Source organism: Mauremys mutica, chromosome 13 (genome assembly GCF_020497125.1).
Source record: "Mauremys mutica isolate MM-2020 ecotype Southern chromosome 13, ASM2049712v1, whole genome shotgun sequence".
Taxonomy (NCBI): Eukaryota; Metazoa; Chordata; order Testudines; family Geoemydidae; genus Mauremys; species Mauremys mutica.
In genome coordinates, this window is record NC_059084.1 from 53,293,087 (window position 1) to 53,363,490 (window position 70,404).

The 70,404-nt window shown below is 49.3% G+C and overlaps 1 protein-coding gene and 7 gene segments (V, D, J or C); all 8 read right to left on the reverse strand.

The window, feature by feature from the left end:
- Positions 1–16,215: 16,215 nt before the first annotated feature.
- LOC123348632 lies at positions 16,216–17,010 on the reverse strand. The segment is given in 2 exon segments: positions 16,216–16,586; positions 16,836–17,010. Coding segments are annotated over 2 exon segments (399 nt in total).
- A 1,394-nt stretch (positions 17,011–18,404) lies between these two features.
- On the reverse strand, positions 18,405–19,454 carry LOC123348744. Its single transcript, XM_044986364.1, has 2 exons — positions 19,256–19,454; positions 18,405–19,035 (listed from the first exon to the last, which is right to left on the reverse strand). Exons 1-2 carry the CDS (start codon positions 19,299–19,301, stop codon positions 18,422–18,424), a joined length of 660 nt encoding a protein of 219 aa, XP_044842299.1. The 5' UTR covers positions 19,302–19,454; the 3' UTR covers positions 18,405–18,421.
- Positions 19,455–37,126: 17,672 nt separating this feature from the next.
- On the reverse strand, positions 37,127–38,045 carry LOC123348614. The segment is given in 2 exon segments: positions 37,127–37,445; positions 37,926–38,045. Coding segments are annotated over 2 exon segments (351 nt in total).
- Positions 38,046–39,814: 1,769 nt separating this feature from the next.
- LOC123347743 lies at positions 39,815–43,681 on the reverse strand. The segment is given in 2 exon segments: positions 39,815–40,107; positions 43,597–43,681. Coding segments are annotated over 2 exon segments (378 nt in total).
- A 50-nt stretch (positions 43,682–43,731) lies between these two features.
- LOC123347744 lies at positions 43,732–44,787 on the reverse strand. The segment is given in 2 exon segments: positions 43,732–44,117; positions 44,669–44,787. Coding segments are annotated over 2 exon segments (432 nt in total).
- A 7,734-nt stretch (positions 44,788–52,521) lies between these two features.
- Positions 52,522–53,129, reverse strand: LOC123347745. The segment is given in 2 exon segments: positions 52,522–52,817; positions 53,032–53,129. Coding segments are annotated over 2 exon segments (348 nt in total).
- Positions 53,130–64,012: 10,883 nt separating this feature from the next.
- LOC123347746 lies at positions 64,013–64,865 on the reverse strand. The segment is given in 2 exon segments: positions 64,013–64,308; positions 64,808–64,865. Coding segments are annotated over 2 exon segments (354 nt in total).
- Positions 64,866–69,696: 4,831 nt separating this feature from the next.
- The window catches only part of LOC123348959, a 2,226-nt gene continuing 1,518 nt past the window's right edge, over positions 69,697–70,404 (reverse strand). The window contains exon 2 of the V gene segment in view: positions 69,697–70,404. This exon is cut by the window's right edge and continues 464 nt beyond it.

A 70,404-nucleotide genomic window follows, 5' to 3' on the forward strand; every position in this document is an offset into this window, starting at 1 on the left:
AAACAAAAAGGCCGAACATCAAACGTTTGCTCATCGTGTTAAGGAAAGTGGCTCCGATTTCAATTCCGCCCTGAACCCTTCAGCCCTGAAGAGACAGCGTCCTTCCTGAATGTTACAGACTCGCCCATTTTCTGCAGCCACTGGCCTAATGAGGGGCGTATGTGGAACCCAGAGCCCTTCCTAGCCCACAGGAAACGAGGCGTGGTTGGTTTCGCCTCTGAATGGCGTCCTCGCCTTCCTCACCCCTCCTTTAACGCGTCTGGATTTGCTGGTAAGTGCGACTCTGTTTGCAGGCGGTTACATTAAGCAGGAAGCACAGTGACTGATGGTACATAGAGTAAATTACATGTCGGAGAAATCTAGGATCCCTCCTCCCTATGACCATTTTCTCAACAATTCTTGGTTACTGGTGCACAGTGAAGAGAGAGTCCCACGGATTTTTTTTCCCAGTAGAAATTGCGCTTCTAGCTTTCGTGCCTCGGAAAATCCCCGCTTCCACAAACATCACATTTAAATATCCAATGGACAAAGGCTTCAAAGGATTCCCCGAATATCTGAAAAAACAAGGAGGAGTCCTGTGGCACCTTAAAAACTAACAAATAAATTTATGCCTAAATAATTTGTTAGTCTTCAAGGCACCACAGGACTCCTCCTTGTTTTTTCTGAAACAGACTAACACGGCCACCCCTCTGAAACCTGAATATCCTAGTATTTGAGTTTGTGTAGGTATTCCCATTCTGGGAGTCCTCTAGTTTACTGAGAACCTGCCACCAACCCTCCAGATGTAAAATTTTTAGGATTGTTACAAACAGTGCGGATCTGTGTTCAACTGTGACTGGGCAGAGTGGGGGACAGAGAGATGGGTGGGAGTACAACCATTTCATTAAAATGAAAAGGACTTCAGTCTTGCTGAGAAAATACAAATCTATTTTCGTTTGTTTTGAGCTTTTATTTATCTGAATTGGGTTGTGCTGGATTCGACTGGGTTCGGTGTGTGTGTTGGAATGGGATGAGTTGAACCGGGTTTCCTTGTTTTGTATTCCTTTGTTTTGGGCTGTAATTACCCGCGCTGGGTTTGGGGTTGAATTTCATTGAGTTGGGTTATGTCTCTTTGGATTGGGTTTGATTGGATTGTGTTGAGATCGGTTCAGCGGGATATAGGGTTCAGCCAGGCTGGATTGATTGAGGGTCGGTTTGGACTACAGTGGGCTCAGGTGTATTGGATTTCAAGGGGGCGGGGTGTGTGAATGCATGGCCATGCGTCTTGCAGCCTATCGGTTACACGTGTATTGACAGAGTTCTCTTCTCTAGAAGTGCCAGACTTGCTTTCATAAACTCGTTCCCTGATCTATGTCATCACACGGGGACGGGGAGCTCCTGAATATATGAAATTATATTACTGACAAAATATTATTGAAAGTTAAATTAAATTGGTGCCCCTGTTATAGCACTTGCCACTTATGCCTTTTCAATAAGAAAAGTATTTTAATCCAAAGAATCTTCATTAATAATAAGAAAATCAGAGGGATATACAGTAGGGCAAAGTGCAGGAACTAAGGTTTCTGAGAGACGATTAACAGAATATCAGGGAAAAAACATTTTCTTTTAAAGAACAGATTTTACAAACATCTGTCCAGGATGATCCAAGTACATTTGGTCCTGCCTCATCACAGGGGGCTGGACTAGATCGTCTCTCGAGGTCCCTTCCAGCCCCGTGTTTATACGATTCTATCATAGTGCGATAAACAACCCCCCGCTCACTTATTGTACGAGCGGAGATGCAGTTCTCCCCCACTGTGGGTCTCAGAGCACAGTAATACACAGCGCTCTCCTGGTGAGAAACAGCCTCAATCTGGAAGGGAACCGTCCTATTAGCCATGTACAAAGAGGCTGAGAATTTTCCCTGGACAAGCGCCTGATCCGGAGCACCAAATTTCGCTTTAGTCAGTATATGCTGGGGAGGCTGGTTCGGATACTGCCGGTACCAAAACAGATACGGGCTTGGGTCAGCGGTGGTGAAATTACAGTGTAAAGTGACACTTTGTCCCTCTGAGACTCTCACTTCTGGAGGAGACTGGTCCACGGAGTCACTTTGTGCAAGACCTGTGGGGGGGAGAAAAGCTTTAAACATCGATCTATGCGTGTCTAGAACTTTTAAACTCAGTGCCACTTGGATCCCCCACTCCCTTGTGCTCCTGTGAAAAGTTCAGCCGGTATCGTATCGGTCTGAATCACTCCTCAGAAACATCCCTTCCTCCTCCCAGAAACCTGATGACTTAGTTTGTGATGCTAATCTGGCTGTCTCTTGGCAAAGGAAAACAAAATTCCTCCTACGATTTCTTTGTTCAGAGACCTTTATTTTTTTTTCTTTGTAAGTGCCTTTACTTCAAATGAGTTTTTAGTCTCACCTGACTGAGGAAGCAGAAGCCAGAGCTGTACAGCCACGTACAAGAGCATTTTGCAGCTTCAGGTTATCCTGGTGTTGTTACTGAGATCTGCCGCTAGTTATAGAATATCTCCTCCTCCTCCTCCGCTGTGCTTTTGAAAACGATCATTAAGGTCCTAAAGCTGAAACCTGCTTCCTCCGTGAACTTTCTCTCCTTCCTCTCAGCTTGTGACGCTACACAACGAGGCAAACTCATTCAGCTTCTGGTTCCAAGTTACTTTACTACACATATAAAATGGAATAGAACAGGAGTACTTGTGGCACCTTAAAGACTAACAAATTTATTTTAGCATGAGCTTTCCTGAGCTACAGCTCACTTCTTCGGATGCATAGAATGGAACACACAGACAGGAGATATTTATACATACAGAGAACATGAAAAGGAGGAAGTATGCATACCAACAGGAAGAGTCTAATCAATTGAGATGAGCTATCATCAGCAGGAGGAAAAAAAAACCTTTAGAAGTGATAATTAAGATGGCCCATAGAAGGTTTGAGGAGAACTTAACATAGGGAAATAGATTCAATTAGTGTAATGACCCAACCATTCCCAGTCTCTGTTTAGACCAGAGTTAATTGTATCTAGTTTGCATATTAATTCGAGTTCAGCAGTTTCTCTTTGGAGTCTGTTTTTGAAGTTTATTTGTTGCAAAATTGAAATTGCCACCTTCAAGTCTGTCACTGAGTGGTTAGAGAGGTTGAAGTGTTTTCCCTCTCTAACCTCTAATCTCTAAGTCTTCAACCTCTCTAACCACTCAGTGAGATCTGCCGCTAGTTATAGAAAATCTCCTCCTCCTCCTCCCCTGTGTTTTTTGAAAACGATCATTACTGTCCTAGAGCTGAAACCTGCTTCCTCCGTGAACTTTCTCTCCTTCCTCTCAGCTTGTGGCTACACAACGAGGCAAACTCATTCAGCTTCTGGTTCCAACTTTACTACACATATAAAATGGAATGTAAAACATGGATGATGTGAAGGTGTAGCGCGCCCTCTAGTGGATGTAAAACAATTTAACACGCAAGAAAACCATGCGCTCGTCTAGGATATTTCATCTGGGGGTCTCTCTTCAGAGGAGTTTTGAAAACGAGGCCATTCTTCCGTGTCTGAATTAGGGGAGAGTTGCCGGTTTTTGAAAGTTACCCCCAAAAGATACAAATGAATCTGCCTTTGAGTCCATGCTCTGCTACAAATTTCCTGAGTGACTTTCGACGAGTCATTTAGGGTCTGATTATTATAGGTACTAAGGTGCTTAATGAAGCAAAATAGAGGCTTACTGGTATTTTAAAAGCTACTAGATGCTTAACTCTCATTGAATCCCTCTAGGCGCCTATCTTCATCTTCACACGCTTAAGGGCTAGTTTCAAAAAAGGACTTAGGCACCTAAAGTGGCAAGTAGGTGCCTAAGTCGTAGGATCAGGCCTTGCTGGTATTCACAAAACCCAGGTTCAGCTTCCCCCAAGCCCTGTAGTGGCCTAAAATCTCTCAGTGCCTAATTTTTTTTCAGTAAAAGTTTTTTTTTGGCGGGGGGGGGGGGGGCTTGTTTTATGTTTTTGCATCTGAGGATGCGCACTGCCAAGACAGGACGTGGAGGCCTAAACCCCCGAGTTATTCCCAAACTGGAGGAATATGGGTGATTCTGCACCTAACTCACCCGCTGGGTCCTGCCCACTAAGTGAGCCCAGAGCTCGCCTATCGGATCAGCCCCCATAGGCAGTTTACACACAAGCTGGGAGAGAGGAGGAGCCCTTCCCTCTTTCCAGTTATCCCCGTTTTTAGCGCACTCACCCGGGATGTAGGAGACCCCTGCTCAAGTCCCCCACTTCCGTCTGAGAGGGAGCAGAGATCTGAGCAGCGATCTCTGTAACCTTGGCGGTGAGTATCCCAGCTGCTGGGCTATGGGATAGTCGGGGGACGGGGGAGGCTCCCTCAACTGGCCTGAAAGAGCTATTCCCCTGTGAATAAAGACTGGAAGAGTCATAGCCAGGGTGGGGGAGGGAATAAGTCTGTAGCCTGGTGATGAGAGCACTTACTGGGGAGGTGGGGGACCCAGGGCCTCTGCTCCAATAGACTTTTCACATAACTTATCCACAATAGAACAGCGTCAGTAGAAGACACTGAGGTTCCCCCCTTCCCCGGCCACCAGAATGCCCCACAGCCCAGTGAGCACCTTAACTATCGGGTTACACGTTACAAGGGATCCCCTCCTTCCTCCCCCGCAGCTTAATGGCAAGAAAAGGTTTGCAAGTGAGACTCTGGAGAGGTCTTTCCCTACAGCCCAGATCTAGGCACCCATCTCCCCGAGAGAGGCGGGGCTTAGCACACACCACTCAGCTTGGTATCTCCCTGTAGGCTAGTTTAGGGGAGGAGCCGCCTGCCTGCTGGCTTTTGTGGAGCCCATTCGGAGGTGTCTGTCTCTCCCAGCTCATGGTATAGGGCAGGGATCGGCAATCTTTGGTGGTGGTGGGGGGGGTTGTTTACCTGCCGCGTCCGCAGATTTGGCCCCGTACCAAAGGTTGCTGATCCCTGGGATAGGGAGCCTGGGCACCTAACTTGAGTTTTGTGAATCCCAGAAATTTTGTAGGCACCTAAAAGCATGTTCAGCTTCACCGCACCCAAGTTCCTTGGTGAGCTCGCCAGACAAACCTAGAAACCTCACTCGGCACCTCACTTTCCCCGTGTATGATAAAATGGGTGTAGTGACACTTCCCAGCATCCCAGTGGTGTTTGTGAGACAAGTGCAGTAATGTTTGTGCAGTGCTGAGATTACACTGGGATACGGACCCGGCACAGAGACCCCAGAAGCAGGGAGAGGTGGTCAGTGCAGTTTAGGGCAGTGCAAAGGTAATAAAAACCTGATCTTAATATTAATCTGAACCCAAAATCTCAATCGTAAACCCTAAGTCAGAATCCTAATGCTCTCCATAACTCCTCACTCTGACCATAACCAACACTGGAATCCTAACCCCAAACCCTAACTTCTCCCTAACCATGATCTAAAGCCTAATCATAAATCTCACCCTAAACATAACCTCAGCCCTCAATCTAACCTAATTTTACACAATAATCCTGAAACTAACCCCTTCATCTAACTTTCTTCTAACCCTAATTATAAATTTAACCCTGACCCTAATCTTAAACATAACCCCGGTCCTAATCAAAACACTAACCTTAAAAGGTCTAAATCTAATTTCCACCCCCTAGCTGCTGACTGTGCTCCAACCCAGAGCGTTAATCCTAACCCTAAACAACCCCAATCATGCAAATACCGATAACACTACATTCTAAGCACTAGGTATAGTCATAGTAACATTAATCCTTTACTCCTAAATGTAACCCAAATGCTACCCAGGGTCAGGATAGAAACAAGGGAGGGGGTGCAGAATAAAAAAGAGATATTGTAAGTACTAAAGCATAGAGATTACACGCTGAGTTCCTGACACCAGAAGTCTCGGCTATTTCAGTCCTTTGTATTTCTGTCAGTCAGGGAGGTTTTTGTACAGCTCCCCTGGTGGCTTTGCTCACTGTGTCTCTCAAGGCGCAGTAGTAGACAGCAGAGTCGCTCACTTCGCTGGAGTTTTTCTCCAGGTGGAAGGATTTAGAGTCTTTCTCGAGCTTAGCAAAGAACCCTCGCCTGCGTCTCTTCTCCTCCTCGTCCGAGGCTTCATATTGTGTCAGCAACGGGCGAGGGGCTTCATGGGGATACTGCTCGTACCAGAGGAACATAGGAGTAGACCCAGAGTAATCATAGGTGCAGTGGAGAAGTGCATGTTTTCCTTCCTGGATGGGAATGGTGCCTGTTGGTTGCGTTACTGAGTCTCCATAGGTCCTTTCTGCAAAGGAAAATAAAATTTTAAATTGATCAGGGCTGGAAGTTTCATAGTATCGTAAGGCATTTGGGCTCCCAAACTGAACTGTAGATCGGCTCCTCACTTCCTTAAAACCCTTATACAAATTTCAGCCAAACATAACATGAAACATTTTGCCAAGTGTTCCTCATTTCCAAAGATCTCCTTCAATTTACTACAGTTACCTACCCCCCATCCTTAAAAATTGTGTCCAGATTCCTTTTATTCTTAAACTATTTACGTCAGAAATAAAGAACCATTTACACATGAAGGAATCCCATCTCCTTTTCATTTTGTCACTTGAATAATTTTCTGTGTCCTTCATGTTCCGTCTCTCTCAGCTCTCCGTTTCATACTGAGGCATCGACAGATTGGAAGAAAAGGAAAATGGAATAGAATGTATTGGCCACTGCAAAAAATATGACTTATAAAATGCAAAACCATAAAATAGTTCAAGTTCCCAAAACAAACTATACTCACTTGAACAAACGATTATCAAAACCATGAAGGAGAAAGCGAGCGGCATGGCCGTTTTAATAATTTGTGTTTAGTAATCTTGCAAAATCTGCCCTTTTCCACATCCACAGCTGTGTCCTTTTCGTTCCCTGGTTCATAGAAGAGCAAAGACAAAAGTTTGCTTTGGATGTGACGCCTTTGAAAATGATTTATCTCTGCTTTTGCAAAAGCTTAGCAGCTGTGCCAGCGGTATGCTTGTCCCTTGTCTGTCTGCAATACCCCTCGAACGTTTTTTTTGACAATGTCTGAGGAGAAGAGTTACAGGAGGAGACTGCAGAGGCCAGGAAAGGAAATACTCTTTGTGTCACAGACAAACGGAATAGGTTTTACAGATGTAACATCGACCCCCTGTGTGCTAATCTGTTAACCAGTGGGGAATATTTCTCAGGATAGCTGGAATACTTCTCCCTCTCTGGACTCCACATTGGAAGTAGTAGAGAGGAGTTTTTATAGGATCACTTAGTTTTACCCACAATAAAAACTGAGGGGTCAATTAAAATATTATCTGAGTGAGTAAAGGAAGTAAACTTCCTGCTCCAGAGTGTAAAATATTGTCGCATGAGTGGGGTGGGGTGTAGAAAGTAATTTTCCCTGAGGGCAGGTTCCCCCATATCGATCCAGCAAAGGGTCCCTTGTACCTTCCTCTGAAGCATCTTGTACTGGCTACTTCTGGAGACAGAATACTGGACTAGGTGGAGCCTGATCCGCTATGATCCTGTGTTTCCCCATTTCCTTTTAAATTGTGAGCAACCTTAGTGCTCAACCCTGACCATAATCTTAAATCCTAACTCAAAATCCTAACACTAAACCTAGCTCCCAACCCTGCTATTAATTCTGAACCTTTATCCCAAGACCTTGCTCTAATTCCCCCAGAACCATAACCTAATGCGAAATCCTAATCCTAAACAGAACACCAACCTTAACCTTAAACCTAACCTAATAATTGCCACAACCCTCACCTTAACCCTAGCCTCGGCTGTAACACTATCCTTGCCTAACCCTAGTACCAAGTCCTAACCCTAATCCAAAACTCTAACCCTACTTTCCCCTAAACCTATCCCTATCCCTAATCAAATATTTAACCCTAACACATAATGGAACCCCAATCCTCTTCTAATCTTACCTCTAGCCCAGGGATCAGCAACCTTTGGCACGTGGTTCACCAGGGTAAGCACCTGGTGGGCCAGGCCGGTTTGTTTACCTGCCACGTCCGCAGGTTCAGCCGATCACAGCGCCCACTGGCCGCGGTTTGCTGCAGGAAGCTCTACGTCTCTCGTCCAGGTGGTTTCTTTAGAGCGCTGCATCTGTGCAGTTTCTGCACACTAAGTGGCTTGGCAGTGTGTACACCTCGGGAGTTACAGCTGCTTTACTGCACACAAACTTGCCAGTGTAGACGGGGCCTTAGCTAGGTCCAGCAGTTCATCCCCTCCCCCTTCAGTTACAACCCTTTGGTTTCTTGGTGTTTTCAAGTATCTCTTTGGGGTGGGGAGGCAGAGCTAAAGCAAGCCACAGACAAGGATTGTTTTCCTCCCCCGCCTTATATAGAATTTCCATAAGGCAGGAACCCTTTGTTTGATTCTCCCCACCCCTGTGGAAGAGTTTAGCAGTCCACGATGCAGGTAGGTATCAGGTGATCAGGTCACCGGATTCCTTCGTCCATGAGCCAGTAGCATTATGGAAGGAAGGCCAAGCCTTTTCACAGTCTATCACGGGAGAGGCCAACCTGAGCCTGGGAAGGAGCCAGAATTTACCAATGTACATTGCCAAAGAGCCACAGTAATACGTCAGCAGCCCCACATCAGCTTCCTCTACCCCCCGCTCCCAGCACCTCCCGATCAGCTGTTTCGTGGCGTGCAGGAGGCTCTGGGGGGAAGGGGGAGGAGCGAGGGCACTGCAGGCTCAGAGGAGGGGATGGGAAGGGGTGGAGTGGTGGCAGGGCCTGTGGCAGAGCCAGGGATTGAGCAGTGAGCACCTCCCTGGCACATTGGAAAGTTGGCGTCTGTAGCTTCAGCCCCGAAGTTGGTGCCTATACAAGGAGCCGCATATTAACTTCTGAAGAGCCGCATGTGGCTCCGGAGCCACAGGTTGGCCACCCCGGTCTATTGTATTTGCTGATAGGCCATTTGCACTGTCTGGATTTTCCATTGTAGTCCCTGAAATGTCAGCAATGGGAGTGACCCAAAGGAGCAAATATGAAATACAGATACACAGGTCAATATTCCTGATTCAGATACAAAAAATGACACATGCATACAAATGGGATAATCATATTCAGTAAATCTTAACCTTTCCAATGATACCTTACATAAGCCATCTTACATCAGTTATGGCATATTCATATCAAGCATATTTTCATAACGCACATGAATGATTATATCACACTGGGGAACAGAGGCCCCAAACAGTGTGAAATGTCAGCCTGAACTAATTCAAGGGTTGACTCTCACTTGATCCATCCTCTTCTTGGTATGGCTGATGTAAATGTAGAGCAACAACTATAATTTCAGCAAAGAGTCCTGTGGCACCTTATAGACTAACAGACGAATTGTAGCATGAGCTTTTGTGGGTGAATACCCACTTTGTCGGATGCATGAGACATTATAATTTGACATTTAAATGGCGAGGCCAGTTAACTGCATCTGGACTAGCAGAGTATATGGCTCTGATGCCTCCTTCCTATGTGTGAATCGGGCATTGAGTTGTTATATTTATTCCTGACATAATTGGCATCACAGAGACTTGGTGAGACAATACGCATTATTGGAATATTGGTATAGAAGGATACAGCTTGCTGAGGAAGGACAGGCAGGGAAAAAAGGGAGGAGATGTTGCCTTATATATTAAGAATGTATAAACTTGGACTGAGGTTGAGATGATAATAGGAGACAGACTTGTTGAAAGTCTCTGGGTAAGGATAAAAGGGGTAAAAAATAAATGTGATGTCATGGTAGGGGTCTACTACAGACCACCGAACCAGGAAGAAGAGGTGGATGAGGAGTTTTTCAAACAACTAACAAAAACATCCAAAGCACAGGACTTGGTGGTAATGGGGGATTTCAACTACCCAGACATATGTTAGGAAAATAACACTGCAGGGCACAGATTATCTAAAAAGTTCTTGTAATGTATTGGTGGCATTTTTTTGTTCCAGAAGGTGGAGAAAGCAAGTAGGGGACAGGCTGTTCTAGACTTGATTTTGACAAACAAGGAGGAACTGGTTGAGAATTTGAAAGTGGAAGGCAGCTTGGGGGAAAATGATCATGAAATGGTAGAGTTCATGATTAAGGGTATGTCTACACTATGAAATTAGATTGATTTTATAGAAGTTGATTTTTAGAAATCGATTTTATACAGTTGATTGTGTATGTCCCCACTAAGCACATTAAGTTGGTCGAGTGCATCCTCACTACCATGGCTAGAATAGACTCACGGAGTGGTGCACTGTGGGAAGATATCCCACAGTTCCTGCAGTCTCCGCTGCCCATTGGAATTATGGGTTAAGCTCGCAATGCCTGATTGGGCAAAAACATTGTCGCGGGTGGTTTTGAGTACATCATCAGTCTTCCCTCCCTCCATGAAAGTAACTGCAGACAATCATTTTGTGCCTTTTTGCCTGGGTTACCCATGCAGACGCCATAGCATGGTAAGCATGAAGCCTGCTCAGCTCACCGCTGCTGTTGCGAGCATTGTAAATACCTTGTGCATTATACTGCAGTATGTGCAGAACCTGGCTAAGAGATGGCAGCACAAGGTCTATTGTGATGAGGACATGGACAAAGACGTTCCTGAAAGCATGGGATGCGGCAATTGGGACATCATGGTGGACATGGGACTGGTTGATACAGTGGAACGCCAGTTCTGGGCCCAGCAAACAAGCACAGACTGGTGGGACCGCATAGTGTTGCAGGAATGGGATGATTCCCAGTGGTTGCGAAACTTTCACACGCATAAGGCCCCTTTCCTGGAACTTTGTGAGTTGCTTTCCCCCACCCTGAAGCACAGGAATATCAAGATGAGAGCAGCCCTCAGAGTTGAGAAGCAAGTGGTGATAGCCCTGTGGAAGCTCGCAATGCCTGAACTGACAGCTACTGGTCAGTCGGGAATCAGTTTGGAATGGGTAAATCTACTGTGGAGGCTGCTGTGATCCAAGTAGCCAATGCAATCACTGAGCTGCTGCTATTAAGGGTAGTGACTCTGGGAAATGTGCAGGTCATAGTGGATGGCTTTGCTGCAATGGGATTCCCTAACTGTGGTGGGGCGATAGATGGAATGCATACTCTTATCTTGGCGCCGGACCAGTACATAAACCACAAGGGGTACTTCTCAATGGTACTGCAAGCACTGGTGGATTGACATCAACGTGGGATGGCCAGGAAAGGTGCATGACGCTTGCATCTTTAAGAACTCTGGGCTGTTTGATCAGCTGCAATAAGGGACTTACTTCCCAGACCAGAAAATTAATGTTGGGGATGTTGAAATGACAATAATTATCCTTGGAGACACAGCCTACCCCTTGCTCCCATAGCTCATGAAGCCATACCCAGGCAGCCTGGACAGTAGTATGAAGCAGTTCAACTATAGGCTGAGAAAGTGCAGAATGGTCGTAGAATGTGCCTTTGGACGTTTGAAAGCACGCTGGCGCAGTTTGCTGACTAGGTTAGACCTCAGTGCAACCAATATTCCCATTGTTATTGCTGCTTGCTGTGTGCTCCATAATATCTGTGAGAGTAAGGGGGAGACGTTTATGGTGGGGTGGGAGGTTGAGGCAAATCACTTGGTTGCCTATTTTGAACAGCCAGACACCACAGCAATTAGAAGAGCACAGGTAGGCGAACTGTGAATCAGAGAGGCTTTGAAAACCAGTTTCATGACTGGTCAGGCTATCATGTGACAGTGTTTGTGTTTCTCCTTCGTGCAAACCCAGCCCCTTTGTTGATTTTTAACTCCCTGTAAGCCAACCAACCTCCCCGCTTTGATCACAGCTGGCAAAGGAAATAAAGTCACTATTGTTTTGAAACCATGCATTCTTTCTTTATTAATTTAAAAAAAGGGAGATAACTGATAAGGTATCCCAGATGGGGCAGGGTGGGGTGGTGGAGGAGGGAAGGACAAGGGCACATTGCTTATTGTAGCCACACTACAAATCAAAACTGCTTGAATGACAGCCTTCTGTTGCTCGGGCCATCCTCTGTAGTGGAGTGGCTGGGTGCCGGATCCTCTCTCCCCTGTGTTCTTGAGTATCTGGGTGAGGAGGATATGGAACTTGGGGAGGAGGGCAGGAGGTCGTACAATGGATGCAGTGGTGGTATGTGCTCTTGTTGGCTTTCCTATGGGTCCAACAGACACCTGAGCATGTCCGCTTGCTCCCCCATTAACCTCAGCATTGCATCCTGCCTCTTCTCATTGTGGTCACTTAATGCTTTCCTGGACTCAGCCACTGAATGCTTCCATGCATTCAGCTGTGCCCTATCAGTGTAGGAGGACTGCATGACCTCGGAAAACATGTCATCATGAGTGCGTTTTTTTTTTTTTGCCTTCTAGTCTGCGATAACCTCAGGGACAGAGATGATAGGAGGAGCATAGACACATTTGCATCTGCGGGAGGATAAACAGGGAGAGTAAAATTTAAGATGATACATTTCTGAGAACAAAAGGGAGACTCTTTCACAGTGAATCAAGCAATTCACAGCAGACAGCACATGTGCTTTAGGTACAAGGTGACATTTTGCCTTTTATATTGAGTGCCTTTCAGTATGGTGACACATCACACACTTCTGGGCAACAGAATTTGGTTTCCAGGCAGCCATGGTAAGCCAAAGGGTACGTGAGTTTGGCTTCTAATGCCTTGATAACATGTGGGAATGTTTTCAAACTGCAGTGTCCTTCTTTCCCATAGCAAGGAATCCCAGTTGGGTTTCACATTTAAAAGGAGGGGCTGCAGTTTTCAGGTGGATGTGCAGCACACACCTTCCCCCACCCCTCTGAGTGGCTATTTGGGATGATCCCTTTTAGCCAAGTGTGATGGAGTAGGAACTGTCTGTGGGGGGGATGGGAGAGCAGGGGGTGACTTTAGGTGAGGGACAGGACCTGAGCCTGTAACCTGAGCCAGGCAGGGGGGAGGGGGGAAAACACCTTTGCCCGGGAAGCTGGACAAAGGAGGGAGCCTGCTAGAGAGGGTTTGGTCAGTTTCGGTTTTGGGTTGGGTGGTGGAATTCAGGGAATCCCAAGCTGGGATCCAAGCACCCTGAACCCCCAGAAGGACCAGATTGAGGGGTCCTGGTTGTGCCTACAAGCTCTGCTGTAGACTGCATTCCTGTTGTCCAATAAACCTTCTGTTTTACTGGCTGGCTGAAAGTCACTGTGAGTCCCAGGAAGAGGGGTGCAGGGCCTGACTCCCCCATACTCCGTGACACCAAGCACAAACAGCCCAGCATGAACGGGGTCCTTTTCCTGTTCCCTTACAAAAATTCCCCTATTTCAACCAGGTGACCATGAATGTTATCACTCTACTGAGGCTAACACAGAAAAATATAGACCAAATGTTGCTTGAATGTGACCAAAACCCAAAACCCTTCGCTTCCATGCTTTGTGCTGCAATGATTCCAGAATACTTGCTACTGGCTTGGTGTGGTAAAGTGTCCTAGCGTGGAGGATGAAATAAGGCAGCCCTGCCCAGAAACCTTCTGCAAAGGCTTTCAGATACCTCCAGGAGAGCTTCATGGAGATGTCTCTGGAGGATTCCTGCTCCATCCCCAGACATATGAACAGACCTTTCAAGTAGCTGTACTGGCCATGAATGCATCCCAGTTCTTCCGGGCAAATCAAACATTAAACACTATTGCTTTTAAACCCTGTACTGTAGTTACAAATGTGCACTCACCAGAAGTGCCTTCTTCTCCGCCTTCACAGACGGGGATCCCGCTGCCTTGGGAGGGTATTGGTTCCAGAGTGATGAAAAGGCCCGGCTGCCCGGGAGAACGGATTCACTGCTTGCCTGTTGCGCATTCTCCTCCTCCTCCTCCTCATCCACAAAATACTCCTCCATGTTGCATGAGGCTCCTCCCTTGCAGGTGTCCATGGTCAGTGGTGGGGTAGTGGTAGGATCCCCCCTAGAATGCCATGCAGCTGATCATAGCAGCAGCATGTATCAGGCTCTGACCCAGAGAGACCATTTGACTCCATTGTCTTTTGGTAGGCTTGCCTGAGCTCCTTGACTTTCACACGACACTGCTGTATGTCCCTGTTGTAGCCTCTGTCCATCATGCCTGTGTGATTTTGGCCTATATATTAGCATTTCTTCTTTTTGATCAGAGTTCTGCCTGCACAGATTCCTCTCCCCATACAGCAATCAGATCCAGTGTCTCCGGTTCATTCCATGCTGGAGCTCGTTTACGATTCTGGGGGTAGAAGTTCTGCTGAGCTAGCCATGCTGACCAAACAGGAAATGAAATTCAAAAGTTCCTGGGGCTTTTCCTGTGTACCTGGCTGGTGCATCGGAGTCAGGGGCGGCTCTAAGAATTTGGCCGCCCCAAGCAGGGCGGAATGCCACAGGGGGCACGCTGCCGGGCGCCGGACCCGTGGCTCTGGGGGACCTCTTGCAGGCGTGCCTGCGGAGGGTGCGCTGATCCCGCGGCTCTGGTGCAGCTTCCGCAGGCATGACTGCGGGAGGTCCACCCGAGCCGCGGGACCAACGGACCCTCCGCAGTCATGCCTGCGGGAGATCCACTCTCCCGCGGCTCCGGTGGACCTCCCGCAGGCATGACTGCGGAAGGTCCGCCAGAGCCTCCTGCCGCCCTGCCGGCAAAATGCCGACCCACGCACACGCTTGGCGCGCTGGGGTCTAGAGCCGGCCCTGATCGGAGTTGAAAGTGCTGTCCAGAGTGGTCACATTGGAGCACTCTGGGATAGCTCCCGGAGGCCAATAATGTTGATTTCCATCCGCACAACCCCAAATTCGACCTAGCAAGGTCAATTTTAGTGCTACTCCCCTCACTGGGGAGGAGTACAGAAGTCGATTTTAAGAGCCATTTAGGTCAAAGGAACGGGGTGCTTGTGTAGACACATTCATTATAAAATCGACCTAACATGGCTAAATTCGATCTTATCCTGTAGTGTAGACCAGGGCATGGAAAGGGCAGGTAACGGCAGGTGAGACACTGCCAGAAGAGGGCGCTCCTGGACTGAGAGAACTAATTCCTTAGGACGGCCATCAGGAGGCGCCGCCCCTGTGAGTCTGAACCTCTGTCACACTCTTCTACCTATTCTCATGTTTAATAGCTGCAAAACCTGACTCATGTTACGGAAAGGGATTTATGTGGGCAGTTCTTTGGCTAGTGGCCTCTGTTGTTAAATGCCTTAAGCCCCCGCCCCCCAGTAGTGTTCTAAAGAAGAATTATTTTGGTCAGTTCTTTTTACGAGTTCCTTCATGCAACTCCTTCACGAGTTCCAGCTTCATTATTCACTCATGCCCCAGACATTTCCATCTTTTCTGGGTATCTTGGGAGATAAGAACATGTTCAGCTTCCTTAGTCATTTATTTCAAATTGCACCTAGTATTTCCCTGAGGAATAACCTTTTCAAAGCATTAAGATGTCTGTCTAACTGCAGTAGATTTTCAGATTTCAGATTTATATGTTAAGGTAGAAATAACATTTGAGTAGAAAGTTCATAGTTTGGCCCTTAAATTGTAGCTTTCCAATGAACAAGTCTTGTTTAAACCGGTAAATGGTTGGTGGAAATTCATTATCATGTTAGCCAATGACCCTTTGGAACTCATTGGCATAAAATATATAAGTGATGTCAACAGTTTACCAGGCCTTTAAAAAAAAGTGAGATGATTTTATGGATAAATTCAAGAGTTTCCCTAATGAAGACTTAAAAATTGAAAGATGGATAAACTTTACATCTCAGACAAACTGATATTTAGGTGAGAAACACCCCTATCAGAGATAATCCCATAACAACTATCCATTGGAAGGTGTCTTATCCCTTCCTCTGAAACAGCTGGTAGTAGATAGTCAAAGAGTGAACACTGAACTGAATGGCCCTCTGTTCTGATCCAGTATGGTAAATGCAGTGTTCCTATCTTCCCAATTTCTACCTCATTCCATTTTTGAAGCCTTCACATAGGAGACACCAGGGGAGTTGCAGGAGGAATGAATTGCAATTCATTCACAATGTCACATAATTTAATGGGTCAGAGCCTCCGCTGTTGTGAACTGGAGTAGCTCAACTGTTTCCTCTGAAGGGCACTGCTTCAAAACAAATGAGAAACTGGACCAGTTAAAACCAGCTTGGGCTCTGCCCCATTCACTCCAGGGGAGATAGACAGGCAGATTTCCACCACTAGGAATCTGGCACATTCACTCCATAGTTGCCACACAAATGTATATCATTTGGTCAACTAGGCCACAAAAATCTGTGTCCCGTCATCTTCCCCTAGTGGTTTTTTGTGCAGCGACCCTGCTGGGTGCAATCACTGTGTTGCTCATGCCACAGTAGTAGACAGCAGAGTCGCTCAGTTCACTCGAGTTTTTCTTTAGGTGGAAGCTCTCCTGTTTCTCGGGTGTGGCGGAGAATCCTCGCCTGCTCTTTCTCTCCTCCTCATCCGATGTTTCATACTGTGTCAGCAAGAGGCGAGGGGCTTCATTTGGGTACTGCTCGTACCACCAGAGCGTGGGAATCGGGGTGTTGTCATAGGTGCATTTCAGCAGCACTGGTTCCCCTTGGGATACAGTCACTCCGTCATCAGGTTGTGTCACTGACTCTCCATTAGCCCCTTCTGGAAAAAAATAGAAGTTTACGTAGAGACAGGGGTGGCTCTTGGCTTGAACTTGCAATGTTTATCTACCTCCCAAGCTTTCAGATGCTGGAGGGAGGGGAAGGTTTATAAACAAAGGGTTAGAAAAAGAAAGTAGGGCTAACTCCGTATCACCTGGAACAGGATGCAACTGCACTTCAGTTATGGCCATTTACACCAGCTGCCACCTGGCCCCATACAGAGCTGAAATGGCCCAGACACGCTACTCACCCAGAACTGGAAGTAGTGTAAGAACAGACACCCAGGGGAAGAACATATTTCAGGGATGAAGTGGGATGGAACCTTCTCCCCAGTCCCCACAGCCCAAGAAGGAAGCTTCTTCCTCTCCTTCCCCAGCTTTGAGGAGGAGCTGGGAGAAGGAGGTTTTACTCAGGGAGATGACGCCTTAAATACATAGGCAGCTTTTTTTTTTAATGGCGCTGGTCTCCTCTGGGCGGGCGCTGGTTTCCTCTGCTGAGTGACTGCGGTGCTAACCACGCAGCCAGTCCGGTGCTGCCCCTGCACTCGGCTCTCTGGCTGCTGCACAGAGCTGGAGGGAAGGGGGAGGAGAAATTGCGGGGGCGGGGGGGATCCGAGACCACGTTAAACAGCGGGGCTCTGAACTGCCCGCCTGAGACCGCGCTGCCTGGGAGGCGAGTCGGTGATAGAACAGCGGCCCCTTGTGGGGAAAGTGGAGGAAGTTTTGCTAAGCAGCTCAGTATTTTTTCTTACTTTTACTCCAGTCGGACTATCCCGTGTTCAGTTACTGCAAAATCTGGCTGACATCGTGGGAAAGGAATTCGGGTCAATCCCGCAGCTGGAGTAAATCAGTGTAGTTCCTGGAAAGAAGGCACAAAACGGTTGTTTGCTCTTGCTTTCAAGGTGGGAGCGGAGACGACATGTACCCAAAACCACCTGCCACAAGGTTTTTTCCCCATCAGGCATTGGGAGCTCAACCTAGAATTCCAGTGGGTAGCAGGGACTGTGGGATAGGTACCCACAATGCACCATTCCCTGAGTCGATGCTACCCACGGTATTAAGGACTCACTCTACCGACCTAATGCACTTAGTGGGGACATGCATTATCGACTGTATAAAATCAGTTGCTAAAGATCGGCTTCTATACAATTGACCTAATTTGTAGTGTAGACATGCCCATATAAGTGAGCGTGCCAGGATAAAAACCTTGGGATGTTATTAGAGATTTTAAACAGAAACTTTCCGAATTTACTTTAAAAGGGCTTAAAATTTGGAAGGTGAAATAAATCCTTCTTCAAGACATAAATCAATAGAGATAATTACACAGAGCGAGGGGAAAACCTCCTATAAGGGAAGTTACTTCATAACTACCCACTCTAGAGCGCCTTTCACCTGCCTGTGAAGTAGCTGGTAGTAACTACAGTCAGAGCGGAAATACTGTGCTTGACGGCTGTCTGGTCTGCTCCACACCTGTAATTTCAGTATTTCTGCCTGGTGGAGATGGATGGCAGGAGAGAGATCACTTGATCATTGCCTGTTAGGTTCACTCCCTCAGGGGCACCTGGCATTGGCCACTGTCGGTAGACAGATACTGGGCTAGATGGACCCTTGGTCTGACCCGGTAGGGCCTTTCTTATGTTCTTATGCCTTTCCCTACTTCACTTCAATTTCTGGATCACTGCATTTCGGAAACCAGCAAAACCTTCAGACAATAGACACAAGGGCAGTTATGGGAGGTAGAAATTGTTGAAAAATTAAACGAGATTTATATTCTGTTTCCTCTAGGAATATGGAACATTTCAATTTTTGAGAGACCCCAATGTCCTATTTTAATGGCTCAGATCCTCAGCTGATAGGAACCAGTGCAGCTCAGCTGACTCCTGTGCAATTCCTCACTGATTTTAAACATTTTGAGGAACTGGATCATTTGCTTCCCCTGAGCTCCACCCAGTCCCAGCAGCCTGGGATCTGGCCCGTTGACTCCTGTGTAGCTCTGCACATTTACACCCTGGGGATGGGATTCACTGACTCCACTGGCGCGCTGCAAAGTCTGTTCCTCTGGGGCTCTAACCCACACATCCTTAGTGCCGCCTCCTCTCCCCCCCGCGGGTTTCTGTGCAGCGACTCTGCCGGGCGCAATCACTGTGTCGCTCATGGCGCAGTAATAGACGGCGGAGTCGCGCAGTTCACTGGAGTTTTTCTCCAGGTGGAAGGTCTTCCCCTGTTTGTCGGGTGTGGCGGAGAATCCTCGCCGGCTCCTTCTCTCCTCCTCACCCGATGCTCCATATTGTGTCAGCAAGAGGCGAGGGGCTTCATTTGGGTGTTGCTCGTACCACCAGAGTGTGGAAGTAGTATAGGAAGTGTCATAGGCGCATTTCAGCAGCACTGGTTCCCCTTGGGACACAGTCACTCGGTCATCAGGTTGTGTCACGGACTCTCCATTAGCCCCCTCTGGAAAAAAAATAATAAGGTGCTTATATCGAGCTCTACACGGCTCTTGGCTTGAACCCGCAATGTTTATCTACCTCCCAAGCATCCAGAGACTGGAGGGACGGTACGGCTAACTCCGCATCGCCTGGAACAGGATGCAACTGCACTTCAGTTACGGCCATTTACACCAGATGCCACCTGGCCCCACACAGAGCTGAAATGCTGCAGACACGCTACTCACCCAGAACCGGAAGTAGTGTGAGAACGGACACCCAGGGGAGGAACATATTTCAGGGATAAAGTGGGATGAAAACTTCTCCCCACAGCCCAAGAACGAAGTTTCTTCCTCTCCTTCCCCAGCTGTGAGGAGGCGCTGGGCGGGGAGGTTTTACTCAGGGAGGAGACGCCTTAATACATAGGCAGCTCCCTGCTTACTGGCGCTGGTCTCCTCTGCTGAGTGACTGCGGTGCTAACCACGCAGCCAGTCCGGTGCTGCCCCCGCCCTCGGCTCTCTGGCTGCTGCACAGCGCTGGAGAGAAAAGGGGAGGAGAAATTCCGGGGGCGGGAGGATCCGAGACCACGTTAAACAGCGGGGCTCTGAACTGCCCGCCTGAGACCGCGCTGCCTGGGAGGCGAGTCGGTGATAGAACAGCGGCCCCTTGCGGGGAAAGTGGGGAACATTTTCCCTAAACCGCTCTCCAGTCGGACTATCGCATGTTTAATAGCTGCACAATCTGCCTGATATTATGGGGAAGGAATTCGGGTCTATCCCGCATCTGGAGTAAAGTAGTGTAGCTCCCCTGGGATGAATTGAGCTACACCAAACCCTTGAATAGCTAGCTAAACTGTACTGAAGAACTGGGAAGAAAAGATTATGGTCTGAAAGTGCAGGAAGGATTCACAATCAAATGTCACACAGGGCACAGACGTGGCTGCACTATTCCTGTCTTTTTAGGACAGTTTTTACATGTTTTGTATGCTGATAAATCCCAAACACGTCCTTTCTCTATCATCTAGCCCCGTTTAGAACTGCCGAAAGGCATGTGTGCATTGACAGATGTTTTGGCTTCATTCTTCATACATGTCCCGGCTATTTCCACCTTATTCCAAAATTTAATCAGAAAATAAGGAGTTGTTCAGCTATCTGGTAAATCTCATCATTTGCTGTAAATCTATTCCATTTAATACCTAATAGTTTCCTGCTTTATTGCCTTTTGAAAGCATTTCATGTCTGTTTGTAACTGTGCGGATGTCCAGCTTTCACATTGACAGGTTTAAGTGGAATAACATTTGAGTTGAAGGTTGGTCGGTTGGTCTGTAAGTGGTAGATGTTCGTTGAACAAATCTTATATAAACTGGCAAATGTTACATGGAAATTCATTATCAAGTAAGCCGACAAGCCTTTGGAACTCACTGCCACCAGAGATACCAATGAGGGCAGCAGCGTGGCAGGATAAATAAACCTTGGGACATTATTAGATATTTCTAAAAAAACCCTTTCAGAATGTACTTCATAACTACCCACTCTAGAGCGCCTTTCACCTGCCTGTGAAGTAGCTGGTAGTAACTACAGTCAGAGCGGAAATACTGTGCTTGACGGCTGTCTGGTCTGCTCCACACCTGTAATTTCAGTATTTCTACCTTTCCCGACTTCACTTCAATTTCTGGATCACTGCATTTCGGAAACCAGCAAAACCTTCACACAATAGACACAAGGGCAGTTATGGGAGGCAGAAACTGTTAAATTCTGTTTCCTCTAGGAATGTGGAACATTTCAACTTTGTAGAGACCCAATGTCCTATTGTAGTGGCTCAGATCCTCAGATGATATGAACCAGTGCAGCTCAGCTGACACCTATGCAGTTTCTCACTGATCGAAAACATTTGAGGAACTGGATCTTTTACTTCTATGAAGTTTCAAGAGTTTGGGATCAGGCCCATTGACTCCAATGGAGCTGTGCATATTCCCACACCCTGGGGATGGGATTCACTGACTCCAATGGCCCTGTGCAAAGTCTATTCCTCTGGGGACCTAACCCACACATCTTTCGTGCCGCTTCCTCTTCCCCCAGCGGGTTTTTGTGCAACGACTCTGCTGGTTGCAAAGTGGCCATGTCTACACAGGCGAATTAAAGTGCTCTAACTCGCTGGCTCACGAGTGTGAAAAAAACACATCTGAGTTGTCATTAACATACAGCTAAGGGTGGCCTAAAATCCCTCCTTTACTTGTAAAGGGTTAAGAAACTCAGATAACCTGGTTGGCACCAGACCAAAAGGACCAATAAGGGGAGAAGATACTTTCAAATCTGTGGGGGAAGGTTTTTGTTTTGTTCTCCTCTTTGGGTGTTCTCTCGGAGCCAGAGAGGGACCAGGGGTAGGGAAAACATCTCTTAAAACCCTGCCTGAAATAAGATCTAGGATTACAAAATTGTAAGTAAAGCAGGGAAAGGTGTTAGATTATCTTTTGTTTTAGCTTGTGAATTTTCCCTTTCCTAGAGGGAGGTGTATTCCTGGTTTGTTTATTTGTTTGTTTTGGCTGGTTTTTTTGTAACTTTAAAGTTTTGCCTAGAGAAAAATTCTGTTTTGAATCTGATTACCCTGTAAAATTACCTTCCATCCTGATTTTACAAAGGTTCTTCTTTATTTTTTCTTTATAATAAAGTTCTGTTTTTTAAGAATGTGATTGGTTTTTAGTGTCCTAAAAACCCAAGGGTCTGGTCTGTGCTCACCTGGTTTACCTATTTGGTTGGTAGATTATTCTCAAGCCTCCTCGGGAAAGGGGGTGAAGGGGATTGGGAGGATATTTTAGGGGAACAGGAACTCCAAGTCATCCTTTCCCTTAAATCTTTGTCTAGCTCACTTGGTGGTGGCAGCAATACCGTCCAAGGGCAAGAAGGGATTTGTGCCTTGGGGAAGTTTTAACCTAAGCTGGTAGAAATAAGCTTAGGGGGTTTTTCATGCAGGTCCCCACATTTGTACCCCAGAGTTCAGAGGGAGGAGGGAACCCTGACATGAGTGCAGCAAGTTCGACTGCTTTAAAGCGCTATGCTGGAGGTGGAACTTTCTAGTGTAGACTTAGGCTACATCTACATTTGCAGATGTAGAGCACTGGGGCTTAAAGCAGCCCTCAGAGGCCTGGTCTACACTACGCGTTTATACTAAATTTAGCAGCGTTAAACCGATTTTATGCTGCACCCGTCCACACAACGAAGCCCTTTATATCGATATAAAGGGCTCTTAAAACCAATATCTGTACTCCTCCCCGACGAGGAGAGTAGCGCTCAAATCGGTATTGTCATGTTGGATTAGGGTTAGTGTGGCCGCAATTCGACAGTATTGGCCTCCGGGAGCTATCCCACAGTGCACCATTGTGACCGCTCTGGAAAGCCATCTTAACTCGGATGCACTGGCCAGGTAGACAGGAAAAGCCCCGTGAACTTTTGAATTTCATTTCCTGTTTGGCCAGCGTGGAGAGCTCACCAGCACAGGTGACCATGCACAGCTCATCAGCACAGGTGTTGTGTATTTGGTTGTCATGGTTTTTGTTGCTATGGCAACTGAGTTGGATTATTATGGGTTAGCTCAGCCAGCTTCAGCCGGCTGAGTGAGCTCTCTGTCTCTGTAAATAAAATGGTGGTTTTGTTAGCTGTCTGCTGTCTGGCCTCAACTGATTTCTTCCTAAACCAGCTCCCCCCAAGGATATAACAAGTGGCGACGAGGGTGGGAGTCCGGTGCTGTTCCAGTAACAGAAGGAAGTAGAAGTCAAGGTAAAGAACAAACAAACAAAAAAGCTGCTTGTTTGCACTGACTGTGAAAGTGAAACTAAAATCATGGCTACTCTGACCAGGCCACTGGAACCTTTTGATGAGAATATAGAGCAGTGGCATGTGTATACTGAGCGTTTTGAGCTTTTTTTTATTGCAAATGACATTACAGAAGTGAAGAAGGTGCCAATATTCTTAAGTGTTGTAGGGGCTAAAACCTACTCTCTGCTACGCAGCTTACTACAACCTGTTAAGCCAGCGACTAAATCTTACAGTGACATTGTGGAAATCCTGGGGTCCCATTTTTCCCCAAAACCACTGGTAATTGCTGAAAGATATAGGTTCCACAAAAGAGACCAAAAGGAAGATGAAACAGTTGTACAATTCGTAGCCATTTTAAAAAAGCTAGCAGAACACTGTGAATTTAAAGAGATGTTAAATGATGCCCTGCGTGACAGGTTAGTGTGTGGCCTGTACAGTGAAGCTATACGGAAGCGCCTACTGACAGAGGCTCAGCTTACCTTACAGAAGGCTGTTGATATTGCTGTCTCCATGGAACTGGCTACAAGGGAGGCGCAATACATCGGTGCATCCCCTAGGGTGCAAAAAGTGTCACAAGAACCGACCCACAAAACTGTGCAGAGTCAAGAATGTTACCGCTGTGGTAAGCCGGGTCACCAGGCATCAGAATGCTGGTGTAAGGACCTGGTGTGTCGACACTGTGGCAAAAAGGGACACATTGAGTGTGCCTGTAAACAAAAGAAAAAGAGGCCTGTGGTCTGGCCGACAAAAAGAGGAACCCTGCATACCATAGAGCAGACCCAGGATGATCAAGGTGACACCTCATCGCAAGAGGAAGTGCTACTGCATGTTTTGTCTTTGGCAATGGGCTCACATGAATACTGGGTAACCCCGTTATTGGATGGCAAACCTATACGCATGGAACTGGACACCGGTGCAGCCGTCTCGCTGGTCTCAGAGACTGTGTATAAAGAAAAGCTACAGCATCTTCCGCTTAAGGCAACAAAAACTGTTCTGAAGACGTATACGGGAGAAGCTGTGCCCATGTTGGGCACTATTGATGTTAAGGTGGAGCTCAATGGACAGGCTGCTAAATTGCCACTGTTTGTGGTGAGAGGTAACTACCCAGCCCTAATGGGTAGGTCTTGGCTTGGGAAGATTCAACTGAACTGGGCAGAAGTGCACCGGATGACTAAAGAAGAAACCAGTCTAACCCCTATACTAAGGAAACATGCTGCTGTTTTTGGAGATGATTTGGGAAGTATGAAGGGAATCACTGTGACATTGAACATTAAACCCGACAGTCCACCAAAATATCTGAAAGCCCGAACTGTGCCATATGCCATCAGGCCAAAAGTTGAAGCAGACCTGGAGCGCCTGGTCACCAATGGAGTCCTAATTCCAGTTACCCATAGCTCATGGGCCACTCCTATCGTTCCAATCGTGAAGAAAGATGGCTCTCTCCGGATTTGCGGTGATTTTAAAGTCACTGTCAACCCAGTGTTGTGTGCAGAGCAATACCCGCTTCCCCGCATCGATGACCTCTTCGCAGGCCTGGCTGGGGGACAAAAGTTCAGTAAGATTGATCTGAGTCAAGCATATTTACAGATGCACGTTGATGAAAAGTCCCAAGAGCTGTTGACTATTGCGACTCATAAGGGGCTTTATCGATACTGTCGCCTACCCTTCGGAATAACATCTGCTCCCGCCCTGTTCCAGAGGGCTATGGACCAGATCTTGTGTGGCTTGTCAGGAGTTCAGTGCTATCTGGATGATATCCTGGTCACTGGAAGAAATGAAGAGGATCACTTAAAGAATTTAGAGGCTACCCTACAAAGACTGGAAGAGTATGGCCTACGAGTTCGCAAAGACAAGTGTGAATTCTTCAAGCCCTCTGTTGAATATTTGGGACACATCATTGATTCTGCAGGTCTTCATAAGGTCTCTGCAAAAGTTAAAGCTATTGTGGAGGCTCCCCTACCTCGAAATGTAAGCCAGCTGCGCTCATTTCTAAGACTCCTGAACTATTATGGAAAGTTCATCTTACAGTTAGCCACACTGCTAAAACCACTACATGAGCTCCTTGGGCAGAAAAAGGCCTGGAAGTGGACTGAAGCCTGTGATGTTGCATTTAACAAAGCTAAGGATGCATTGCTAAATTCTGAAGTTCTAACGCACTTTGATCCATCCTTACCACTGCAATTGGCCTGCGACGCCTCCCCTTATGGAGTGGGAGCAGTCGTGTCACATATTATGCCTTCAGGAGAAGAGAGACCTATTGCTTTTGCTTCACGCACTCTAAGCAAAGCAGAAACTAACTACGCCCAAATCGAACGTGAGGCATTAGGAATTGTTTTTGGAATTCGGAAGTTTCATCAGTACCTGTTTGGGCGAAAGTTTACTCTTCTCACAGACCATCGACCTCTGACATCAATTTTTGGACCCTACACAGGCATTCCCCCATTAGCTGCTAGTCGTATGCAACGTTGGGCATTGTTACTTTCAGCACACACATATGAAATCAGATATCGGAAATCCACTCTGCACGGCAATGCAGATGGCCTCTCAAGGTTGCCTTTGCCAGTCAAACACCAAGATAGTGCCCAAAAGGAAATCTTCTACTTTGAACAGGTAGAGAATACACCCATCACTGCTACTCAGATAAAGAAGGCAACTCGCGTTGACCCAGTATTGTCCCAAGTTATGGACCTGGTGATGCATGGAAAATCTCGACAAACCTCTCCGGTCTCATCCGACCTTGTTCCCTACATGTCCAAGCGGACGGAGTTATCGGTCCAATCTGGTTGTTTGTTGTGGGGGAGACGTGTCATTATTCCACCACCACTGAGATCACAGATGTTAGAACAGCTACATTCCGGTCACTGTGGAATAGTGCGCATGAAGGAAATTGCACGAAGCTATTTTTGGTGGCCTGGATTGGACAGCGCTATTGAAGAGAAGGCAAAAGCTTGTATGTCATGTCAGGGTGTGAGGAATGCACCCCAGTGGGCACCCCTACACCCATGGGACTGGCCTGAAAACCCGTGGCAACGTATTCACGTTGACTTTGCTGGCCCCCTTGAAGGAAGCATGTTCTTGGTGGCAATAGATGCCCATTCTAAATGGCTAGAAGTCTCTATAATGCAGTCCACTTCTGCAGAGAGTACTATCCAAAAACTACGAGGACTCTTTAGTCGTTTTGGTCTGCCAGAACAACCTGTGAGCGACAACGGACCGCAGTTCGTTTCTCAGGAGTTTCAAAATTTTATGAAGGCAAATGGGATACACCACATCACGTCAGCACCATATCATCCGTCCACCAACGGATTAGCTGAAAGATTTGTGCAGACAATGAAAAACGCTTTGAAATCAGTAAGGGGACAACACTCCATTCAAAAGCGTCTGGATACCTTTTTACTTTCCTACAGAAACACACCTCATGCTACGACCCACGCATCTCCGGCCTTTCTAATGATGGGACGACAGCTGCGCACTTGCTTTGATCTGCTGAAACCTTCTGAACCCCGACAAATTGTGCAACATCAGCAGCAATATCAAGTCATCAGACGGGCACCCAGAGCAAAAGACCGAACCTTTAGCCTGGGACAGCCAGTTTTGGCTCGGAATTATACTTCCAGAGCTAAATGGGTCCCGGCCACAGTCATCACTCAAACAGGACCTGTTTCCTACACAGTCCGGACTGCAGAGAATCTTACCTGGCGGCGACATGTAGATCAGCTGTTGCCAGGTCATGCCAGTCCTCAGGACCCATCTGCAGTTGAGGGGTCTGACTTCACCTCTTCTGGTGAGGCACCGAATCACGAGTCACCTGTTCCTAACTGTTCTCCTCCATTACTGCCGGCGGCTGAGATACCCCTTTGCCCAGCACGAGCTGATACCACCTCCTCACCCGTTCGTGCTGCGGACCCTGAGCCCCTAGTGCTTTCGGGTGCAATAACACCAGAAGTTCGCCATAATCCACCTAGAGATAGAAGGCCTCCTCATTGGCTGGATCTTTAGCTAGGGCGAACCCACGGTTATGGGGCAAAATAATCCCCAGGGTTTAGCCGGGAATGGAGGCAGTCTACCCTCCTTCTCTAGTCTAGTGTGTGTTTTATTTAGGGGATGTTCTTATTGGGGGGGAGGAATATGTTGTGTATTTGGTTGTCATGTTTTTTGTTGCTATGGCAACTGAGTTAGATTATTATGGGTTAGCTCAGCCAGCTTCAGCCGGCTGAGTGAGCTCTCTGTCTCTGTAAATAAAATGGTGGTTTTGTTAGCTGTCTGGCCTCAACTGATTTCTTCCTAAACCGGCTCCCCCCAAGGATATAACAACAGGTAACAATGCAGTCTCCTGAGAATCGAAAAAGAGCCCCAGCATGGACCGCATGGGAGGTACTGGATCTGATCGCTGTATGGGGAGAGGATTCCGTGCTAACAGAACTCCATTCCAAAAGACGAAATGAAAAAACATTTGAAAAAATGTCCAAGGCCATGATGCAGAGAGGCCACACCAGGGACTCAGTACAGTGCCGTGTGAAAGTTAAGGAGCTCAGACAAGCCTACCAGAAAACCAAAGAAGCAAACGGAAAGTCTGGGGCAGGGCCAAAAACATGTCGCTTCTACGCTGAGCTGCATGCAATTCTAGGGGGGTCCGCCACCACTACCCCACCCCGTCCGTGGATTCTGAGGTGGGGGTGGTAATCGCAGCCACGGCTGAGGATTCTGTGGACGGGGAAGATGAGGAGGAAGAGAAGGACGAGCTTGTAGAGAGCACACAGCACACAGCACTGTTCTCCCCAACGGCCAGGAGCTTTTTCTGACCCAGATGGAATTACCCTCCCAGCCCTCCCAAGCCACTATCCCAGACACTGAAGCCATGGAAGGGACCTCTGGCAAGTGTACCTTTGTAAATATAAGACATGGTTTAAAAGCAAGCGTTTTTTAATGATTAATTTGCTCTGAGGACTTGGGATGCATTCGTGGCCAGTACAGTTACTGGAAAAGTCATGTCTGGGGATGGAGCGGAAATCCTCCAGGGACATCTCCATGAAGCTCTCATGGAGGTACTCCAAAAGCCTGTGCAGAAGGTTTCTGGGCAGGGCAGCCTTATTCCGTCCGCCATGGTTGGACACTTGACCACGCCATGCATGTAGCAAGTAATCTGGTATCATTGCATGACAAAGCCTAGCTGCGTATGGTCCCGGTGTTTGCTGGCATTCAAGCAACATCTGCTCTTTATCTCGCTGTGTTATCCTCAGGAGAGTGATATCGTTCATGGTAACCTGGTTGAAATATGGGAATTTAATTAAGGGGACAGAGGTGGCCGTTCCTACTGGGCTGTTTGCCTGTGGCTGAAAATAAATCCTTCCTTGCAGGTAGCCAAGCAGGGGCAGAGGGGGGGTGATTGGCGCTGATCTTTTTCACGTTTGGCTAGCAGGGATCTTCCCTGCTACCAGCCACGCGGTGGGGGGGAGGGGGTGTTTAGCAGTGATCTTCCATGATACCAGCCACGCAGTGGGGGGAGGGGTAAAGCGATCATCCCAGATAATTGGATTGCGGGTGTGGTTTCTGCTGCTGCATGTTAACAGAAAAGAAGCAGCACTCAATGGGCTTTGCTTGGTATTTGGGAAAGGAGGCCACTGTGTATATGAAGGCTGCAGAAGCCGAAAGACAATGGCTTACCATGGCCGCATGCAAGCCGAATTCTGCTGCCCGGACCTGCATCTGTGAGATCTCTAACACCAGAGTCGCAGGCACTCAATATTAAGATGCAAAATGCGACCTTGTAGTGAAATCACATGTGCTATGTAAGGTGAATAGTGTTGTTCACCGTGAAAGAGTGTAAGCATTGTTCTGTAAAATGTATCTTTTTAAATACTTCTCTCCCTTTTTTCCCTCCCTCATGCAGCTGCAAATTTTTCAAGCCTCCCTACTCCATCCCGAAGGCTATCTCAGATAAGGTGGCAGAAAAAAAAGACACGAGATGAAATGTTCTCGGAAATCATGGAAGTGACCCGCAATGAAAGAGCTCATCTGAATGAGTGGAAGGACGTGGTATCAAATTACAGGAAAGATGCCAGTGAATGTGAGGACAGAAGGGACTCTTGAGATGAGAGGTGGCGGCAGGAAGATCAGAGGTGTAGGCAGGAAGATCAGCGGTGGCGGGATGCAACTCTGGGGCTGCTGCGTGATCAAACTGACATGCTCCGGCATCTGGTGGAGCTTCAGGAACGGCAGCAGGATCACAGAGTGCCGCTGCAGCCCCTGTGTAACCACCCTCACCATGTTCCACATCCTCCTCACCAGGGGCGGCTCTAGGTTTTGGGCCGCCCCAAGCAGTCATGCCCGGGAGGCGCCCCCGAGCCGCGGGAGCAGCGGACCTCCCGCGGTCATGACTGCAGAGGGTCCGCTGGTCGCGCGGCTCGGCTGGACCTCCCGCAGCTGCGGGCGGTTCGCTGGTCCGGCGGCTCCGGTTGAGCTGCCGCAGGCATGCCTGCGGGAGGTCCAGCCGAGCCGCGGGACCAGCGAACCGTCCGCAGTCATGCCTGCGGGAGGTCCACTGGAGCCGCCGGCCGAGCGTCCCCTCCGCAGTCATGCCTGCGGCAGGTCCGCTGCTCCCGGGGCTCCGGTGGACCTCCCACAGGCATGACTGCGGCAGGTCCACCGGCCCAGCCTGCCGCCCCCCCGGGAAAGGGCCGCCCCAGGCAGGAGCTTGCCCCGCTGGGCTCTGGAGCCGGCCCTGCTCCTCACCCAGACATGTAAGAACGCGTGGGGGGAGGCTCCGTGCACCCGCCCACTCCACCCCCGTGGACAGCCCAACCAAAAGGCTGTCATTATTGTGAAATTTTTTTAGTGGCCTTTTCCTTCCCTCCTATTCTCCTCCCAAACCACACCTGGGTTACCTTGTCAGTTCTCTCCCTCTTTTTATAATGAATTAATAAAGAATACATGATTTTTAAACAATAGTGACTTTATTTCCTTAAGCAAGCTGTAATCGAAGGGGGAGGGTGGGTTGCTTACAGAGAATGTGTCAATCAAGGGGGGGTGGTTTCATCAAGGGGATACAAACACAGCAGTCACACCGTACTCTGGCCAGTGACGAAACTCATTTTCAAAGCTTCTCTGATGCCTACCGCTTCCTGGTGTGCTCTTCTAATCACCCTGGTGTCTGGCTGCGCGTAATCAGCGGCCAGGTGATTTGCCTCAGCCTCCCACCCCGCCATACAGGTCTCCTCCTTACTCTCACAGAGATTGTGGAGCACACAGCAAGCAGCAATAACAATGGGGACATTGGTTTGGCTGAGGTCTGAGCGAGTCACTAATGTGCGCCAGCGTGCCTTTAAACGGCCAAATGCACATTCTACCACCATTCTGCACTTGCTCAGCCTGTAGTTGAACAGCTCCTGACTACTGTCCAGGCTGCCTGTGTATGGCTTCATGAGCCATGGCATCAAGGGGTAGGCTGGGTCCCCCAGGATAACAACAGGCATTTCAACATCCCCAACTGTTAATTTCTGGTCTGGGAAGTAATTCCCTTGCTGCAGCCATTTGAACAGAGCTGTGTTCCTGAAGACGCGAGCATCATGAACCCTTCCTGGCCATCCCACGTGGATGTTGGTGAAACGTCCCTTGTGATCCACCAGTGCTTGCAGCACCATTGAAAAGGACCCCTTCCGGTTTACGTACTGGGTGCCCTGGTGCTCCGGTGCCAAGATAGGGATATGGGTGCCATCTATCGCCCCACCACAGTTAGGGAATCCCATTGCAGCAAAGCCATCCACTATGACCTGCACATTTCCCAGAGTCACAACCTTTCGTAGCAGCAGCTTAATTATTGCTTTGGCTACTTGCATTACAGCAGCCCCCACAATAGATTTGCCCACTCCAAATTGATTCCTGACTGACCGGTAGCTGTCTGGCATTGCAAGCTTCCAGAGGGCTATTGGCACTCGCTGCCACTCGCTTCTCAACTGTGAGGGCTGCTCTCATCCTGGTATTCTGGTGCTTCAGGGCAGGGGAAAGCAAGTCACAAAGTTCCATGAAAGTGCCCTTACACATGCGAAAGTTTTGCAGCCACTGCGAATCATCCCACACCTGCAAAACTATGCGGTCCCACCAGTCTGTGCTTGTTTCCCGGGCCCAAAATCAGTGTTCAATGGCTAGAACCTGCCCCATTACCAATAGGATCTCCAAAGCGCAGGGGCCCGCGGTTTGAGAAAATTCTGTGTCCATGTCCTCATCTCTCTCTCGTCGCCGCGCTGCCATAGCCGCCTCCTCCTCGCCTGGCTTTGCAGGTCCTGGTTCAGCATAGACTGCACGATAATGCGCAAGGTGTTTACAACATCCATGATTGCTGTCTCGAGCTCAGCAGGATCCATGCTTGCCGTGCTATCGCGTTTGCACAGTTCACCAGGAAAAAAGGCGCGAAACGGTTGTCTGCTGCTTTCACGGAGGGAGGGGTGAGGCTGTACCCAGAACCACCCGCAACAATGTTTTTTGCCCATCAGGCACTGGGATCTCAACCCAGAATTCCAAGGGGCGGGGGAGACTGCGGGAACTATGGGATAGCTACCCACAGTGCAACACTCTGGAAATCGACACCAGCCTCAGTACATGGACGCACACCGTTGAATTAATGTGCTTAGTGTGGCCGTGTGCACTCGACTTTATACAATCTGTTTTAAAAAAACAGTTTCTGTAAAATTGGAATAATCCCGTAGTGTAAACATACCCAGAGACTGCAGCAGGGAAAGTGCTGTGGTGTGTTCACACTGACAGCTGCCTGAACAATAGTGTGAACACACTTGCGGCACTTGCAGTGCCATTTAGAGCAGTGCACTCTGGGCAGTTATCCCACAAAGCACCTCTTCCCCTTCTGCTGCTGAGTCTTGTGGGAAGGTGGGGGGGGGGTCACAGGGCCTCTTGCATCCTGTGCCAAAGTCCCACCATGCATCGTTTTGCATCCCAGCAGCTCCTTCACTTCCATCCATGTTTGGCACCATCTTTCAACAGTTTTTGTACTGTGCGCTTTGCCTGCCTCTTTGGTCTGTGGAAATGGCTCCTGAACTCATGAGGACTGTGCTGATGGGTCTTGCCAGTATGTCACAAATGGCAGTTCAGTTACACCTTAAACTACAAAGTGATGAAGTGCAGTCCGATTATGATGTTTCCACACATAATAGCTGCAACACAAAATTGATTGTGGCATTCACGGATATGCTGACCACCATGAATTCTCCTTTTGAGCTCAGGAAACAAGCACAGAGAGGTGGGATCACATTGCCATGCAAGTCTGGGATAACGAGCAGTGCCTCCAGAACTTTCGGATGAGAAAAGCCACTTTCATGGGACTGTGTGATGAGCTCACCCCCACCCTGCAGTGCAAAGACATGAGATTGAGAGCTGCCCTGATGGTGGAGAAGCAGGAGGCTATTGCAATCTGGAAGCTGGCAACTCCAGACAGCTACCGATCAGTTGCTAACCAGTTTGGAGTGGGAAAGTCAACTGTAGGAATCATGTTGATCAGGGCTGGCTTTAGGTTTTTTGCTGCCCGAAGCAAAATAAAATTTGGCTGCCCCAACCCAGCCCTGGGCTCCCCCTCTGCACCCCCTGCTGCCCCAGCCCTGGGCTCTCCCCCCCACACCTGCACCTCCTGCTGTCCCAGCTCTGGGACCCCCCGACCCACACACCCCTGCCACCCCAGCCCTGAACTCCCCCCCCCCACCCACTCCCTGCTGCACCAACTCTGGGCTCTTCCCCCCCACATCTGCTCCCACCTTCTGCCCCAGCCCTGGGTCACTGGTAACTTGCTCCCAGGGTGGGTCATTCAGCAGGAATTTTGGATGTGCACAGAACACAGACAGGATTGGTTCCCATATGGCTACAGAACTGCAGTAAAGTGGAACAATTTTCAGCTTGTGTGATTGGAGGATATCTGGATGCATATTATAAGACTGTCCTCCATAAATGAGGAAAAGTTGAGGTGCCTTTATTATTCTTTTGTTCCACTATTCCTTTCTATGGGGAATTTGCCAATGCAATATCACTGTTTTCCTTTTAAACAACTTTAAAAAAAAGCAATGGCTGTTGAAAATAGCAATTCCAGTCCTAAAAACCACTGGGAAGCATTTCTTGCTCAATTTTATCCTACTGTTTCTACAGCAAATTACTGTATATTTGATTTAGAAGAAATGAAGTGACAGCTGCCCAAATTGAGCTTGAGCACTCCTGAATTTTGAGGATGTTCAAATCTGGAAAGCAGGTACTAGATTCCCTGTCTGAATATTAGCTAAATCTGGAAAGGAAAAGTCAATTTCTGCTTCCATGGCTCAGAAGTGGAAATTCTCCTACGTGCCTCCCCTCCCTTACTTTTCATTTTAAATGCTAATGGATCCACAAACCTCCCTTGCTAGGCTTCAGATAGAGAAGGGCACTGTCCATTTAGTCCACCCAATTCCTTCTTTGGGGGCTGCAAGGTGAGGTCACACCAGTATCCCTAATCCAGTCTGTGGATGTCTTCTGAAGAGGATATCTGGGCCTTCTACTCCTTGGGCACACTTGTTCCCCATTCACAGTGCCACCCCGCTCTACCAGTGAGCTCTCCATTCACAGCAAGCTGCAGCATGAGGTTTCAGCTACCATACTGCCTCTTCCTTCCTTTCCTGTTGACAGCAACCAAGGGAATGCTGGGAAATGTAGTTCTTTCCCTGCTCCAGGGCTGGCTCTATAGGCAGGGAGCTAACTAAGGAACTACAGCTCCCAGGGCCCCTGTTGGTTCTCAGCTCCCAGGTTGGATCCCTGCCAGCTGCCGCTTTGCTGGTGCCTAGAGCCACCCCTGATGTTGATGCAAGTTTGCAGGGCCATTAATTGCATCCTGCTCAGAAGAACCATGACTCTGGGTAACATGCACGACATTGTGGCTGTGTAGCGGGGTGGTTACCTGCTCCAGCCCTGACAGGGTTAAAACCAGCCCTGGGAGAGGGCTGGGGAGGGCTGGGAGAACAGTCCAGGCTGAGTGGGAAGCAGGCTCATCTGGGGCCAGGCCCCAATCAGGGCCCAGCTGGCCTATAAAGGCCTGAGCCAGGAGCTCAAGCAGACAGTGTCTCTCTGCGTTCAGAGAGAGAAGGGTCTGGCTGCAGGGAGCTTAATCAAGTGCCTAGAGTGGAGGAGGGCTGGGGAAGGGCCAAGGGAGCCATGGAGCTCCGGCCTAGGAAAGCCCCAGGCTGCGGCCTAGAGTAAGGCCAATGGGGCACTGGGGTTGCAGGAGGCAGCCCACGGCCAGGCAGAGGCAGCAGGTCCAGACCCCCCTTGCCTGTGATGAGTGGCTGATACACTGCAGTCTGCCCCAGTGAACGGGGGGTTAGTGGTGACTGTCAGTAGCCAAGACTGAGGCGAGGTGGGGATAGGGGACGGGGGTACCCCTGGGAGGGGAGACCCTGAGATTGGGGGTTACTGCCAGAGGGGCAGCACTCCAGAGAAAAGGGGAACTGGGGTCCTGGGAGAGACACGGGACCAGTGGTAAGGTGGATTACCAGCCTGCAGAGGGCACTTCGATGGCTGGAGTGCTAATTCCCGACAGAGATCAGCAGGAGGCGCCGCAGCGGTGAGTCCCACATGGCTGCAGGCTGGCTTTGCACAAATGAGTTTCCCTAACTGCGGAGGAGTGGTAGATGGGAGGCATATTCAAATTCTGGCACCAGCCCCCCAGCCTCCGAGTACATTAATCGGAAGGGGTATTTATGGTTCTCCAGGTATTTGTGGATCACCGTGGGAATTTCTTTGACATTAACGCAGACTGGCCTGAAAAGGTGCATGACACACACATATTTTGGAACACTGGCCTGTTCAGGAAGCTACAAGCTGGGATTTTTTTTTCCCAGACCAGAAGATCACCATAGGGGAGGTCAAAATGCCCATTGTGATCCTTGGAAACCCCGCTTACCCTTTAATGCTGTGGCTCATGAAACCCTACACAGGGAGCCTTGACAGCAGCAAAGAGAGGTTCAACAACAGACTGAGTCAGTGCAGAATGACTGTGGGGTGTGCTTTTGGCCGTTTAAAGGGCTGCTGGTGCTGTCTGTATGGGAAGCTGGACTTGGCCGATGACTGCATCCCTGTGGTTATATCCACATGCTGTACCCTCCATAACATTTGTGAAGGGAAGGGTGAAAGATTCACTCAGGCATGGAACTCAGAGGTTCAACATCTGGAGGCTGAATTTGAACAGCCAGAGAGCAGGGCTACTAGAGAGGCCCAGCACCGGGCTGCAAGGATTATGGATGCCTTGCAGGAGCAATTTGAGGCTAAAAGCCACCAGTAATGTCTGGTGCCCTGCACTAGAGTGAAATGCAGTGCTTCCACTGTTAGTAGTAATCTGTGTTTGCTACGCTGACTTGCACTGCCTGTTGCTTTCCTGGGCTAAGGTATCTTTTACTTCATGCAATAATAAAGAATGTTTTCAAAGCCAAAAAATCCATTTATTTAAAAGAAAATTAATTTATTGAACAGAAACGCAACTTCTTGTGAAACACAAAGGGCAATGGGATGGGGAATGGTACAATCACAGATTTGTGTATGTCCTTTTATCATACTCAGCCTTCCTGTCTGTAGTGCTGTGCAATGGGTGCTGCACTTCAGGATGGCTGTATTGCATGGTGATGGGAGTTGAGTGCAGTGGGTAAGGGTCACAGTTTTCAGGGCTGGGTGGTGAAGCTACAGGTGTTGGAGACAGCTGGTGGTAATAAGAACCCGAATGCTGGGGAAAGTGGGTTGGAGGCAGGGCCGGCTATAGGCACCAGCAAACCAAGCAGGTGCTTGGGGCGGCATATTTTCAGGGGCAGCATTCCGGCCACCTCCACTTTTTTTTTTTTTTTTGCTTCTGGTGGCAAAAGCCTAGAGCTGGCCCTGGCAGCAGCAGTGCCTCATGTGCAGGGGGACCACCCTGGGGCTCCTGCAGTTCATGCCACAGGGGAGCAGTGCCCCTATCTTGTGGCTGGGCCAGGCAGGCTCTGAGTGGGGGACACTCAGGCTGGAGGCCACCCCGTGGGGCACACAGAGCCGCCTGCAGGTGCTGCAGGGCGGCTGCCCCCCAGCGCCGCAGCTGGGGCTGGGCGAAGCTGCCTGAGCTGCCCAGGGACTGCGGCAGGGCAGCCAGAAGCAGCAGCAGCAGCAGGCGGGGTGCTGCTGTGCGGCTCCGCTCCCTCTGGGGCTACCGTGCCCTGGCTCCTCAGCCCCCTGCTGGGGCAATTCCCCAGCTCTGCCCTCCTGGGTCCCAGCCAGTCCCGGAGGCGGGAGCCCTGGCTGGAGGGACCCTGGGCTGAGGCGTGGCCTGAGAGCCCCGCTGCTTACCCCGAACCTGCCAGCGCTGGACCGGCTGGCAGTGAGGGGTGGGGTGACCAGGTGTCCCGATTTTATAGGGACAGTCCCGATTTTTGGGTCTTTTTTTATATAGGCTCCTATTACCCCCCCCCCCACCCCCTGTCCTGATTTCACTCTTGCAGTCTGGTCACTCTAGCGATGGGGGAGCAGGCAGAGTCAGCGCTGGTGGGGGGAGCCCAGGGCTGGGGCGGCAGGGGGTGCGGGTGGGGGAGGGGGGAGCCAAAAATTGTTTTGCTTGGGGCCGCAAAAAACCTAGAGCCGGCCCTGTTGGTAGCTGCCTTTCCGCTGCGCTGCTAAAAACTCTGGCCGGGTCCGGGACTGGAGGGGGCTGGGATTCGGGGGAACGGAGGAGGTGGGGAGAAAAAACGAGATTTATAGACCAACCAGACAGAGCTCTCAGTTCTGGAGCGCCCCCTCCCGGGCTCTTGTCTGAACTGCACGGGGACATGGGGGAGCAGAAAACTTTGTTCCGGCTTTCGAGGAGGGAGGGGAGTTAGCTTTGTTTGTTTCTTGTTGCTAATGAAACGTGGATGGCCTTATAGCTTTGAAGCCAAGAGATATGTTGCATTCGGGTCCCTTAAGGGAAGATGGTTTCCCGCTAGTTATGTTTGGTAATGAACTTTTCTTGAGAAAGTATCCTGCAGGAAGAAAAGAAAAGAAAATGAATTCGTGTCTCGGATTTGTTGTAATCTAGTCACCACAATGAACACATGTGGCGTGACTCCGGATTTATGCTGATCTTCACACAGCTGTCCCATGATTTGAAGACCTGGGTTCCAGTCCCCTGGTCCTCACGTTGTGGCCCCATTGACTCCACTAGAGCTGTTTTCATTTATAACGGCTGAGGATCTGTCCCCTTGGCTGCCATGGAATTATGCTGCTTTAAACCATCTGGGGAACTGCCCCGGCATCTCCTCCCCTAAACTGCCTGTCAGAGGATGAGGGTTTTTGCCCTGAGCCCAGCTCTGCCTATGTCACTGTGCATCCACCGCACAGAGGTAGCTGCCTGAGTCCCCCAGCTGGGAGTCGGTGATGTGCAGGGAGCTGCGTTTCCCACTTTCCAGGCGCTCGCCTATGAACCGCCCCACAGAGACATTCTGATTAGAGCTCGCGGTCAGCAGGTGGGTCGGCCCTTGCCCAGGCAGCTGCTGGTACCAGTAGAAGGTTCGGTAAGTGCTGGTGAAAGAGCAGGACATGGTGGAGACCTTCCCTTCCCCAGTAACCAGCGACTCGGGGCTCTGAACCACTTGGGCTTCGCAGCAGGAGACTTGAGAGAAAGGAAATAATAGCAGGTAAAATAAATATTATGAGAGTGTTACATTACCTCTTTATCTATGGATCTATCTATTCAGCCTTCCCTCTCCAGCCTCCATCCATCCTTCTATTGTTCTATCCCCAGCATCTATATCTACTTGTCTATACAGGTAGATATAGATCTTGCCATCAGCATCTATTTATTCTTCTCTGTACTCTCCCTGAATCTTATAAAACAGGACAAGGAATGTTAACAAAGAACTTCAAAGCAATATTACTGTCCACATAGATCAGAGGTTGATATTTCCCATTGGCAGACCCCTCTCTCCTGATGGGTGCAGTAGCTCATAAATAGTGTAATGGAGATCGATCTTTCTATCTATCTATCTATCTATCTATTTACCTATCTATCTATCATATCTTGCCCCTCATTGACATCTAAGAGTCCGCCTCTTTTTACCCTGCAGAGCGAGAAAATATCGGTTTCACTCACAGAGCAAAGCCAGGGCGAGGAGAAGGCGCCACGGAGCAGCTCCACTCTCGGAGCCCATGGTGAGCTCCGCTTCTTCTCTCCCTGGCAGCAGGGGAATGTACCGAGGCAGAGTCAATCCGGGGAAGCTCTGCGGGAGAGGAGACCAGCGGAAGCGAGAGTTCTCCCTCCCCTCGGGTTACCGCTTCGCAGGGGAAGGATTCTCCGCCCACAGAAGCTGCAGTTTCGTTCTCTGCCCCGGGGCGGAACAGCAGCTCTGCGGGCTGGGCTGGGCTGGCTCCGGCCCGACCTCAGGCGGTGGGAATTAACCAGGGTTCGCGGGGGGGGTGAGCACTCTAGCGCCATCTGCTGCCCTGCCACAGAAGCGGGAGGGGAAGAAATTCTCTGCTTCAGGGGGATCCCAGCCGAAAGATCACGAGAATGACACAGACGCGTACACAGTTTCATTCCCCATTGACTCCGATGAACCTACACCGATTTACACCTGCTGGGGATTTGGCTCCATTTACTCCAATGGACCACTGCCAATTTACAAGAGCTGAGGATCTGTCCCCATGAAAACTCAGAGAATTGGTAAGATCCCCTGGTAAGCAAATCTATAAGGAAAAATAGAGCAGGAGAGTTGGCAGCTTTTCTAGCGTGATATTATTAGGGGCACAAGAGCAAACTATCCCAATGCCTAGGAAAGTTGGGAAGTTCGGCCAGGAATCGTGGCCAATGGGACCTGCAGGGGTGGAGTCCGCATGCCAGGGCAGCAGCATGAGCCACGCAGGGCCACCTGTTCCTCCCCACACACACACACCAAACGGGAGCTGCTCCAGGTAAGCGCTCTTCACCCCAACCCTGAGCCCTCTCCCACCCCCTAATTCCTTCCCAGACCCTGCACCCCAAGCCCAAGCCAGCTCTCGCACCCCAACTCCCTCCTAGAGCCCACACTCCCAACCCAACCGCCTGCTCTGAGCCCCCTCCCACACTCCAAACCCTTTGGCCCCAGCCTGGAGCCTCCTCCTGTGTCCCAAAGACCTCATCCAAAGCCCCACCCTAGAGCCTGCAGCCCCAGTTGGAGCCCTCACCCCCTCCCGCATCCACCCTCCTGGGTCAGTCTCCTCCCACACACTGACTCATTTTGATCCTACCCTGGATCTTAGGGGCCCCACAAAATCTAATAGCCCCAGGCCCTGGAAGGAGTACTGCAGAAAAGGATCTAGGGATTGTAGTAGATCACAAACTATATATTAGTCAGCCATGTAATATTGTTGCAAAGAAAGTGAACATAATTTTGTGACTCGAGTATTGCGACCAGTTTAGGGCACCAGACTTCAGGAAAAATGTGGGAAAAGCACAGGGGGCAGAAACAAAGATTATTAAAGGTCTAGAACACATGATCTATGAGGGAAAAGAGAAAAAATGCATGTTTCATCTGGAGAAGAGAAGGAGGGGAGACATGACAACTGTCTTCAAGTAGGTAAAAGGTTGTTTTGAAGAAGAAAGTGATAAATTGTTTTCCTTAACCACTGAGGACAGGACAAGAAGTAATGAGTTTAAATTGCAGCAAGGGAGATTTAGTTTAGACGTTAGGAAAAGCTTCCTGAAAGGGTTGTTAAGCACTGGAATAAATTGCCTATGGAAGTTGTGGAATCGCCATCATTGACGGTTTTTAAGACCAGGTTAGACAGTGTCAGAGATGGTCTGATAATACTTACTCCTGATTCAGTGCAGAAGCCTGAACTATATAATCTATCAGTGTCCATTTCTACATTTCTATGATTCTGTGATTGACTTCCATGGAGTAATGTTGCTTTGCACCAGCTGGGGATCCGTCCCTGCATCTCCTGCCCTAAACTGTCGCTCAGAAGATGAGAGTTTTTGCACAGAGCCCAGCTCTGCCTGTGTCACTGTGCTCTCACGGCACAGAGGTAGCTGCCTGAGTCCCCCAGCTGGGAGTCGGTGATGTGCAGGGAGCTGCGTTTCCCATCTTCCAGGGGCTGCCCCATGAACCGGGGCTTGGTAGCGTTCTCCTGAAGGCTGACGGACAGCAGGTAGGTCAGGCCTCGCCCAGGGAGCTGCTGGTACCAGTGGAAGGTTTGGTACTTGCTGGTGAAAGCACAGGACATGGTGGAGACCTTCCCTTCCCCAGTAACCAGCGACTGGGGGCTCTGATCCACCTGGGCTTCGGAGCAGGAGACTGGAGGAAAACAAAAGGACAGTTGAAATGTAGGCGAGAGTGTGTTACTTTGCCTGTCTACCTATCTGACCATTCTTCCCTATGTGCTATCTCCCCATCCTTCCCTCTGAAGCACCCTTCCGTCCAGCCATTGTCCCATGCACCCCATCTCCCGCTACCTAGAATCTTCCCCGGTCTTGAAAAGAGGTGAGAAATGCTAACAAAGAACCCCAGGGCAATATGACTCTTTAAATAGATCAGAGACAGAGCTGGGTCCCATTGGTAGCACCCTCTTTCCCATATATAGGTGCTGTAACTCTGAATCAAACAGAGCCGTGAACTGAATCAGATACGTTCCTAGTTCAATGTCCTACAAGCGAAGCCGCTGGTTTAGAAGAGCCCAGCGTGTTCTGAGCAGAAACTTACAGTACAAAGGAAGAAAGACCCAGGAGACTGGCAGTCTCATGATTCTCGGGGCGAGGTGAATTTCTGACACCTGTGGCAACCGGGCACTGAGATGCAGTGAGTGCCTGGCTCATCTGTGCCTGCTTTTATTTTTCTTCTCAGACACATCATGTGACACACACACCAGCCTAGGATCCTGTGACTGCCGCCGCTTGCTCCTGCAGAAGCTCAACTGCGTTCTCGGAGCTGTACAGCCCCAGCGTAGACAAAGGCACCCGGCATGAGGCGATTCCTTGGTGGAATCTGAGCAGCAGCAGCAGCCAAGATGCGGCAGGAGAAATCAGTAGCTATAGCCCTAACCAAGTGCTGGGTTCGAGTCCTTCCTCTACCACAGATAGTCTGGGTGACTTTTGGCAAATCACTCAGGGCCACGTTTTTAAAGGGTGGCCCAGTGGGGTTTTGCAAACACACTCAGGGCCCCTAACACCCATTGATTTCAAAGGGTGTTTGGCACCGAGGCACTTGTGAAAAATCCCACAAGTACCTAAAGCCTTTAAAAATCTGCCCCTCTGTTCCTCAGATCTCCAGCCATAAAATGGGGGTAACAGCACTTTCCCACCTCGCATGGGTGTTGTGTGGGCCAATGAAGTGATGGTTGTGAGGTGCGCAGACACTGTGGTAATATGGCCAGAGAAATACCCAATGCAGGCAGTGTTAGGCTGGAATGGTCAGAGATTTCTGAGGGAGTTTGTAGCCCAATTTCCCTTGAATTCCACTGGGAGCTGATCACCTAATTCCCTTGGGCTCCCATGAAAATATTTTTAAAAGCGTTTTTGTCCCATCCTGCCCCCCAACCCAACCCCTGCAGTATCTCAGCACCACACAGATATGAATGGATTTAGCCTGGGATTTTTCAAAGGAACCAAAGGGAGTTAGGAACCCATGTCCTGTTGAATTTAAATGATATTTGGCCACGTAGCCTCACAATGGCACATTTCTTGATTTTTGTGAAATTAAAGAGTCTAGCAATCAGGGCCGGCTTTAGGAAGTGTGGGGCCCAATTTGAACAGTTTCGACGGAGCCCCGGCAGGGATGACTATATATATATATATATAAAGTAAAAAAACACCTGGGGCTTGTATTCACCGGGCGGTGCTCCGAGTCTTCGGCGGCACTTCGGCAGCAGGTCCTTCACTCGCTCCAGGTCTTTGGCGGCACTGAAGGACCCACCGCCAAAGTGCTGCTGAAGACCCGGAGCGCTGCCGGGTGAGTAAAAATTAAAAAGGCGCCTCTAGCCAGGGAAGAGATTCTCACTGGGCGCAGGGCCCTCTTAGGCGTGGGGCCCGATTCGGGGAATTGGTGGAATTGGCCTAAAGCCAGCCCTGCTAGCAATGGTTGTTCGGAGTCAGAGGAAACAAGGGGGCAGATTTTTAAATATGTATGATATCAAGAAGGCCAGAAATGACCAGGTTGCTGCAGATAAACGAGTGAGAGTGTGTGTGTGTGTGAGAGAGAGAGAGAGAGAGAGAGTGTGTGTTTGTTGGGTGCCAGACTTTGAGAGAGTGTATTTGTGTTTGATCTGCATGTGAGTGAGTTTGGGATGTGTGCTAGTGTGTGTGTGTGTGTGTCACTTTATGGTGTGTGAGTGAGAGAATTTGAAGGTTATGTGTGAGTGATTTTGTGGGTGTTTGATGTATGTAAGAGCAACATTGGTATATATGTTATTCTGGGTGTGCGTGACTTGTTTGTGCATGTGAATTGTGAGTTCATTTATGTAGAAATGTGTGTGTGTGAGAGAGAGAGAGACAGAGAGACAGAGAGAGGAAAGAGAGTAACTTTGTGAGTGTGTGTGACAGAGATTTTGTGTTTGTGTCTGTGTCTGTGAAACACATAAGTAGTTATGTGTATAAATGACATTTCAATGTCCAGGATGAAATAAGGATGTGCCTTTATATTTGGTAGTAAAACAGTGGTGGAAAACTCTTGCACCATTTTCCATTAATTCCTGCAGCTGTCAAAGTGAAACGCAGTGGCCACCAGATGGCAGCGCATGACCCCAAACTGTTTGTTTGCTTTTAGAACAAGGTATGCCTCATTTTTATTACATTTTCTTTTCAGATCAACCCAGCAAGGCCTGAGGCAGTTCTGTTACTTCGATCTCGGTTTTAGGTGATGGGGAACCATCTACTTTCCATGAAGTTTGTAGTTCTTATGACTTGAACATGCAGTCTGAGAGTTTGAAACTAGCCTAAGACAAAAAGATGCCCGATTCCCATTAAATTAATGCAGATTAAGCATCCACATTTCCAAAGCAGCCTAAGGGAATTAGATGCCCCAATCCTATTGAATTTCAGTGGAAGTTGATCATCTAAATTCTCTAGGCCTTTTGAGAGTGCCTCAGTATAAATCTGGGAGCTCTCTTTCCAGGAATAACTGAGCTCTTCTGACCATACCATGATGTTTGACCCTCTACAGAGCCCTAAGTGCCAGTTCAGTCCAGAAGTGAGGGTTAAGTGTCCCTTCGGTTAAGTGTCAACCTGGGATGGAATTTCAACTAGGAGGTTTTCAAAGGAGCCTAGGGGAGTTAAATGCTCAGCACTCATTGGTTTTGAATAGACTCGGGGTCCCTAACTCCCCAAGGAACCCATCCCAGAGTTCACCTGCCCCCAGTGAGATATTAATAGATTGATTGATGGATAGATCCTAGAGTGACGATCCTAATGCATCCGACGAAGTGGGTATTCACCCATGAAAGCTCATGCTCCAATACATCTGTTAGTCTATAAGGTGCCACAGGACTCTTTGCTGCTTTTAAAGTGAGAAGAGACCTTTGTGATCATCTAGTCTGACCTCCTGCTTTAATACAGGCCAGAGAAGGATATTCAGGGATTTCTGCACCCAGCCCATATCTTGTGGCTGATGGTCTTGATTTAAAGACTTCAAATGATGTCCCTGGGTCAGTTGTTTCAGTGTTTAACTACCCTCACTGTTAAAAATGTGCACTTTCTTTCTAGTCTACATTTGTCTCACCCTGGCTTCCAGCCATGGGATCTTATTCTGCCTTTGTCTCGTTCCATCTCCTCTTTGCCGCGAATTTCTAAGTACCATTGTGGTGCTGCCTTTTCCCAGAAATCAGGAAGAGGTTTTCATCTCCAGGAAGCCAGCTGTGGCAGGTCTCATGCCACTTCATAGCCTCTACCCCACACCCATCTGTTTCCTGCCCGTGCTCTCCTCCTAACTTCACCTGCGGGAGTCAATTTCTTGCAATAGCGGAGAGGTGTCAGGTTTTTGTTCAGGGCTCCCTATGAATTTCAACACTGTGTCTCTACTGAAAGCGCAGAAGTATATGGCCGCATCCCCCAACTCCAGAGCTGTGATCCTCAAACTGACGGAGCTTTTGGACTTCTCCAAATTGACAGAGAATCTCTCCCCTGCCTCATTCCTCTTTGTTCCTCCAGAATATTGCCGAAAAAGGAAAATAAGGCTTTCCCCAGGGGCCTGTTTGTACCAATACAAATAATAGCTGCTAGCAGCAGTTTCATAAGTGCAGTCCAGGGAAACGGACTCGCGCTCCACCCCTGACACTGAAGGCTGGGTCTGAGTTACAGCATCTTCCATGCTGGAGCCTGGCACAAGGAGAGGGGAAAAGAGAGGTTAGTGGGAGGATCCTGTCACTGAGGTGAGTTCTTGGATTTTTTAAGGATCTGAAGGGATTTCAAGGAATCCTAGAAATGTCGGGCTGACCTCAAGAGGTCATGTACTGCTCCCCCCATCCATGAGACCATCCCTGACAAGTGTTTGTCTAACCTGATCTTCAAACCTTGCAATGATGGGGATTCCACAGCCTCCGTATTTCATCTGTCTGGAGCTCAACTCTACTTATAGTTAGAAAGGTTTTAGTAACATCTTACCTCACACTCCCTTCCTGCAAACTAAGCCACTTACTTCTTCTCCTGCCCTCTGTGGACATGGAGAATAACAGATCACCCTCCTCTTTATTTAGACTCACAGATTCCAGTGGTATTTGGGCACCGAAATCCCTGCCTGAGAGCATCCCTTCTTGCAGAAGAGGGGGAAGGAGGAGGAGGGGGAAGGTCTGTTTAATCTCTCAGTGCCGGTAATGAAGGGGGAGGCACGTGAAGAATCTTTCAGAAATGGGATTTGGAATCTTACTCACTGAAAAGCAAAATCAGCACAATGGCTGAGTCCCGGACCGTGGCCATCGCCTCAGCAGCTCGTCTCTTCTGCAGGGCACTGCCGCTTTTCCCTCCAGCCAGCCTGGGAGAGAGTCACGCAGGTGGCAGCTCCTGTCCTCCACCTGCAGCCCTGGGCAGAGAGAGGAGAAAGAGCCGTTGTCAAAATAGTGAAGATTAGAAATCAGGCAGTGATGTCACAGCTGGGGGTGTGAGTGGCTCCTGCAGCCAAGTATGAAGCTCCCCTCCCCTCCCCTCAATACCTGCCCTGCAGCTGAGCCCGTAGGTGCTGGAACTAAGGGTGCTGGGGGCGGGGCTGCCGCACCCCCTGGCTTGACGTGGTTTCCATCATATCCAGGTTCACCCCACTGTGCACATTGCTCCAGCGCCCCTGGCTGAGCCCCCCACAGGCCTCACCGCGTATGAGGGGGCTGGCAGGAGAACTAGACCATGGGAGACCAGTGGCTGGAATAAACCGGTGCCCTGTCTATAGAGAGAAATGCTGCTTGTGCTGCGGCGCCTTCTGGGGGACAACAGCCCGAACCGCAGAGAGACCCAGGGCCAGCAGAAAACTTACCCACCATCTCTTTCCCAAGGGAGCTGCTCGTTCCAAAAGCTCGGAACGTTTCTCCCTTTGCTGCTGGTGGATTTTTCCATTTGCTGCAAATGCTGGATGATGCCATGTGGTCTAGAGGAGGGACTTTTCCCTGTAAAATTCCAGTTCCTAAAGAAAAATTCCCCTCCAGGATTAACCTGTTTTTAATTTTTGTGCCCATAGGTTTTAAGGAGTGTTAAGTAGCAAAGAACAGTGCTAGGGACTCTCAGACCTACATCTGGTTACTTCAGTGTAAATCGACAGTGGTGCCAATACAGTCAGTGCATTTGATAGGCAGCGTTGTCCGGTGGGTAGCCGGCTGGAATGGAGTTCCGGCTATTAGGTTCTATCTCCAGCTGTGTGACCTTGGGAAACCCCCTCCCCTACTTTCAGCCTTTCTCACTCTTACCCATAGAGCTCCTGAGCTCTTTCAGGGCAGAGACTTTCTCTGTGTTTATGTAAAGCAGCTGGGGATCTGGCCCATTGACTCCAGCTGAGCTATGACTCATTCGCACCAGCTGGGGACTTCTGAGCCTGCATCTCCCGCACCAAGATGCTTTGCAAAGGATTGGGGGGTTTACACAGAGCCCAGCTTGAGTCGCTGTGCCTCCACCCCACACAAGCAGTGGCCTGAGTCCTCCAGCTGGGACTCCGGGCGAGCTATGCCGAGCGATGCTTTCGTATCTTCCAAGTGCTCGCCCATGAACCTCCCATCAGTGACTGTCTCCCTAGCACTGACAGTCACGGGGAGCCTAGCCCGCTCCAGGGGAGCTACTGGCACCACCGGAAGGTTTGGTAAGCACCGGTGTAAGTCCAGGTCACGGTGAAGATGTCTCCTTCCTGAACAACCAGTGACTCGGGTTTCTGAACCAACAGGGGCTCACAGCAGGAGACTGCAGGAAAATGAAATGACAGCATTAGAACGATGTCTATCAGAGTGTTACAGTACCTGTTTAGCCTCATGTCTGTCTGTCTGACAGAAGCTGGGAATGAGCGACAGGGGATGGATCACTTGGTGATTATCTGTTTGATTCATTCACTCTGGGGCACCTGACATTAGCCACTCTCAGAAGACAGGACGCTGGGCGACGTGGACCATTGTTCTGACCCAGTATGGCCATTCTTATGTACTTATGTCTCTCTTCCTGTATATTTATGTATCTATTTACCTTTCTTTATTCTTTTGCCTCTCTCTAATTTCTTAACTCTCCTATCTATCCACGTCCATCTGTCCTTCCCTCTGCATCATCTATCCATACCTGAATCTGTTGTAAAATGCAGTTTCCATCTCTCTCACTCTCTTTTCTCTTGATGCTCTTCTGAAGTCTTGAAAAAAGGAGGTAAGAAATGCCAACGAATGTTCCAAATCACTACAAACACTGAAATAGAACAGTGACACCTCCAGTTGGCAGCCCCCTCTCTCTTTATGTGTGCAATAACTCTTAATCTCCTAAACCCTGAATCAATTGTTGCTTCAGCCATTTCCAGTTCAACATCCCCAAAGGGAAGCAGCTGGGTTGGGAGAGGCCAGAGTACTCTGAGCAGAAACTTACAGCAGAAGTGAAGAAAGACCCAAGGGCATTTTCAGCCTCAGGGCTCTGAATTGAGTGGTGTTAATGTATTGACACCTGAGACATTCAAGGCAGTGAGCTACACTGGCTTTAATCTCCTCTCTGCGTGAGTGTTTGCACCTCAGCCTCATCACCAGGGCCGGCTCCAGACCCCAGTGCGCCAAGGAGGCGCGTGGGGCGGCATTGTCCTGGCAGGGCGGCATTTGGCTCCGGCGGACCTTCCGCAGTCATGACTGCGGATGCTCCACCGGAGCCGCGGGACCACGGGACCGTCCGCAGGCGCTTCTGCCCCGGCCGCGGGACCGGGGAAGGGCGGCGCGAGTGGTGCAGTGCGCCGCCCTGCTTGGGGCGGCGGAATTTCTAGAGCCGCCCCTGCTCATCACATGACACATAACCCAGGCTGAGGTTCCATATCTGCCTCTGCTTGCTAGGCACCAAAATAAACTACCTTATTGCAGCTCTGCAACCCTGGCCATAGGGACTCTTCCAGCAGCCTCATCCAAGAGGGTGGGATCACCGGTTCATTCACCTGCACGTCCACCAATGTAATATATGCCATCATATGCCAGCAATGCCCCTCTGCTATGTACATCGGCCAAACTGGACAGTCTCTAAGGAAAAGGATAAATGGACACAAATCAGACATTAGGAATGGCAATATACAAAAACCTGTAGGAGAACACTTCAACCTCCCTGGCCACACAATAGCAGATTTTAAGGTGGCCATCCTACAACAAAAAAACTTTAGGACCAGACTTCAAAGAGAAACTGCTGAGCTCCAGTTCATCTGCAAATTTAACACCATCAGCTCAGGACTAAACAAAGACTGTGAATGGCTTGCCAATTACAGAACCAGTTTCTCCTCCCTTGGTTTTCACACCTCAGCTGCTGGAACAGAGCCTCATCCTCCCTGATTGATCTAACCTCGTTATCTCTAGCTTGCTTCTTGCTTGCTTATATATACACACCTGCCCCTGGAAATTTCCACTGCTTGCATCCGAAGAAGTGGGTATTCACCCACGAAAGCTCATGCTGCAAAACATCCGTTAGTCTATAAGGTGCCACAGGATTCTTTGCTGCTTCTGAGTGAATTTCGTGTGGGTGAATGGTGTGCGGTTGTCTCCAGAATATACTGGATTATAAATCTAATTTACAGGTCAAATGTCGCGTATGATATGAGGATTTATGCTGACATTTGACATCAGTCTAGTAGAACAGTGCTGGAAAACTTCCGGACAATTTTATACACATTTTCTGTAGATGTGAACTCTGAATGAAATGGCCATTAGGTGGCAGCACTTCATTATGAACTTGCTCTTTCCTTCCAGACAAGGACAGGTCACACTTTTATTAAATGTTATGTACAAATAAACACACTTGGTCCTCAAACAGTTCGATTATTTCACTTTTGGTTTTGGGTTATGGGGACACTTCTAATTTCAATCCATTTTATATTTCCCTGTGATTTGAAAATGCAGGCTGTAACTGTGAAGACTGCCTAAGAGTAGGCAGGGTAATTAATCCCTAAAATTGATAGGGATTGGGCATTCAGGATAGGATTCCAAAACAGACTAAGAGAGTTAGGTGCTCAAATCCCTTTTAATATAGCTCTGGGTGCTATTTTTTCAGTTATGCCTAAACTCTTCTTAGGATACAGTGGTGTTTGCCCCGATTCAGAGGGGCCAGAACAGATTAAATCCATGCACTGAGAGCTGAAGTGAGATTTAAGTGGTGCGTAGGCCCTTTTGCTGATCAACTGCACAATTTCATCTGTGATTTTCAAAGGATCTCTGGGGGGTTAGACACTTAAATCCCCCTTGAGTTTGAATAGAATGTGGGTGTCTAACACCTGAGGAGCCTGTGACAATTCCAGACTTCACAACCAGGGATTTATTCAGCAGGTTCATGGATTTGTAAGGCCAGAAAGGACCATTATGATCATGTGATCTGCTCTCCTGTATCACACAGGCCAGAGAATTTCAGCCAGTGCTCCCTACGCCTGAGCTATAGTATGTCCTTCAGAAAGAGAAATCCAGTCTGGGTTTGAACCATCCAAGCGATGAAGAACCCACCACCTCATTAGATAAATTGGTCCAATGAGTAACTGAAACACTCACTCTTGAAAATGTTCACCTTATTTCTAGCCTGAGTTTGTCCTGCTTCAGTTTCCAGATATTGGATCTCATTCTGACTTTCTTATGCTTGATTAAAGACCCCTCTGCTACCAGAAATCTCCCAATAAAGGTCCTTCCGGTCCTTTGGTCACATTCTGCTTTGTCTCCAGTTCTCCCCTTTGTGGTGAATTTCTGAGCACAGCTGTGGTGCAGATTCCCAGAAATCAGTTAGAGGTTTTCATCTCCAGGAACCCAGCTGCAGCAGTTCCCTCTCCCCCTACACCCATCCATCCACCCATCCACACACCTTTCCTGTCTGTGGTCTCCTTCTAACTTTGCATGTAGGAGTCCTTTTCTCAGGGAAGGAGAAAGCTGCAGAGTTTTTGTGCCGGGCTCCCTGTTAATCACATCACCATGTGTCTCTATTGAAAGCACAGAAATACGTGGCTGAGTCCCTCAGCTCCAAACCTGTGATCTTCAAACTTCCAGATTTCTTGAAGTCCGCAGAGAATCTCTTCCCAGCCTCATTCTTCCTTAATCCACCGGAATATCCCCAAAATAGAAAAACAAGCTTTTCTGCTCCATGTTGTTTGTACCAGTACAAAGAATAATAGCGAGCGTCCATTTCGTAAACACAGTCCAAGGCCACAGACCCACCCTCCACCCCTGACGCTGCCAGCTGGGTGTGCGTTACAGCATCTTCCATGCTGGAGCCTGTTACAAAGAGGGGGTGAAGGAGAGCTTAGTCGTAACATGTTGCCCCTGGATTTATTTATGGAGAGCGTCCCTCACTGATTAGCCTGATGATGACAGCAGTGTTCATCGTCATCTTGGATCAGGCACTGACACTTATTTTTTATTTGCATGACACCTACCCCAAGGTGGAAATCATGGGCTGTTGCATCTGATTAATTATTGGTGAATATTTATTATTAAACATGTTTATATACTATTATTATTTTATTACTATTCCAACCCCATCATCAATAGTGGGGAGGGATAGCTCAGTGGTTTGAGCATTGGCCTGCTAAACCCAGAGTTGTGAGTTCAATCCTTGAGGGGGCCACTTAAAATCTGGGGCAAAATCAGTACTTAGTCGTGCTAGTGAAGGCAGGGGGCTGGACTCAATGACCTTTCAAGGTCCCTTCCAGTTCTAGGTGATTGGTATATCTCCAATTATTACCTTTTATTATTATTATTCCCAGTGATTTCCATTCGAATATTTTACCCATAGGAAGAATGGCCCAAGGACTGGGCAGCATCGTTATATTTTCCTGATACATAAGAAGGGCCGTACTGGGTCAGACCAAAGCTTCATCTAGCCCAGTATCCTGCCTTCCCACAGTGGCCAGTGCCAGGTGCCCCAGAGGGAATGAACAGAACAGGGAATCATCAAGTGATCCATCCCCTTCATTCAAGGTTTCTCAAAGCTTCAGACTGAGATTTTTTCAAAGGAGCCTAAGAGAACCAGGTACCCAAACCCCCACTTTGAAAACCCCTGCCCAGTTCACCAAGACTCCCCAACCCTCACTTCTTTTCTGGCTCTGAGTTGAGAAGATTCCAATTATAGAGTCTCTATTTACCAGGTAATACCAAAGCGGTCACAGCCCATAATAGGTTTTGTTCCTTCATAATAAAAAGATTTTCCTCCTGCCTCAGTATCACACTGTCTCTCTTCTTCTGCACCACAAGTCTTGTTACCTCTCAGGCTGCTGCATGGCCCTCGACAGGACAACCGACGTGTCTGTGACAGCTCTGCTGCAGCAAATCAAATAGTATTTCTGATTGATTGTAGATTGGCAGCAGAGCCAAACTTCCTGGCAGAGTTAACCACTGACTGAGTGATACCACCACCCCACTGGCAGATTGCAATCAGAACTGGCTAAAGGGGCGGGGGGGGAGGACAGCTCCCGCCTGAGCGCCTCAACCTCCTCCCGGGAGAACAGCGCCCCCTAGTGCCACATTGGGGTCAGCACTAGCTCTCAGGGAAGACAGCCCCATAAAGAGCCCCCACCCTGCTGCCTGCAGCACAGCGCCCCCTAGCAGCCTGCTGGGGCACTGAGGTCAGCCCTGAGTCACTCACACCGTCCCATGAATTATCAGGTGTCCCATCCAAATTCGATTCAAAGACTTCAAGGGATGGAGAATCCCTCACACCCCCAGGCAGGTTGTTCCTATGGTTAACTACCCTCACTGTTAATAATGTTTGCCTTTGGTCTGGACTTTGGTCACTTAACATATATGAAAACGAATGACACATTCAGAACTCCTGTTGGTGCCATTTATTGTCTTTTCATATTATAGTAGCACCTGGAAACCCAATTGAGATCAGAGCCTTATTTGGCTGGGCACTGCCCGGATATATAGAGACAGCCCCTGCTCTAAGAAACTTACCATCTAACTAGAAAAGTCAGACAGAGAAAATATTATTAGCCACCTCCATTATATAAATGGGGACCTGAAATCCAGGGAGGTTAGGGTTGGATTTTTTCCAAGGTGCCTGTGGGAGTTAAGCACCTAATTCCTATATAATGCTCTGGCAATCTTGGCTCTGGCCTCCTAAGTGGCCTTGCATGAGTCGCTTATTTGTACAGCACCTGGCACCACCTGACCCAAATTAACAATAATAAGAAAGTTTCAACGGGGATTGGGCAACGTCATGGGCTGCCTGGCCCTTTGCAGCAAGTTAGCTTCGGCTACCAGCTCACAGATAAGCAGGCAACATAAGTGCTCATTAGTGACCCCTGCTGGGTGTTAATTAGAAAGGCTGCCCCCGACCCCCAGTTGTGGCGGTGAAGCAGGCAGAGCGCCATTTAACTAGGGCAGGGCGCTCGTTAAAGGAGAGACGGTCCTGGAGGGAGGTGTGAGGGGAGGCCCCCTGTGGGAAGAGCATGTGGTTGCCAGGCTGTCACCCACAGACGGTAGGGCAGGTTCCTGTGCGGAGAGAGGGGGTCCCTCAGCTAGGGCCTGAAAGAAGCGAGGAGTCCCTGGCGAAGGAACTGCTGGAGTCCCTGGCGCAGGGACGCCGCAGGACATTATGCTGGGCAAGAATAGAGAGAAGAGGAAGCAGGGGCCCAGAAGCAGAGGATTTCAGTGGACCCAGGCAGGGGTAGGAAAAGCTATTTGGACACTTGCTTTGGACTTTAAGTTGCCCCGTTTGTTAGCCCAGAAAGGGGGGCGAGCTGTTGAATAACTGGGCTGGCGCCCGGAGGCCACAGAACACCCACTTGGGAGTGGACACTGCAGCCAAGAGAAGTCCCCTGCCACGCCAGACCTCGGACACGAGCGGGGAGGACTCGGGCATCTACCGCTCCCTGGGGCAATGCTGCCTTCCTGGCCCAGCTCAAACCGCCTCTGGCAGAGCTGGGAGCCGAAACCACGTTACCTCGGTCCCCTCCCATCGCCCTAACCAGGGAGCCTCCCCCTCAGCAGGGCTATAAACGCCTGTCCCCGTCTGCCCATGGGGCTCTGTCCCACCCCACCCTGCGCCCCCAGCGCCCCGCAGCCCCTCCCGGGTAACACCCAGAGTTATTGGACAGGCTGCGCTGCGCCCTGTGTCACTGTGTCTCCACGGCGCACAGGTAGCGGGCGGTGTCCCCCAGCTGGCAGCCGCGGATGTTCAGGGAGCTCCGCTTCTGCCCCGGATCGTGATCCGCAGTGAAATTCGGTTCTTGTGTCTCGCTCCCCTTGCCGTGCAGCATCAGCAGGAAAAGGGGCCGCTCCCCGGGAGCCTGCCGGTACCAGTGTAAACTGTTGATGGCGCTGGAGTAAGTGCAGGTCACGGTGCCATTCTGCCCCTCGGAGACACCCCGCCATTCCGGGCTCTGCTCCACTGAGAGCTGCCCGCTGGCCACTGGGAATAACAGAGACACGGGGGAACCGAGTCAGCTACTGCCCCGAGCCACCTGCCCCCAGCAATCGCGGGACAGGGTGGGGCGAGAGACAGGCTGTGGGGCAGAGACCGACCGATCTCCCCATTTCACTCCCTTCTCCCCCACCACACAGTCAATGAAATCCAGCCCCAGCTCCCTGCCAGTAACCAGCGGGTCTGTCTCCCCAGCCCTTACCCCACACGTGCATTAGCTGGATCACCCAGGACAGCCCCCGCGGCCTCCCCATCCCTGCGCTCCCTGACAGCCCAGGGCGCGGGACGCTGCTGGGTTCTCCCCTGGGGCTGGCCCGTGTGTTGGGTCTCCTGTGCTGGAGGGATCGGACACGTTCTTCTCCCCCGTCGTGTGTCCAGCCAATCAGCGACCAGCCCCTTATCTCCCATCTCAGCCGTGTGTCACTGTGCACAACCTTCCACTGCTAAACGCTGACCCCTAGTGGCCAAATCCGTATCTCAGCTCGCAATAACGCACCCTCTTGGACTCTCCTCCAGCGTGACAGCAACTCCTTTCCGTGGAGTGATTTCCCCTCACAGTGGAATTTAGTGGAGATCCCAATGGAAATATACCACTTGCTCCACCGTTCTCAAACGATCCTAAGGGAGTTAGGCACCCAAATCTCATATTATTTAGGCACCTAATTCCCATTGGACGCTCTGAAAATCACTTCCTCGTTTCCTCGCTCTGCCACTGTCTTCCTCTGCGACCTTGTCTGTACAGCACCTGGCACAATGAGACCCAACCTGGTCATGGCTGTATCAGCCACCACCGTATACATTTGAACTAACTGGTCCATTCCGTAGTGTGCTGGGGGAACCCGACTTCCTGAAGCTCCTTGGGGAAAGCTCGTCTCAGTAGCTTGCTCAAGGTCACGCAGAGTTAAGAAAGAAAGAACATTGTATTGAAAGATGCCCAGGCGAATAGAAAGAAAATCCCGTGTGTGGAGGGATAGATCCATCTATAGTCAGAGAGCTAGGGTGGGGGATAGAGAGTCGGAAACTGATCCCCTGGGGTCACGAGACCTACCCCGATCCCTTAACCAAAAGACCAGCCCCACCACTTCCCAGGGCTGTAAGTCCCTTTCCCCGTCTGCCCATGGGGCTCTGTCCCACCCCACCCTGCGCCCCCAGCGCCCCGCAGCCCCTCCCGGGTAACACCCAGAGTAATTGGACAGGCTGCGCTGCGCCCTGTGTCACTGTGTCTCCACGGCGCACAGGTAGCGGGCGGTGTCCCCCAGCTGGCAGCCGCGGATGTGCAGGGAGCTCCGCTTCTGCCCCGGATCGTGATCCGCAGTGAAATTCGGTTCTTGTGTCTCGCTCCCCTTGCCGTGCAACATCAGCAGGAAAAGGGGCCGCTCCCCGGGAGCCTGCCGGTACCAGTGTAAACGGATGATGGCGCTGGAGTAAGTGCAGGTCACGGTGCCATTCTGCCCCTCGGAGACACCCCGCCATTCCGGGCTCTGCTCCACTGAGAGCTGCCCGCTGGCCACTGGGAATAACAGAGACACGGGGGAACCGAGTCAGCTACTGCCCCGAGCCACCTGCCCCCAGCAATCGCGGGACAGGGTGGGGCGAGAGACAGGCTGTGGGGCAGAGACCGACCGATCTCCCCATTTCACTCCCTTCTCCCCCACCACACAGTCAATGAAATCCAGCCCCAGCTCCCTGCCAGTAACCAGCGGGTCTGTCTCCCCAGCCCTTACCCCACACGTGCATTAGCTGGATCACCCAGGACAGCCCCCATAGTCTCCCCATCCCTGCGCTCCCTGACAGCCCAGGGCGCGGAACGCTGCTGGGTTCTCCCCTGGGGCCGGCCCGTGTGTTGGGTCTCCTGTGCTGGAGGGATCGGACACGTTCTTCTCCCCCGTCGTGTGTCCAGCCAATCAGCGACCAGCCCCTTCTCTCCCATTTCAGCCGTGTGACACTGCCTAGAACTCCTTCTTAGTGCCCTTCACCTTGTGAAAGCTGCCCCCGTGTGGCCAAGTGTATAAGCGAGTGAAGAAATATTCAGTTCTTTTCAAAGAAGCGTCAGGAGTCCAACTCCCATTGACCCGAGTGTCCAAATCTCTTAGGCAGCCTCCATGAAGAAATGACTCCTCTCAACTATCAAACTAAAGATGTGGGGACAGATTTCTCCAAAGTACCTAGGGGATTCAGGAGCACAAGTTCCATTAATAATACTGTCCAATTGATTCTTATTCATAGAGGTTAAGTATACAAGAATCCTTTAGTCAAAGAAATCAGGTGCCCTCCTGGGCCCGGAAAGAGACAAAGGCCAGAGGAGGAGGGTCTGGAGGGGGTTTCAGTTTGGGGCTGGCTGGAGACGTGGAGTAAGTGCAGATGTGGGTGTCTGGTTCACTCCTCCCGAAAATGAACCCGGCTGAGGGGGTCCCGTTCTCTGTACCTACAAGCTCTGTTTTAGACTGTGTTCCTATCATCTAATAAACCTCTGTTTTACTGGCTGGCTAAGAGTCACCTCTGACTGCAAAGTTGGGGTGCAGGACCCTCTGGCTTCCCCAGGACCCTACCTGGGTGGACTCGCTGTGGGAAGCACATGGAGGGGCAGAGAATGCTGAATGCTCCAAGGTCAGACCCAGGAAGGTGGGTGTGAGCTTCTTGCCCTGAAGACAGTCTGCTCACAGAGAGGAGATTTCACCAGAGTCCTGACTGGCTTTGTAGGGAGCAGTTCCAGAGCATCACCCGGGGACTCTGTGACACTAATATGCAACCTAAATCTCCCTGACTGCAGATTTAGCCCACCACTTTTTGTCCCAGCCTCCATGGACATGGACAACAATGATCACTGTCCTCTTTATAACAGCCCCTAACATATTTGAAGCCTGATAAGTCAATCCTCATCCCCCTCAGTCTTCTTTTCTTAAGACTAACCAGACTCATTTAAAAAAAAACATTCCTCATAGATCAGGTTTTCTAAACCCTTTGTCATTTTTGCTGCTTTCCTCTGGACTCGCTCCAGTTTGGCTACATCTTTCTAAAAATGTAGCACCCAGAACTGGACACAGGACTCCAGCTGAGGCCTCACCAGTGCCAACTAAAATAGGACAATAACCTCCTGGGTCTTACACATGACACTGCTGCTAATACATCACAGGACTGGAAAGGACCTCGCGAGGTCATGTAGTTCAGTCTCCTTCACTCATGGCAGGACTAAGTATTATCGAACATAGGGGGGAAATCAAATCAGTATCTTAGAAGTTTGTACACTCATGCAAGAAGTATGGGGAATAAGCAGGAAGAATTTGAAATGCTGTTAGTAAACAGAACTATGACGTAGTTAAAAGCAACAAAGAGTCCTCTGGCACCTTATAGACTAACAGAAGTATTGGAGCATAAACTTTAGACATGCGTCTGATGAAGTGGGTATTCACCCACGAAAGCTTATGCTCCAATACGTCTGTTAGGCTATAAGGTGCCAAAAGACTCTCTGTCGCTTTTTACAGATCCAGCCTAACACGGCTACCCCTCTGATACTATGACACGGTTGGCATCACAGCGACTTGGTGGGATAATACACATGACTGAATATTGGTATAGAAGGGTACAGTTTGTTCAGGAAGGACAGACATGGAACAGAGGGTGGAGGTGTTGCCTTATACACCTCTACCTCGCTATAACGTGACCCGATATAACAGGGGTTCACATATAGCACGGTAGCAGTGGGGCTCAGACAGCACTTTAAAGGGTCCAGGGCTCTGGCTGCTGCAGGGAGCCCCGGGCCCTTTAAATCACTGCTGGAGCCCTGCCGCCGCTACCCCAATATAATGGCGTTTCACCTATAACACGGTAAGGATTTTTGGCTCCCCACAACCGCGTTATATCGGGATAGAGGTGTATATCAAAAATGTATAAACTTGGACTGAGGTTGAGATGGAAATAGGAGAGACTTGTTGAAAGTCTCTGGGAAAGGATAAAAGCAGTAAAAAACAAGGGTGATGTCATGGTAGGGATCTATACAGACCCCTAACAAGGAAGAAGAGGTGGATGAGGCTTTTTTAAAATAACTAACAAAATCATCCAAAGGACAGGTGTTGGTGGTGATGGGAGACTTCAACTACCCAGACACCTGTTGGGAAGAATCATATTAGCCTTTTTCACAACTGCATCCCATTATTGACTCATATTCAGTTTGTGATCCCCATAAACCCCAAGCTCTTTTTCAGCATTACAACCAGCTAGATATTCCCCATTTTGTAGTTGTGCTTTTGATTTTTTTCAACTTCCTAAGTGAAGAACTTTGCACTTGTCTTTACTGACTTTCATCTTGTTGATTTAAGACCAGTCTCTATTTTGTCAAGGTCATTTTGAATTCTAATCCTGTCCTCCAAAGTGTTTGCAAACCCTTGCTGTCATCTGCAAATTGTATAAGCCTACTCTCCATCTCATTATCCAAGTCATTAATGAAATATTGAATATTACTGGACCCAGGACTGACCCTTGTGGGACCCCACTAGATATGCCCTCTGAGTCTAACAAAGAACTACTCTTTTGAGTACGGTCTTTCAACCAGTTTTGCACCCACCTTATAATAGTTTCATGTAGACAATGGTTCCCTAGTTTGCTTATAAGAATGATGTGTGATTGTCTCAAACACTTTACTAAAATCAAGGTCTACCATGTCTACAACTTCTCCCTATCCACTAGGCCAGTAACCCTGCGAAAGAAAAGCAGCCAGTCTTGGTTTGAAGAATCAAGAGATACTTTTTTTAATGCTTCATTTGAATTTGTCTGGCTTCAGCTTCCAGACATATTGGTTCTTGATGTGCCTTTCTCCACTAGATTAAACAGCCCATTGAGACCCAGGAGTGTTCTCCCCAGGAAGGCATTTATACACCATAAACAAGTCATCACTTGCTCTTTTTGATTAAACTAAACAGATTAAGCTGTTAGGCATTTTCTCCAGCCTTTGAATAATTTTCTGTGGCTCTTTTAAGCACCGTCTCCAATTTTTAAAATGTGGATATCAGAGCTGGCCACTGTATTCCAGCATTGGTGTCAGCAATGTGGTTTACAGAGGTAAAATCACCTCTGCTTTTACGCACTACTCCCCTGTTTATACATCCAAGGACCACATTAGCCCTCTTGTGCCACAGCTTTGCACTGGGAACTCGGGTTCAGTTCCTTTCTACTCCACATCACAAATTCCTCCTGGGATTTCAGGAAGTTTCTACATCTTCTCCTGTTTCGGGTCACACACAGCTCTGCTTGGAGGAGGTTGTGTTCATTTGTCTTTATTTAAGGGGAAAGCAGGGGTGGCTACAACTGTGACTGTCTTTCTCATTATCACAGGAAAGTTGAGTCAAACGGGGAGCCTTTTCCAGAATTCCCTAATAAATATACTTTTATGATCATCTGGTCTGATCCCTGCATAGCACAGACATCTAGTACAAAGACTGCAGTTCAAATTATATTCACCATAGAATATCAGGGTTGGAAGGGACCTCAGGAGGTCATCTAGTCCAACCCCCTGCTCAAAGAAGGACCAATCCCCAGACAGATTTTTGCTACAGATGCCTGAGGGATAGCTCAGTGGTTTGATTGTTGGTCTGCTAAACCCAGTGTTGTGAGTTTAATATTTGTGGGGACTACTTAGGGATCTGGGGCAAAATCAGTACTTGGTCCTGCTAGTGAAGACAGAGGGCTGCATTCAATAACCTAAGTTTGCAAGTCCCCTTGTTAATAAATGTGGCTAGAACCCAGCTGCAGAACTTTTGCATAGCCTGAGAACCACCCTGTGTCTCCACTGCACAGAAGTAGCTGGCTGCATCTCCGAGCCTGGAGTTGCTCATATGCAAATAGCTCAGCTTCTTGTCTGGAAAGAGCTGTGCTGTGAAATTTCCGCCCTGTGCGATGTTCTCATCCTGATACGGCATCAGGAGGGAGGCAGGGCTCTGCCCTGGGGGCTGTCTGAACCAATGCAAACTGGACAGGACCAGAGCCTGGTATCGGCAAGCGATCCTGCTGCTCTGTGCTTCCAGAGTGACCACCGACGTGTCCTGATGCACCTCCACTTGGCAGCTCCCTCCGAGTACGAAAGAGAAAATAAATCCAAGATGTTACAGAAACCAAGGATCATCTCATGTTACTGATCACGAACCACCTCCGAGCTGGTGTCAATCGGCCATAGGACCTCGTCTCCAGCTGGTGAACAGCAGACATCGCTCCAATGGAAACTTGCACCGTTACTTAGAGCTGACAATGTTTCCTTTCTAGCAAATAAGCATTGATTCTATCGCACTCAGTGTCTGGTTTCACTAGTGCTCCCCGGGCAGGGCGTCCATAGCTGTTCTCATTGCTCGTAGCGATCTGCTGTGGTTCAGCAGAGAAACTAGGCAGCGAGGTTCCGAGAATCAATGGTTCCCCCCGCAAAAAGTTCAAGGCTTCAAACCAAGATCTGCGAAGACTTTACTTCTCTGATCTTCCTGAGGTCAGAGGAAAGCCCAGGGTGCAATTTATCCACTGCTTCTGCACTTAAGGTAACATTTTCAAAAGCACCCAGGTAATTTAGCATCCTCAATCCCATTGACTATCAAAGGCTCAGGTTGCTAAGGGACAGATTTTAAAAGGTATTTAGGCACCTAAAGAAGCAGATCAGCATTGAGTGGGATTTTCAAAAGCATGTAGGAACCTTATTAACAGGAATTAGTCACCTACGCACTTTTGAAAATCCCACTAGGCACCTATCTCCTTCTGTAGGCACCTAAATACCTTTCAAACATGCCCCTAAGCCCTTTCTGAAAAGGGGCTCCTAACCTTCTTAGGCACCTTTGACAATTCCAGCCTACAGTTTTTGCACAGGCTGGGGTGCCCTTTGTGTCACTGTGTCTCCACTGCACAGAGGTAGGTGGCTGCGTCTTGCAGCTGCGCCTCGGTGATGTTCAGGCAGCTGTGCTTGTCTCTGGTCCGGAGCTCAGCTCTGAGATTCAGCCCCCACGTGGCACGCTCGTCCTTGTACAAAATCCCCAGGAGGGTGGGGCTTTCCCCTGGAGCCTGGCGGTACCACTGCACATTTCTCGCCGTGCCGGAGTAACTGCAGGTCAGGCTGGAGTCCTGTCCTTCAGAGCCGCTCAGGGACGGCGGGCTCTGCGCCACATTAACCTGGCAACTTACACCTAGTGGGAAAGGGAATTTAGATTTATAAACAGAATGATCAATGAATCAGGTCCCTCCATCATCCCTAAATCCCAGGAGAACAGAAGAACACCTCATTTTCACATTATTCTGGCATTCCTCACCTCCCCTGGGTTAAGATTTACAAAAGTGACTCATGATTCTTGGGTGCCCAACGCGAGACACCGTAGAGTCCGATTATCAGAGGCTGTGTCCCCAGCCAGCCAGAAAAGAGCGACAGGGATGATTTGAGGTGACTTTAAGACTGTGATGCCAAGTATGACGTGTGCATGGGATTTCAGTGTGAGCTGTAGTCTAGCCTATAAAGTCTCTGGAAAAGGGACCGTGTCTGGACAGAGCCTTGCTCAATGGGCTCCTGGTTCATGGCTCGGGCTCCTGGGCACTGGGGTAATACAAATACTAGTGACATCTGATTTCAGCTCGGGAACATCAGTTATAGGGCAATGCTCTAGCGTGTGACTACAGGAATGATTTAAGCCATTCTTGTAATAATTCTTCAAAGGTAACTTTATCCCAGTCTCTCTGCATCTAGGTGGGAAGGAGATTTCTGAGTAACTGGCTCTTTAATATAGCAGACAAAAGCATGACAAGAGCCGATGGAGGGAGCTGAAGCTAGAGAAATTCAGGCTAGAAATAAGGTGCCACCTCTGTAATGGTGACTAGCCATTGGAGCAACTTACCTAGGGAAGTGGGTGGATTCTCCAGCTTGGAGTCTTTAGATCAAGACTCGATGTCTTTCTCCAGCTCGACACAGAGCAGGGGCCCAATTCAGGAATCACTGGGGAAGTTGCCTGGGGCGCAGGGCGTCAGACTAAATTATCACAATGTTCCCTTCTACCTTAAAATCTATGAAACGGGGGCACCCGGAATCACTCGTCACTTCTGAGAATCTTGGCTCCCGTTATTATCAAGGGGTTTAAACTGCCGCGGGACTTACAGTAAAGACGAATGACCAGGATCACTAGTAGGGCCCCAGGACACCTCTTCCTTGTGCTGCCCCTCATTTCTGTGACCCAGGACCTAGAAGGGTTCCTGGCTCCTCGTGTATTTATCACCTGCAGGCTCCTCCGTCCTCTCCTGGAGCTTTTAAAATCTACTTGCATTTCTCCTGCTTGAGAGGCAAGACGTCTCCGTTCTCGCCCTATCAGCAGCAAGGCCCTTCCCTCCCAGACAAAACACAGACTCACTGCAGAGACCCACGCAATTACCTTCCTCTCCAATACACGGCTTTCAAGGCGCAACACTGCCCCCATAGCAGTTACAGTTTTTGTACAGGAAGGCGGCCACTTTGTTTCACTGTGTCTCCACAGCGCAGAAATAGCCGGCTGAGTCGGCGAGCTGAGAACCGTCGATGTGTAGATGGCTCCGTCTCTCCCCTTTCAAGAGCTCGGCTATGAAATTTGGCCCCTGGGTAACATTCCCATCCTTATACAGGCTCAGCAGGAAGGCAGGACTTTCCCCAGGAAACTGCCTGTACCAGTGTACGTAGGACACTGTGCCTGAGTAGCTGCAGGTCAGAATGGAGATCTCCCCTTGGGATCTGGTCAGAGATGGAGGACTCTGATCCACTTTAATTTGGCAGCTCACCCCTGTAGACAAAGGCAAATGGAGAAGCAACAGATGAGCTTGTTCTGTTCTCATCAGCCCCTCATCTTCCCCAGTGGTTGCTCCTTATCACTGTTTCTTTTTCAGCCAAAATAAATCAGAATCTCTTAATATTCTGGGCCTTGGTGTAAATCTGTGTGGCTCCATCAAAGACAACAAACCTACCCTGATAAGCAGCAGATGAGTGCCTGCTCCGTTCCTGTGATGTTCAGCACAGCATCTCCTGGGGAATGGAGAGGCCTCTTAGGTCATCAGGGACTAGCACTGCTGGGTGAATTCAGCTTCCTGCTCTGGGGAACTGAGGCACCAAGCGGTCAGGGAGGGGGTTTCCATAGGAGCCAGGCACTCAACGTATATTGCAGTTTCAATGGGATTCAGGCACCTGAATCTGTTGGTCTCCTTCCAAAATCCAAGCCTAAGTCACTTGCCCAAGGTCAGGTAGTCTCTGGCGGAGCCAAGAAATGAGCTCACGTCTAGTGGCTAAAGCACCAGACCTTCCTCATCCCCACATTATTATTATCTCAATAGTGGAGTAACTCAGTGCAACTCTGTGGCCTGTTCGGTGCACAGGAGGTCAGATTAGAGCCTTGCCGGCGTTAAACTCTATGAGTTATTATTATAGCACCTGGAGACCCAGCTGAGATCAGAGCCCTTTGTGCCAGGCGCTGCAGAGACACAGAATACAAGACAATTCCTGTCCCCCCGAGCTCAACAGACAAAACCTCCACAAACATATAACAGAACTGAAGTGAGCTGCGGGAGGGGCACTGTGCCGGACTCTGCAGAGATCCCCCAGGAACTGAGATCCCTGTTACTCTGGGCACTGCACGGACATCGTGGGGAAAAGCCCCCGCCCTGAGACACTCACAGTCTAGACAGACAAACTGCCCCTACACTTACAGTAGAACTGAATGGGCAGTATCACTGACAAGGGTGTCAGCTGCCTCTTCATTGCTGCTCCGGGTTACCCCTCAGCGCACTGAGGCCAAGGGATGGTGCTTTTCCCTGCCTCTGGGACAGAAATGCAGAATCTGTCTGCAGCCCTCTTTGCTGGAGGAATCAGACACATTAATGAGCCCAGCCAATCAGGGACAAACCCCTAGTCTCAAAAAACCAGAACCATGCCCTGGAGTAACCCTTTGCCTCTGGTGTCTTAGGGGAAAAGCTGCCCTCTGCCGGGCACAGAGACAATAGACAGGTGCAACTTTATTAACTTCAATCTCCTTCCTCTTCGTTAGAAATGCTGCCCCCTCCTGGCCAGAGACGTACACACTGAAGTGAATCCCCCTGTGGTTGTCACTGTTGGTATATTTTGTGTCTGTGTTAAATAGGTCCCTTTTCGCTGGGTTTAACAGTCTAACTTGCCTCCCCCTGGACAAAGGGGTGATCCCCAGAGCTGGGCTCCATGGGAATGGGCAGTGCCAGCTATACACAAACACTCTGCCGCTGTCTCAGCCTTGTCTTGTAGAGGCGCAGTCTGTGGCAATCGGAGATCAGTCTCGATTTAATCCTCAGTGTCTAATGGTCCCCCAAGAAAGGGGGCTATTTTGTGCCACTGGAGTATTTTTTTGAATCTCCGTTTCTGTTTCTTATGTCTGGCTGCCTGTCCCTCTCTCTCTGTATCTATAAATCCACCCATCTCTTTTTTCTTTTATTTTCTCCCTGTTCATTTGTTTTTATATTTTATCTTTTAATTTCCTTCCTCCCTCCAAACCTTCAGGCTCCTTAGACCAGTGGTTCTTAACCAGGTCCCGAGTACATGGACCCCTGGGGGTACACGGAGGTCTTCCAGGGGATACATCAACTCATCTAGAGGTTTGCCTAGTTTTAAACAGGCTACAGAAAAAGCACAAGCGAAGCCAGTACAAACTAAGATTTCATACAATGACTTGTTCATACTGTTCTATATACTATGCACTGAAATGGAAGTACAGTAGTTATATTTCAACTGATTTATTTTATAATTATATGGTACACATGAGAAAGTCAACCATTGTTCAGTACTAGTGTGACTGGGACACTTCTGTATTTTTAGGTCTGATTTTTGTAAGCAAGTAGTTTTTAAGTGAGGTGAAATTTGGGGGGTCCAGAAGACAAACCAGACTCCTGAAAGGGGAACCCTACTCTGGAAAGGTTGAGGGCCACTACCTTCGAGGTCTTTCCCTAACAGGTATTCCCGAAGTGCATTCCCTCCTCAGCCTCTCTCTGTCTCAGCTCTTGGCCTGTGCGATGGGGATCCTCGCACTGCCCTGCCTCACCAGGGTGCTGGGGTCTGACCGTGTTCAGGAAGGCGAAGCACGCTCAGGGAGGCACTGCGTAAGAAGTAGGTGGTGGTGTTGTGCCGCCAGCCAGTCCGACAGTTACCCTCTAGCTGGGGAGTTTTTGCACAGGCTGCCAGTGCTCCTGTGTCACTGTGTCGCCACGGCGCAGAAGTAGGTGGCTGCGTCTCCCAGCTGTGATTCTCTGATGTGCAGGGAACTCAGCCGCTTCCCCTTGTCGAGCTCCGCGGTGAGGTTGGGCTCCTTGGTTTGTTTCTCATCGGACACCAGAATCAGCAGGGAGACAGGCTGGCCTCCGGGCAGCTGCCTGAACCACTGCAAATTCCAGAAATTGCTCGCCGTGTAGTGGCAAGAGATGCTGCCGTTCTGCCCTTCCCGAGTGACCGCAGACAGGTTCTGGTGCACCTCGGCCTGGCAGCTCCCCCCTGTGGGCAGAAGAGAAAAGACACACCTCATAGATGACAGGGCACCTCTGCTCCGTTCACACACTGGCCGGATGCAAAGCCCAGGGGAGTTTCTCTTCATTTCCAGGGGCTTTGCATCTGGTCCACCACTGCTATTTTCCTACATTGCTGTATTCCTAGATAGCCATAATCTGGGGTTAGGGGTTGGGGTTAGGGGGTTAGCCCTAGATTATTGCTGGCTGCGAGATTCCAAAAGGCACAATAATAAGAAACGGCCCTTACCCCAAAGAGTTTACAGATTAAATAGCCAAGCAAAGGGTGGGAGGTGAAACTAAGGCACAGAAAGGGGAAGGAATTCCAGCAGGCCAGAGCTGGGAATTGAACCACCTGTATCCCCACCCAGTACAGAGAACGGTGCCTGGCCAGCAAAGCAAAGGGAGAGTCAGGGAATTAGTCCTTGTCTCTTAAATCCACCATCATGTTCAGCATCTTCTGTGGCGTTTCCTGCCCCCAGACTTACAGGGAATGTTCACCAGCAGTAGCAGCAGGCGTGGGAACAGCTGCCAGGGTCTCCACATTGTCCCTCAGCAAAGAAGCTGTATCGCCGGGTGTTCCCCGTTCAGTACAAGAGGTTCAGCCTCCTCGCAGGTAGATTTACTTCTTCCTCTGGGGCAAATTTACCAGCTCCGCCTCCTGAACTAGGAGCCTCTTTGGTACCCACTGGCGGCAGCTCCGGGTAGCCTAACACAGCCGGGAAATGAGTCCCAAGGAGTCACTTCGTAGAACTGCTCTGAGCAAGTGGGTGCTGTGGGCGGGCGGAGCCTGGCTTCCAGACACAGATGTGTTGTGGGGAAGAGCGGGGGCCTCTTTCAAATTCGCATCCTTGCTGGGGCGACACGGCTTTACAGCGCCATGTGAATGGCCCACGGGACTACAGACAGACCTGGCCACAGGGGTTATTATAATAATGGCGCAAAATGCTGAAGAGGAGCCTTTTCCCTCCCCTGAAATGTAACCTGTGACAGGGGATGGGTCACTGGCTGATTCCCTGTTCTGTTCATTTCCTCTGGGGCACCTGGCACTGGGCACTGTTAGTGGACAGGATACTGGGCTAGATGGACCTTTGGTCTGACCCGGTATGGCCATTCTTATGGTCTTAAATAGATTTCACGTGTCTGGATGAATAATCCGCAAGTATAAGTGTCGCAGGCTACTTCTACACAAGGAAGTGATGTTTCCTGCTGTGTCTTCAATGACAGCGACTTCTTCAAAACGATCTTATATTTGAGTGTTTGGTTATTAGAATGTGGAGGAAGGAAAAATGTCTCTTCTCGTTCTTTGCAGTCTTCATGCTTCATTATCGAGCTCCCTCGCTTTCCTGACCCAGTATCTAAATAGCTAGCTAGATTTCCTGCTGCACCTCTGTCTATGCATCCATTTAGCCACCCTGCCCGCTGCTTTGTCCATCCCTCCCTCTTGCTGCACTGTCTGTTGTGCTGACACTCATCTCCATGGCACGTGAGCGCTGAGAGTAAAATCGTTTCCCATACAGGCCCGAGGGCTCTACAAGTCTTTGCACGCACACGCACACCCACCTCCCTGACAGGCTGCAGTGGGTTTTGTACTAGTGCAAGTACACGGCTGAGGGCCCAGGCTGGCTGCTGGGGAAGCTGAGCGAGCTGCACCGGTGGGTGGTTTCCAAGGACCCGGTGAAGGAATCTCCCTGTTCCCAGCCACCCGTGATCCTTAACATCATGAGCTGCGGGGAACCGCCTGGGACCTGCTGGTAGCAAGGGATGCTCCACGCTCCCCACGGTAACTGTCCCTCGCTGGAGACAGCAGGTTTGTCCTGAGTGACGGCGTATGGGTCGCGGGCCCCTGTGGGGGAAACAGGGCGAGGGAGGCCAGCGGACTATAACAATGTTTAAAAGGGGACTGGATAAATTCATGGTGGCTAAGTCCATAAATGACTATTAGCCAGGATGGGTAAGAATGGTGTCCCTAGCCTCTGTTCGTCAGAGGGTGGAGATGGATGGCAGGAGAGAGATCACTTGATCATTGCCTGTTAGGTTCATTCCCTCTGGGGCACCTGGCATTGGCCACTGTCGGTAGACAGATACTGGGCTAGATGGACCTTTGGTCTGACCCGGTACGGCCTTTCTTATGTTCTTATGGAAAACTTGTCTCCCCAACAGAAGCTGATCCAATCAAAGATATTATCATCTAAGAGGGTGTATGGACCTCTTTGACTCTGAGATGAAGTGTGTGTGTGACTGATAGTGTGGATGCATAGATATCTATATTTCTGAGTGTGTATTAAGGGGGGATATATATCAGAGAGTGTGCGTGTGTGATTTCATTGTATAGGTTTCTGACTGTGTGCTAGAATCTATTTGTGCGTGTGAGTCTAGGTGAGAGAGAGTGTGTTTGTCTGTGCAAGTGTGTATGTGTGTGTGTGTGAGAGAGAGAGAACATGTGCGAGTGTGTCCTGTGTGTGGCTGCATGTGAGAATGTCTGTGTGCATGTTGCCAGTCTGACAGTGTCTGACCCGGACAACAGAGAAAATCGCATTGGAATGACTGAGTTCCCATGTTGTCTCCCCAGAGAATGCTTCCCCATCTGCTAGTGTTGTGGGGCAAGGAGGCTATTTTTTTATATAAAACCACCAGATCCAGCAATTGGGGAAAGCGAAAAGGTGAAAATGTCTATAATTTTCCAGCTGATTCTTCAAGTTTCTTCCTTAAATTACTGACCCCTGTTCTCTTCTCTCCCCTTTATTCTGTTCACATCGCTCCTGTTCCGGTCCGTTCCCGTGTGTTCTCTTCTGTTCCATTCTATTCTGATTGCCTCTCGCCGACTCTGTTCTACTTTCCTTTCTTCTCTTCTGTGCTCATATCCTCTGGTCTGTTCTAACTTCTGCTTGTCTCCTCTCTCGGGTCCGTGTGCCCTGCCCCCACCCAGGGTTTTGTGACGGGCTGCCTGTGCTCACCTGGCACTGTGCTCCAGCGCGCACAGATACACAGCAGAGTCTGCCAGGCGGCTGCTGTTCAGGTACAAGAAGCTGCTTTTGGTTTTGGTGTCCAGGCTCATGGTGAAATTCTCTCGGGTGTCTCTGCCGCTAGAGGACAGGAGCACCAGGAACCGCGGCTGGCCCCCCTGCGGCTGGCGGTACCAATGCACGCTGTACTCGGTGCCCGTGTAGGAGCAGTTGAGCTGGATGGGTTCTCCTTCATTGGCAGCGACCTGGGACGGCTCCTGGGTCACCGTGTATTGGGCCAACGCACCTGGAGGGAGGAGGTTGGTTTTAGTCCAGGTTTTCTTGCTCAGCAGTGACAGGAAAATACATGCACCTCTGTGCAGACAAAGGAGAAAACAAGCGAACGAAAATCCACCTTTCCCTCTGTACTGTCTGCCTGTCCATCCATCCACCCTTCCCTCTGCCCATCCTCCCCTCTGCACTGTCCATCTGTCCACCCACGGGCGCCCATCCCCGTGGTATCGGAGCGCCTTTCTTTCAGAAAAGCCATTCCCCAACCGCCTGGAAATCCCAACCCGTGGCGCCCTGCTCAGAGCAGAGCCTCGAATACCTGGAGCCAGCACCAGCAGCAAAGCGGCCAGGCTCATTGTCAGGGACTCAGCCGCAGAATGAAGTGGCTGCAGCTGAACCTGGATGAGGTGAAGCTGTGACACCGCTCAGCCTCCAGGGGTGGCCTTCAGGCTGGAAGCAACTCGGTACATTTACCCTGTTCAAGTGGGTGGGGGAGGGAAAGGGTTTTCCTTCTGAGAGCACTGGGCCTGGTCCTCCACTGGTGCAGATTAATTGGGTTCCATCAGAGTCATTGGGCCGGTTCCCCAGCCGGAGCAAACTGGCCACAGTTCCACTGGAGACCATGGGCAGAGCCGTAGCTGATGTAAATCAGCGGAGCAGCATTTAAATCCGGAGCAGCTGGTCCGGTTTCTACCAGTTAAGGCTCTGTCCCTATAATTCATGGGTTTCCCTCTCTGTTGTGCTCTCCTGGGTTAAGCAATATTTATGTAGCGGGCGCACACCGACATCAAGGAAGCAAAAAAAGATGGTTATAAGCCACTGGCCGAGGTGGGTAACACGGCGATGCGCCAGCCTGTCTCACTAGCAGGCACAGAAAATTGTATCAGGGATTTAAAAAAATAAAAAGATGAGGGGAAGCGAATGAAAACAGGATTTCAATGAATCGCGGATTGATGCAGCTGAAGGTGGTTGGAGTGGAATGGCCGCTAGGGGGCAGCAGCGGGTGAGGAATATGGGGCGAGGCCTGGTTTTACCCTCAGGTGTATCCCAGCCGAGAATGGCTTGGCCGATCCATTGGCTCTGGCGTCCCATCTTCAGAACAGGCTGGTGCCGCACTGTGATTACTCCAGCAGGGGCCTCCCTAGGCAGCGTGACAGGTGCTTTAAAAACAGATCGCCACAGAGGCTCCCTGCCCCTAAGACATTGCCTGTGCAGCAGGGAAAGGCAGACAAGCGGATGGGAGGGAAACATGCACAGAGAGTAGAAAGGACTTGCCCAAGTTCATGTAGCAGCTCAGTGGCAGAGACGGGCAGTCACCCTTAGACTGTAGGTTCTCTAGGGAAGAGACTGGGCTGGGGGGGGTGTACTTCTACACCCCCTAGGTCAGGGGTGGGGTTTAGGGTTATGGTGAAGGTGAACTGTCAGGTTGTAGCATTCGCATTTTGGTTACAGTCTTGGGTAAGGGTTAAGTGTGGGGTTAGGTTTACGGTTCAATGGGAATTGAGTGTCTAGTTTCCTTAGGCCTCTTTGAAATCCCAGCCCAGTTCCCTAGGAGAACTATCCAAATGCTGAGAATAAAATACGTCTCCACAGTTTTTTTATCTATACCGACGAAGTTTCAAACTCCCAGCTACTGCCACTGCCTCAGATAAATATAAAATTCACGTCTGTAAGGGCAGCTACAACTGTGTAAAATTCATTAGAAACCGGCGAAGAAAGGAGGGAGTTTGGGGAAACTCAGCACAGATCCAAAAAACACAGTGGGTTCAGGTCAGCCTGCAGCTAAGATATTGGTGTTCTTAAGGGGAGAGGGATGGACTTGTGGACAAGGATCTGCTCTGGGATTCAGAGACCAGCTCTGCCACAGACTCTGTGTGTGTGACGATGTGTAATCCTCCTCCTCCAAGCCTCAGTTTCCCTAGCTGTAAAAAAGGGAGGGTTTTTTTCTAACTCATATAGAGACTGTTAAGATTTCTTGATGCACCTACAAAAACAACAAGGAGTCCGGTGGCACCTTAAAGACTAACAGATTTATTTGGGCATAAGCTTTCCTGGGTAAAAAACCTCACTTCTTCAGATGCACCCAGGTATCAGTGGGATGCGGCATGAATATGTTTACAGGCAATAACGTCTGGGATTATCACAACAAATGTAATGGAATGAGGCGCCCAACTCCATTAACCTCCTTTGAAATGCCCAGCCAGAACTCCTGAAAGAATTATTTAAAATCATTTTCGTCTTTCCTCTGCTGCCTTTGCCGGCAGCCTGAGTGAAACCGAAGACACAGCGCGTGGAAGGGTTTCCAATGACAACCTGTGTTTATATTTCCAACCAGCAGATGGCGGTGCTTTGTCATGACTTTACCACGTACCACATGATTTTAGAGCTCACGGTTCTTGGGGAAAGTGTCTTGCAATTAAATAGTTTCCAAACAAATCTACCCAAAATGCAAATGTATCTACAACAGGCGCATTGATTTGACTCTGGGAGAGTTGGTAACTGCAGCTTTACCCCACCACTCAAAACCGGGTATTTCGAATTATTTCCCCAGTATTTTAACTCGCGTATTTAACCCCCATTTCAACATAAATGAGCAATTTAACGGTATATTGTCCATGTGTAAAGGGATGTTTTCATTCGCATTTTATCTCAATTTGTATTTTCAGCAATGTCACTTCATCTACATTTCTACTTACCTTTAACCCTTGTTTTACTACAAATGCTTTCCCCCCACGCAACACAGAACAGGTCATCTCGTCAGCTAAGAAAATAGGTATTAATAGTTTCCTAATTAAAGATCAGGCCCAATATATTATCCAAGGATTGTGTTTAAATTAGCTCTTTACAGA

Bases quoted from the DNA above. Each gene is read 5' to 3' on its own strand.
- LOC123348744 (XM_044986364.1), bottom strand. From the start codon at position 19,301: ATGTTCCTCCCCTGGGTGTCCGTTCTCACACTACTTCCGGTTCTGG. The intron at 19,036-19,255 runs GTGAGTAGCGTG...TTTTTTTTCCAG, and splicing joins CACACTACTTCCGGTTCTGG to AGGGGGCTAATGGAGAGTCC.